Source organism: Tachypleus tridentatus, chromosome 6, assembly GCF_004210375.1.
Source record: "Tachypleus tridentatus isolate NWPU-2018 chromosome 6, ASM421037v1, whole genome shotgun sequence".
NCBI classification, from domain to species: domain Eukaryota; kingdom Metazoa; phylum Arthropoda; class Merostomata; order Xiphosura; family Limulidae; genus Tachypleus; species Tachypleus tridentatus.
Window position 1 is genome coordinate 88,522,771 of NC_134830.1, and position 52,155 is coordinate 88,574,925.

At 31.9% G+C, this 52,155-nt stretch overlaps 1 protein-coding gene and 1 pseudogene across 3 annotated transcripts; one reads left to right on the forward strand and one right to left on the reverse strand.

Moving 5' to 3' along the window:
- The first annotated feature begins 2,834 nt into the window (after nt 1-2,834).
- On the forward strand, nt 2,835-17,124 carry Rpn11 (regulatory particle non-ATPase 11). 2 transcript variants are annotated; one of them, XM_076505989.1, is made up of 11 exons: nt 2,835-3,144; nt 4,135-4,184; nt 6,052-6,126; nt 7,647-7,766; nt 10,491-10,561; nt 12,879-13,029; nt 13,281-13,388; nt 13,492-13,566; nt 16,039-16,164; nt 16,665-16,727; nt 16,823-17,124. In XM_076505989.1, exons 2-11 carry the CDS (start codon nt 4,137-4,139, stop codon nt 16,919-16,921), a joined length of 936 nt encoding a protein of 311 aa, XP_076362104.1. In that variant the 5' UTR covers nt 2,835-3,144; nt 4,135-4,136; the 3' UTR covers nt 16,922-17,124. The 2 variants fall into 2 exon arrangements, with proteins under 2 accessions (XP_076362104.1, XP_076362105.1); XM_076505990.1 differs by lacking the exon at nt 13,492-13,566.
- Nucleotides 17,125-17,484: 360 nt separating this feature from the next.
- On the reverse strand, nt 17,485-45,891 carry LOC143251663 (signal transducing adapter molecule 1-like; annotated as a pseudogene). The gene is made up of 13 exons (XR_013028637.1): nt 45,733-45,891; nt 38,885-39,045; nt 35,053-35,148; nt 33,379-33,461; nt 31,000-31,066; nt 27,431-27,509; nt 26,604-26,807; nt 23,085-23,176; nt 22,111-22,207; nt 19,105-19,311; nt 18,526-18,637; nt 18,309-18,420; nt 17,485-18,123 (listed from the first exon to the last, which is right to left on the reverse strand). The product of XR_013028637.1 is annotated as a signal transducing adapter molecule 1-like (transcript).
- Nucleotides 45,892-52,155: the final 6,264 nt, after the last annotated feature.

A 52,155-nucleotide genomic window follows, 5' to 3' on the forward strand; every position in this document is an offset into this window, starting at 1 on the left:
AATCACGTGATCGCAAACCACGCCAACTAAAACATTGTCAACACCCACTTGTACAATTATTGATTCTCCAGTTACAACTCCTCTATAATTCTTGCTGATCCGAAATTTCTTTAATCCCTGTCTCAAATCTAGCATTAAAATTAGGATTTAAATTCTTAAATATATTTACTCACAATGGACATTAAACTTACGTTTTAATCCAGTGGACTCTCAGTTTATACCCGGTAAATAATTATAAAACTTGAATTTTTTTTTATTTACCTTTTATATTAATCGCGATGTAAAAAGGAGCTGAGTCAAGATATTTTCGCGAGCCGCACATTATATGTCAATGAGCCGCAGTTTGGCTATCCCTGTTATAACACCTTCACGACTAAAAGGGCGAGCATGTTTGGCAAAAGGGACTCAATTCCGCGACCATCAGGTTGCGAGTCAAGTGCCCTAACCAATAGTGCGATATTAACAGTAAGGTTTGTTTACTTTTAAGTTAAACAATGGGCTATCCGTGCTTTGATAAACACGAGTATCAGAACCCGATTTTGTACGTTATTAAGTCCACAAACTTGCCATTTAGCTACCAATAGACTGCTGTTTAAAGCCAGAAGTTAATTGAAAATTAGTAAATCTTTCTTTCGTAAAAGTTCATTTTTGGACAGTCCTGAGGTAAAAATTTTGAACTTGTTTATGTAATTACTATTTTCTTTGTGTATTGAAGGATTCATAAGATTTAAAATACTTTTGCTAGGTAATCATATGTGTTTATAGTAATTATCGCATTGTTTTATCGATGTAAGTTGCTTTACAATCACCATAGTTATATTTATAGTTTGGTTTGAATTTTGCGCAAAGCTACACAAGAACTATCTGCGCTAGCCGTCCGTAATTTAGCAGTATAAGATTAGAGAGAAGGCACCTAGTCATCGCCACCCACTGTCAACTCTTGGGCTACTCTTTTACCAATGAATAATGGGATTGACCAAAATATTATAACGTCCCCACCTCTGAAAGGGCAAACATGTTTGGTGTGACCGGGATTCGAAACTGCGACTATATTTATAGACAACTGATAAAGACATAGGTGAACAAAAAGTCTTTGTTTCTAAAGAGATTCAGAATTCTGAAGAAACAACTGTGGTAGTACGTTTTCATAATTTTGGGGGGATCTAAAAAGTGTTTTTTTTTCTTGTTTGTTCCTGAGAAAGAAATTACTAATGTGCGTGATTGTACAGAATATTTTGTTTTATTTGACAATAATTTACATATTATGCTTTGAAAAATATATTCGAGATAATATATATTTTAAACATATTTTATCAGAAGGTTATCCTGAATGGATAAAGAAATAATTAGAATATAAGCTCCGTGCTCTGTTGGAAAAAAAAAGCAAAATAAACGTGTAAGCAGGTAACTGTCTTTCTGTGAATTTGCTATTTAGTGTGTTGACTTGGACAAAGACAGTTTCTTATTTTACAGTACGTAAGATTTGACTTTAGAACAAGTGCAATCCTTCGAAGATTAGTGCGATCATTCTGAATACTCAAGTTTTAATGGCACAGAACGTTTTAGTAACAACAATCTAACAATGTATTTAAATTATAGAATTTATAGTGGTTAGCTATGCAAGTGCATTAATTCGCGTGAGCTGACAGATTATTTAATTGTAGATAAACGGGAAAAATACAACAACAAAGGAGAATAAATATGAAACTAGGGAAGAATAATAAAAAAGTTTTGTGCATAACATTAGGAATGTGTAGGGAAATAACGATCTAAAACATATAGAGACGTGGCTAGATATTTGATTTTATTAACAAACCCTAGAGTAGCTTTTCGCGAATTGTAAATTATCATCTAGGATAATTTACCTTAAGAATTTTAATTGTGTTTGTTTGTAGTTTAAGCACAAACTTACACAATGGGCTATCTGTGCTCTGCCCACTAGGGTATCGAAACCTGGTTAATAGCGTTGTAAGTCCACAGGCATACCGTTGTATCACTAATTTATATTCAGCATTTCGTACTACATGTAAACCGTTTTGTTCTTATAAGCATGTTTTGAAAAGGAGCTTTCTGAATCCGTGTTTAAGGTTTTCATTGCAAGCCCATAGCCATGTAGTTCAGGTGATACAAATGAGCTCCCACATACTCGCGCCAGATTTCAGCTTGTCTATTAATATTTATTTTTTTCTTTCTTTGATGATGGCCCCTCATTATGCAGTTCCTTTGATAACCCTGTGAATACTCGTACATGCGGAAGCAACATTTTCATACTTATCAGATAAAAGTTACTAGAAATGTTTATTATTTTTAGTGACAATAAAGGAATCACTACATATTTCGGAAATGCTCTTTTCGTCCCAGGGCACGTTCCCGTTAATAATAATAAAGCTAATTACATGAGCCTGTTAGATAGAGCTTTCGACTCGCAATCACCCAGTTTCACACACTACTATCCTCCCGTTCCTTCTGTCCATAATATTCTTCAAGTTTTCACAAGGTCCAGATGTAGTAACTGCAGAATATAATAGTATCTTAAAAAAAGGAGGAAGGTTTGAAAAACTACAAAGACGTTACAAAATAAAAACAATTTATCATTATATAAAGTTATATAAGTGTTTGGTTAAAATTTATTAAATATGATGATTTTCGGAGAAATAATAATATAACTACTAATAAAGCTGTGACATTTTGAATTTAAATTTAGTATTACTTAATACTTCCACATGTTTTAAAGTTTATGTTTTTATTATAATATTTAGATAAATCACAGATTTCTAATAAAGGATTCAGTTTTATTTAAAGATTTACAGTGATTATAATATTGAATGTAAAGATGTAAAAAAATTCAACTGATGGCGAATTTACTGATAATTATTTACTATAAATCATTAATACATAACGTATTTAAAGTGATAAAATATTGTTTACTTTTGTTTTCTTTTATTCTGAAAATTTTGTATCATATTTTTTTCTCAGAATTTTACACTAATTTTTAGCCACCTTCTCATAAAAGTGGAAAAATGATTATTCATTTGCAAGTACCCGAAGTTTAGGCTTAGATCACAGGCTTCTGGTTAATGTAAAACCAAGTTTTGTATAAAATAATTAAGCTCGTTGATTAGGGATACTAGCTCGCTTGAAAAGGTTTGTATTTTGTACAGAATACTCATTTTATGATCATTGTGAGATCTTATATAATTTATTGATTTTTTTTTAAATATTAATTTACGTATCTTTATTCATAAACGTTTGAAAGGTTAAAGTAATTTCTCAACACCTCGGCTTATCCCGAATTCTTATGACATTTATATAAATATGAATTTGTTCTTTGTTTTTCTTCCAATTCCAGGTAAGACAAGAAAATTTGTTTAGATATAAACATTACAAATTTTATGTTCTGCTGGAAACAAACTACCTTCTGAAATAAAAGATAAGTGAAGATTTTGGAACATGATTCAATTTAACGATGATCGGTTTTATACTTTCAATGTGTGTGTGTGTGGTGGCTGTACACATACTTAATAATGAGGGTTGTGCACATTATATTAAAATGATATTGGATCTTTGCTATGTCACAGCATATGTTGCTATATCTACTTCTGCTCTGTATGAATACTTAAGTTTGGGCAGTAGCTTTGAAGCTTGGTTTCCATTACAAAAGTATCCATCACTACATAATACTTAATTATATTAAGCAATTCACCCATCCCTGCAGGCTTTTGATAACATCTATATAGGAAGATAATGGTTTTACAGTTCCTGCTACAAAGTCTGATCCAATGGAAATATGTAGGGAGTGTATTTGGCAGCTTATTTGCCTTTATTATATAAAATAACATGAATACCAGTTTCATTCTACAGTTGTTTGGGCTTCAGTAGGTAAATGAGAGGTATGAATGGAAGCTTTATTGTGGTGTTCTGCCATAACTTTGTCAGTTGTAGTTGATAAGTGGCTTGCTGATTTACACATTCAATTTAGTGTAAACGTAATATACTCATATCTTTACTTCTTTACGTAACTAATGTATAATTTAGCAATGACATTTTCTAGACTGATATTTCTTGTTTCTGAATTTGTGGTTTGAAACTTTAAAAATGTTATTATTTATTATAATTATGTTCTTATAATTTCAGCCATGGATCGGCTGTTGAGACTTGGTGGTGGCCTAACAGGATTAGGGCAGGTAGGTTTGTTATACTGTGTTTTGCATTAAAGTAGAATAGTTAGTAGAATTAAGTTGTATGTGCCATAAAATGTCTAAACATGTATGTAATGCACTGCTAAGGCACTAGGGCTTTTTTTCTTAAACTGGGCTTTAACAAATATTTTTGTATCTAGGAGCCAGCCTAAAAACTTTGGAGTCAGGTGTGCCTAACCTAATTTCACTACTGTTTATACTGGGAAGTGGGGGCCACAATGTATATTTATTTGGTTTCACAGCAATGAGTGCATGCTAACAATTGCATGATATCAACAACCACTTAATAGTACTGCCTTTGGTCTCATACAAGTATATATATTTGCACTGATTGGTTAAATGGAGAGAAAGAAGAAAAACAAAATAGCACAAAATTAGTAGTATGTTTTTCAACCACAGAACTTCATTCCTGAAAACACATGAAGATCTGAACCTACAACTAAAATACTCAAGAAATGCAAAAATAATTCAAAATTTCCAAGAGCCTAGAAATGTTCTAGATTCACATTCTGTTTAGCTCTGTGCATAAATAAAATTGGAATAAAAACTAAATGCTATGTGGAAATTTGAACAGTCATGGTAACCTGGCAGCCAGGATTTGTCAAGGCCTGTCTAAGTTATATTAAAAGTAAGTTTACAAGAGTGTACATGTAAAGAGTAATCATACCCCAATATTAATAGACAAATGCCACTTGTAAAGTATATAACTTTGATCAAAGTTATTATTTAATAGAGAACTTTCTACATCAAAGCTTAAACCCTAGTATATACATTTCCATCTAGGTAAACTCCCTAATAACTATAAGTAGGATAATATTAGGTTTCCTATGCTTATAAATGTAAAGCTTCTTGTTATAGATAAGGTTTTTAAAAGTATTCTCATGTATGTTTTTTAACATTTTAATATTGTTATTTCAATAAAGAGACAAAAACTGCACAAAAAACAACAGAGATTCATCAACTCAATAAAAGCTAGAACTTCTGTATTTTAACTGTATTATGTTATAACATTGATATAGTAAACAATTGATTAGTAGTCTTACCTAGTTTGTTTGTTTTTGCATAATGCCATTTCTCACACAAAAGTGAGTACTGTCCAAATTTCCACACTTGATGTTCATTACTTTACACATTGCAACTTATTTTCCATGTTTTTTCCTTGTCACCAAGAATTATTGGTCAACATTTTGGTAACATTGTAAAGCTGAACAGATACTTGTAGAGGTTTTAGTCCTTTTAACTCACTGTTCTTTGATTTTGTTTTCCCTTTACTGTGGACTGCAATTTTTCCTTGGATCAGCAAACCAAAGACATAGTCGTCTTTTATAGCAATCTAAATTGACATATGTATGTGAATAATATGATATTAAACCTAATTTACTTTTCATTATTATAAAGAAGCTCAATTGTTTAATAGTTATATTACATATTCCAATACTGTACATTACCTCTGCTTACATAAATAGCCATTCTCATTCAGTGCTACCTTCTATATTCAAACATTCTTTGCACATGCCATAAGCCTTGAAGCTCCCATTCATCTGGAATTAACTGATCTAGTGCATCTTGCATGCAAATCATCATGTGAAAATCCTCCACCAGTAAGTCAATACAGGGACCTTCTTCATAATACATGTTTATTTAAACCTTGTTTGTATATGAATAAGTATAGTTTATTTTTTTACTTAATACAGGGACCTTCTTAATACACATTTATTTAAACCTTGTTTGCATATGAATATGTATAGTTTATTTTTTATGCTTAATACATGGACCTTCGTAATACATACTTGTTTATTTAAATCTTGTTTGTATATGAATACATATAGTTTATTTATTATATTCAATACAGGGACCTCCTCCAGGAGATGGACCTGTTGTTGATACAGCTGAACAAGTTTATATATCGTCATTGGCATTGCTAAAGGTAAAACTTAAATGTATTTTGAAAATCTGTTGGTATATCATCATACCCAATGAGCACTTCATCTGTGATCTGATTTAATGTGCTGTGGAATTCCCTTACCGTCTTCATTAACATTACTCTGCCCAATCCCAAACCTTTTTATCTTAAGCAGTGCTAACATTTTGAAATGAACTAACGTTATTAATGTCATATCTTTTATCCATTATGAGTTTTCAACGTCTACCATGGGAACTGAAGTTTATATGGCCAATATAGTTGTTTTGTTCTTGTTTCAAAACTTAGGTCTGTAATACAGATTTATTTACACATGCTGCAAAAAGTTTAGTATGTTAAAATTGTGCCATCAGCTTATAAATACAGGAAGCACTGATCTGTGATATCAAACATATTTGTCTTGAGGCAGATGTCAAGTAAATGATAAATAATACACCACATATTGGCTTGATCCATATAAACAGTAGCTGAAACCATGGATGTGACGTTGTCCATGTAGCGACTTCAGTCACACAACTGTCTGAAATTAGAGTGCTATAGGGATGATTTATATATTCAGTGATATTCTGTTAAACCAGTGACATGGTAATTAATTAATCATGTACATAGGGTTGATTTAGATATTAAATGATGTTCTGTCAAACCAGTGATATAGTAATTAATTAATCATGTACATAAGGTTGATTTACATATTAATTGATGTTCTGTCAAACCAGTGACATGGTAATTAATTAATCATCTACATAGGGTTGATTTAGTAATGTTTGTTTCAAGTTGTTAAAAAAAGGAGTCTCTCTGAATCATATGAAGAAAATTACTTGAACAAAAATGTTCAATTTTAATAAAACTTGCAAAAAATATATATGATAAAAATACAATATTTATATTGTTGTAGTCCACATTTTTTTTAAATTTATATGTGTTGTTCATTCATCAGAAGGAATTTTGATCTAGTGTGATTTTTCACAGCTTAATTTAGGAAGAGATTTTGGTAGTATAGAATGTGAGTTCAGCTCTGGTTATCTGATTAAATTATTTAATTAATGAGGCTGTAAGTTTATTTATCATTCAGTTAATTAGTTAGTTTGCTCAGCTTTGTCAGTTTTGAGTTTAGGTTTATGTGAAGAAATATAGACACAAGAAATTGCTGCACATTTGAGTGAAGTTAGCAACTAAGTCAAATTTTAAAGTTCACCTTAGACCTGCTAACAGTTGTAATGTTGTGATATGTGAATATCATAGTTCAAGAAATAACATGCTTTTGTAATCATTAAGTGAGCTAGATTTTCCATTCTACAGAAAATAGTTCAAAAGCACCTACATCAAAGTGCAAGTAATTACCTACAACAGTGTGGTTATTAAAGCAAATAAGAATTCTTACAATGGGCTTTTATTGTTGAAATAAATGGAAAGCTGTAGTTCAAAGAGTAAACGGTCAGTTAAGTTTCTTGTATGATGTGAGAAATTTATATGTGGATCTGTTTAAGTAATTATTAATGGTACGTTTTTAATCTGATATATTGTAGATGCTGAAACACGGTCGAGCAGGTGTTCCGATGGAGGTTATGGGACTTATGTTGGGAGAATTTGTTGATGATTATACAGTGCAGGTCATTGATGTTTTTGCCATGCCTCAGTCTGGAACGGTGAGAAAACGCATTTAGATTTAAAGCTATTGAAGTATATTGCATCTTATTCTAATTGTATTTATGTTTTAATCAAACTTAATTATTTGTTTTTAAATGGTATCAGTGTTGTATCATTGGACTAGGTGTCTCTTACAGGTTTATTTCTGTATTTTCATCTATTGTTATGTTAAAATGTTGGACCAAATCTCTCTGGAAGGTTTATTTCTGTATTTTCAGCTATCATTATGTTACAGTGTTGGATTAAGTTTCTTACAGGTTTATTTGTCTATTTTTAACCATTACGTTATAATCTTAGACTAAGTATATTGCAGTTTTATTTCTGTATTTTAAACTATTGTTATGTTACAGTGTTAGACTAAGTCTCTGGTAGATTTATTTTGTATTTTCAACTATCATTATGTTACAATATCAGACTAAGTCTCTCTGGCAGGTTTATCTCTGTATTTTCAACTATCATTATGTTACACTGTTAGACTAAGTCTCTCTGGGACATTTATTTATGTATTTTCAACTAACATTACGTTACAGTGTTTGACCAAGTCTCTTGCAGGTTTATTTCTCTATTTGAAACTGTCATTATGTTACAATGTTATACAAAGTCTTTTACAGGTTTATTTCTGTATTTTCATCTATTATGGCCCAGCATAGCCAGGTGGGTAAAGGCACTCGACTCGTAATCTGATGGTCGTGGGTTTGAATCCCTGTGTCACCAAACATGCTCACCCTTTCAGCCGTGGGGGCATTATAATGTGAAGGTCAATCCCACTATTCATTGGTAAAAGAGTAGCCCAATAGTTGGTAGTGGATGGTGAAGAGTAGCTGCCTTTCTTCTAGTCTTACACTGCTAAATTAGGGACGGGTTGCACAAATAGTCTTTGAGTAGTTTTGCGAGAAATTCAGAACAAATAAATAAACAATTTTCAACTATCATTATGTTACAATGTTAGACTAAATTTCTTACAGGTTTATTTCTCTATTTGCAATTACCTCTATGTTACAATGTTGGACTAAGTCCATCTAAGTTTTTATTTCTGTATTGTAAGCTCATTATGTTTCAACGTTAGACTAAGTACATCTTAGTTTTATTTCTGTATTTTCAACTATCATTGTGTTACAGGGTTGCACTAAATATCTTATAGGTTTATTTCTATATTTTAAACTATCACTATGTGACAATGTCAGACTAAGTCTCTTACAGGCTTATTTTTGTATTTTCAACTATCATTATGTTACAATGTTAGACCAAGTCTCTCTGGCAGGTTTATTTCTGTATTTTCAACGATTGTGTCCTGGAATGGCCAGGTGGGTAAAGGTGCTCGACTCATAATCTGAGGGTCTTGGGTTCGAATCATTGTGCCACCAAGCATGCTCATCCTTTCGGCCGTGGTGGCATTATTATAATAATAGTCAATCCCACTATTTGTTGGTAAAAGAGTAGTCCAAGAATTGGAGGTGGCAATCACCAGGTGGTGATTATCTGCCTTCCCTCTACTCTTACATTGCTAAATTAGGGGCAGGTAGCACAGATAGCCCTTGAGTAGCTTTGCGAGAAATTCAGAACAAACAAATAAACAATTTTCAACTATTACTATGTTACAAGGTCAGACTAAGTCTCTTACAGATTTATTTCTGTATTTTAAACTATCATTATGTTACATTGTTGGACTACGTTTCCTTGTCAGGTTTATTTCTGTATTTTAAACCATCATTATGTTAGAATGTTGGATTAAGTCCATCTTAGTGTTATTTCTGTATTGTCAACTAACATTGTTACAATGTTGGACTAAGTGTCTTAGAGGTTTATTTTTATATTCTAAACTACTATTATGTTACAAAGTTGGATTAAGTCTCTAACAGGTTTATTTCTGTATTTTCAAGTGTCATTATGTCATAATGTTAGACCAAGTCTCTCTGGCAGGTTTAGTTCTGTATGTCAAATTATCATTATGTTACAATGTTAAACTTTGTCTTTCTGGGAGTTTTATTTCTATATTTTCAACTATCACTATGTGACAGTGTTAGACTGAGTCTCTTGCAGGTTTATTTCTCTATTTTAAACTGTCATTATGTTTTAATGTTAGACAAAGTCTTTTACAGGTTTATTTCTGTATTTTAAACTATTATGCTACAATGTTGGACCAAGCCAGTTATAGGTTTATTTCTGTATTTTCAACTATCATTATGTTACAGTGTTGGACTAAGTCGATCTTAGTTTTATTTCTGATTGTTAGTCACTTTTTTAATGTTAAAGTACAAATATATTTTATTTGACCATTTCTTCTCAGCATGAGATTTTAGAATTCAGAAAAGTTCAACTACACATTTTCTCTACATATCGGTTTTTAAGGATGTCACCATATTTGATCTGAGGAATATTGCCACCTTACATTGGTACACAGGATATCACCCTTACATTGATATAAAGGGTATCACCATCTTACACTGGTATAAAGAATATTACTGTCTTATATAATCATATTTGCATTTCACTACTAAAGAGGGAAAAACACCTCAGCATCACAGCTCATTGAAGCAGCAGTATAAACAAAGATTTGTATCTGTTCAAAGTAAGGGTTGCTTGCTCTGTTAAACACTTTCAACATCAACAGTTTACCTAGATTTTGTACTTTAAATCTGTTAAAGTTCCAGGAGAGGTCAGTATTTATTTATAGCATAATTGAGATGTTTCCATAGATATACAAGGTTAAATTTTAATTTTAGGGTGTGAGTGTGGAAGCTGTAGACCCTGTGTTCCAGGCTAAGATGTTAGACATGTTGAAACAAACTGGAAGGTGAGAACCTCTGTTTTGTTTGGTTTTAGGGCTTGAGGCATGTGTTATTTGGATTGTAGGGTTTTTTACAAATTAAAAATTATAAGTGTCATAGTAGCTTTGAGAAAGTAGGTGTAGTGACATGTTAACACATATATGATAGTTAAAGTGTAGTGATATTTTTAATGTAGATCACACCTAAATTTGAATTACTCTTCATTCTTTCAAACTGGAAATCTCTTGTCCTGTTGAACAGTAAAAACTGAGGTTCTTATGTATTGACAGTAATAACATGTAGATGTCACCTAAAGTTACCTAGTTCCAATAGGGTGCTTTCATCCTCTCACAAGATTGGCTATTCTTAGTTGTTACTGTCCCTATATGTGAACAGTTTCTTTATGCATGCCACAAGCCTTCTGCTCCCCTCTGTAGGAATGTGTCGCTTGTAAATCATCACGTGTCAACTTTCCACCAATAGGAGCATAGCACATTCACGTTATGCATGTGACTCTCTCTGTGCACCTCTGCCAAATTGTTTTACCCATTAATGTTAATCCATTGCTTCTCGATTCATCTTCCTTCCCACTGACCTACTCTTCCGGGCTAATATATTAATGTGGTTCTCCATTCCCTTACTTTACCTTCAATCGAACCTCTTTCCTCATGTTCTTTGTTTCACCTTTCCCATAAAGTTTATGTTGGGGATTGAGTGGGGAGTAGGTTTGGTGGTGCTCTGCAAGTGTAGATGAGGTAATATCCTTCAATTTATGATAATTAATACAAGTGAGTGAATGTAGTTCACCCCTTTGATTGGGAGCCCTCATCCTACCCTGGTATAGATATTGGTACCCTGTGGACAGGTTTTGGACTTAAACTGAATCAATGAACAAAATCCCTTACACAGGTTTTGGGTTATCTGCCTTCCTCCATCTGTGTTGTGGGTCACAACAGTGGTACATGGGATTATTCTAGTTCTGTCCCTCATTCTCTCTTTTATGGGAATTTTACTGCCATTGTCGTTCTCTAGCACAAGTTCCTCCTACTAATCCTTATAGGATTCTATCTAATCTTGTGAGAAGCCATATCGGAAATAATAATTTTCTTATACTGAAAATGTATTACCAATGGGTACGTCCCTCCTTTCTCACTTTCAGTGCTTCCACATTTTGCCAAAATGATATAGTTCAGCAGAGACACATGGAGGGTATTGTATGTGTCATGTGAGTGTACTCTGCTCCAATTGATGGAGATGAGACAGATTCCAGTAGGGGAGAGTAAAAGGTTTGTGGCCTGCATAAAGAAAGTTTTCATATGGAGAGCAACACTGAACAAGAGTAGCTAAGCTTGTGAGAAGAGAGAAGTACCTATTGGAGACACATTTTCAGTATAGGAAAATTGTTGCTTTTATCTGTTGTTACCTCTACTGCATCACTTAACTGTATTCAGTCAGTCTGTTTCACTGACCCTGCAACCATTGTGTAACAATAAATACATAAACCCTTTTTTCATTATAGAAGGACTACATATTGTAACACAAAGTTGCACACTTGTTTATTTTTACAGTTAAAGCTGATAGGTTTTTCATTTAATTTCAGATATTTTCAGAATTTCATTTTAAAATTCAAATGTGCAACTTAGAATACAAGATGTCATTAGTGATGTGAAATATAATGTTCTAAGATTGATTATTTATCTAAGCTAGAAATTGGTTAAATATTTCATGTACCTGATCAGCAGAGGTTAAACTAGACAATCATCCCAGTACCTACTAGCCACATCCCACTTATTAAAATGAAATAATTTCTTTCTATTGGTTGAGAGTAATCCAATGGCAAGTATCCTAGAGAATTATTGACATTTCTGACAGACATTATGTCATAGGAGAGTCCTGGCATGTTGGTTCGACTTTCTGGATTGCCTGTCTTTAATGCAAGAAGTGTTAATGTTAAACATTTACAATTTAGATGAAAAATATTTAATATATATAGTATGCAATTCCTTGTAAACTTAAGCATTATGTAGGTGTGGAAAGTGAATCTAAAATGGGCAATATGTAGCAAACAAGAGTCACATGATAGAGAAGTGAGGACAAAAATTATATTTAAACCTGATATTGGAATGTAAGTTATAAATTGTGTAATAAACTTGAATATAACTGTGTAAAAAGACTGGGATATTTTCACTCTGATGCATCTGTAAAGATAAAAAAGAACATTTATATTTTTTATGTTTATCTGCACAGTATTGTTGAGTCTGGTCTCTAGTTATTTTGTGACAATGTGGAAACATTTAATTTATTATGTGATTCAAAGGAAACATTTTTCTTTGTCATTGCCAGGCCTGAGATGGTTGTTGGTTGGTACCACTCTCACCCAGGATTTGGGTGCTGGTTGTCAGGAGTGGACATCAACACCCAGCAGAGTTTTGAAGCTCTGTCCGAGAGGGCTGTAGCAGTAGTGGTGGATCCAATTCAGAGTGTCAAGGGAAAGGTATGCCATTTAATCAGACGTTCTGTGTAGTCGCACCACGTGAATCAAAACATGTTCTAATTCTTTTTATATCCTAAAAAAAAATTCTGATCGATTTATAGTTCCTTATAAATCTACAGAATGGAAACTGTGTTGGTCATTTCTTTGTATTCACTAATGTTTTTATGTTTAAATAAATAGTTTAATGTCATTATCTTCTACTGTTTTGAAGCTAGAGACCTTTATAGATGACAAGACTCTGTTTATTATAGGTTGTAATTGATGCATTCCGACTTATTAACCCTAACATGATGGTACTTGGACAAGAACCCCGTCAAACTACCTCCAACTTAGGACATCTGTCTAAACCTTCCATACAGGTGGGAGTTATTACTTGGAACTGATTGATAAAATAGGGTTATGATTTATTAAACATTCCAGCTGTTGTATTGCAGTATCAGGGCATATGTTTCTATTTTTCAGGCTCTCATTCATGGTTTAAACAGGCATTACTATTCTATATCTATCAACTACAGGAAGAATGAACTGGAACAGAAGGTAAGCTATATTGTAAAAATAAAATCACTGGTTTGAAATTTTTCTCTGTTGTAGTTATGCAGTAGTATGCTCTCCGAATAATCTTGCTTTGTTTCAATGTAATTGATATATCAAGGAGATGTGTTATAACTTTTTATTTCCAAGATGTCATGTAATTAGAACTTCTTGTGATCACTAAAACAATTTTAATTAGTGCAACAAATTCTTCCTTTTCTCGTGACATATCCACTTGTAGGGAAGTTAATAAATATTCATCTTAAAAATGTGTCTGTTACATTTATCGAACTTCAGAGGAGTTTTTAAAAAACATCACTGAATGTTTTCCATTTGTATGGTTGATATTAAAGTTTATACTGATAAACAACATACTTTAAATTGTTTTCATTTTTTATTCATTGGACTGTGACATTCAGAGACAGGTCTACTGCTGATAGCAGTTGATTGGCTGGTACTTAAGAGATGGCTTAAACTGATGAAGAAGAGGTCAGCCGTTTATAGGCAGTCAAACTAAGTTTGGGATATAGTTAACTGTGACCTACACGAGAAAGATGAGAAGTGCAATACTTTGACTGTAATATTTCCATTTAGATTTGTTCATGGTCTATAAATTATATTTTTCTCTGTAGTGTTGGTTAGTTCATGATTTTTTTTTATTACTAATTTCAACAGTTTTTGGGGTAAAACAACTGATATTGGTTCTAAAGAAGTAACTAACACCTGGAGAATGTTTTAAAAAGGGAGTCTATGTAGGACAAAATTTTACTGCCTTTATCTTAGAAATCTTGAGTGTTGGTTTTTATGTTTGTGTATTTTTAACCCTATGGTTTTGGGATATGCCCATTTGACATTGCTCTTGTATGGAAAATGATACACAGTTTATCTGTACATACAATAAGTGAATGTTTTTAATGATGTGAGAGAAAAACAGAGGTTCAAGAAGTCTTGATAGAAATGAAATAGAAACCCTATAACTTAAGCACTTTTGAAAGGTTGACCTTTCTTTTTGAGGGGCAAAGTGACCACTTCCAGTCCACCATTCAAAAGTGCTTGGTTTGTAAGGTTTCTATTTCATTTTTATCAAGACTTCTTGAACCTATGTGTCTTTCTAACATAAAAAATTTTACATAAGTATACACTTTTATTTACTGATATAGGCATTTTACATCATTCAGTGCTTCAGTACCTATCTGAATGCTTAATGGACACCAGAGCTAAAATAAATATCACTACTATGACCATTTCTCTTCCTGAATTTGTCTGATTTTTTATAATTCACTTTGACACTAATAACCTGAAACAATCCTATAAGACTGCTGAAGACCATTTGTTAGAACTTGAAAACACAATAGCATGTATCGGGAGCCTTGGATCACATATTAAACTAGCTACTTCTAGTGTACTAGATATGAACTTTGTTAATACATCTTCACAACAATTGGTAAGAACAGTTTGAATTCTGCAATGGAAATAACCATTGAGAGACTGTAGTTTAAAGTGAACTCTTTCAATTAATTGTAAACATTATACAAATAGGGTGGGTTGTGAATTGTATGTTGTTATATTGTTAATCTCATTGATGTACAGTGATATTTCTTGCTTAGATTTTGATTGTTACCTTAGGGTTAAATATTGTGTGTGTGTTTATATACTAAATTAATAAATAGATTACAGTTTCTTACATGATGTAAATTTGTATTACCCACTTTTCTTTCTAGAGTGATAGTTCTTTATTCTAAATAGTTTCAGGCTTGTAACATATTTCCTTTGTTGTTGTTTTTCTTCTGAGTTGTATCTAACTATTAAACCAACAAGCTAGAAATAATCCAGTGAACTCAGTATGGTAATGCATGAACCTCTGGGTGCATATCTTACTTGTTGGTTGTCTGTCTAACCTAATTTTACTTAGTTACTATTATAACAAATTTAGGTCTTGTACTTTTGTACAGGTAAAGACTGTTAATAAAAGTTAACCCTAATTTTAGTAGGGTTTTTAGTGAGTCATTTCTTTCAGATATTCAACTGAAAACACAAAAATATGGGCAAAGCATAGGGTGTCCTGTAACTATTATAATTTAGTATGTTTTTTACCTATAAATACATTAAGATAATGTTCAAGGTGAACTAGCAACTTTGAATCCTTAGACACGATAAATCAAAGGCTATCTTAAGTATAAACTACTATTATATGTAATTTTATAAATAATATAGTGGTAAAGGTAAGAGAATTAATGATGTTTTTGAAATTTATGTAATAATAAGGCATGGCAAACTGATTGAAAGCTGTAATATTAGATTGTTTTAGGAGTATGCATGCTCCAGCAACTAACCTAGGGGGTGAAAGAGTGTTCACATGGTTCATAGAATTGAACATTTTAAAGGTAATAAATTTTAACTTGTATGATATTAAACACGAAATGTCATAATTACCTTCACCCTGTCTGGGATAAGAGTTAAGAAAGTGATCTGTTGCAGATGTTACTTAATCTTCACAAGAAAAGTTGGATGGATGGGTTAACTCTTTCTGATTATGATGAGCATTGCCAGCTCAATGAGAAGACAGTGACAGAAATGCTTGACCTTGCTAAGGCTTATAATAAGGTGTGTACCATTTCAAGACTAGAACATTTGTGAAATTATCAAGTATGTAAGTACATGCACATATTCAGAGTATATTTTCATTCAATGTATATTTCACTAGAGTTTGCTAACTCCTTTTATATCTTCATGTTTCAGTGATGTGGTTAAAGGACTACTAGTTAATATGTTAGTGCTGGTAGTGTAATAAATGCTGTACTAGTTAGAAAAATTAAATTAACGATTATGGTTATTTCTGTTAACTTAATGTCTACATGTATTTCTTCGTCATTATTAAATTGCCATTTTCAAAGCAACTATTTCAATTATGTTCCTTAATTTAAAATATCTATAAACTATTTCCTAGAAAGGTTAAGATGTGTTGCCCTAATTTTTATGCTGCACTACTTCCAATTTTTAGTGTATGTAAACCTTGTAACTATTAATTAAATGGTTTCTTGTATCTTTATTACCATATAATTAATATGAACATACCTGAATCTCACCATCTATGAATATTTCAGTCTCTAGAAGAAGAGGACAAATTAACACCTGAACAACTTGCCATTAAAAACGTAGGAAAGAAGGTAACTTATTTTTGTTTAAAATCTTGCATAAGTGATGAATAGAATTGTTGTTAATTAATTAGTCCTGGTTAATGTGATGCCTCTTTCTTATTCAGGATCCAAAAAGGCATTTGGAAGAGAATGTGGATGTGCTCATGACCTCTAACATTGTCCAATGTTTAGGGTCAATGCTAGACACTGTTATTTTTAAGTAACCACTGCGAGTCTCTTTATGGAGAGATGTTTAACAATCTGTACTGACTTTACTAACTGAAATCTTGTTAAACAGTAAATGAGAGAATTTCCCAACACTTGTCAACCTATTAAGAATATTTTATCCTTTTACATGTACTCTAACTCCCAAGCCTGATGTTGATAAATGTCTGAGAATCACTCCTCAATAAAATTATGTTCTGGACTTCTTTCGAAGAGTGAATCCATTCTTCCTGCAGGTTAATCTTCACAAATGTGTTTATGATAAGACCTCGTGTAAAAAATGAAGAAGGGGATTTACCCAGTCTCTTCAAAGATAACTGTACTCTAGTGAAACACATTGAAAGTGTAATAGGGCCACTACTCCTCATATATCTAAAACCCAGAGCTGCATCGTATAATAAAAAAGTGGAAACCCCAAGTGATGTGCTTCTGGGGATAAGTATGTTGTATTATCGGATGAATTCTGGAGTTAATATCCTTTTCACTAGAGTTGTATAAAGAAAAAAACTTCTTTAACATTATCAGGGACGACAAATACTTGGAAAGAGGAAACACTCATATATAAGAATACAGTAAATTTTTTATTTAAAAAATAGTTACAGCCATAGAACTTAGTTTCACATACATATTTTATACTTGTTTGTATTTCTCGACTCATTTATAGAAAAGTAAAATAAATTGTTACTGCAAATAATAATATCAGGATATCTTTTAAAAACTGTACTCCCACAATCATGTTTGTTATTTATGATAGATTTCATTAATGTTTTAAAATAAATAGGCTTAACTTAGTGGTATTCAACTGTATATAAACAGCAGTGAAATTTAAAAATCTTGTTTAAGGGTACAAACTTTGAATTATCAAGACACATCTTTTGTATGTGCTCAGTCTTAAGGGTACCAATATTGAAGTTCCACATTGAAATCAAGAAAACTTAGAATTACTGCCATGAATATTAAATGTTTCCTTAATTCCTAATTTTCAATTGTTTTGAACTAGAATGAAAATAACTACATTCATTTATTTTAGAAGATACACTGTGAATCATTTATAAAGTTCAGTACTTGTTACCGTCATAACAAAGGTTGGTGCAGTGTGGACATGAAGTGTAAACCAGCTTCACCTGTAATTCCATGGAACTGTCCTTCCTTTAATTTTGTGTTGTACACAGAAGGTGAACTTAGAGAGGCACTGCTTCCACTAAATGGGAGAAAAACATTTGAAATTAAAAGGGAATTCTTGTTTTTTCTTATATTCATATTCAGTATAAACAGAAGAGTAAATTGAGAATTTTTAGCCAAAAAATATATGTATACATATGACCTTAAAAGACAGTGTACTGTTACATAGATAAAATTAGACTCATGCTGAGAACATGACCTTACCTTGAGTAGGTTGTAGTGTTAGGTAGAGAATATGGAGCCCGAGATGGTGATGTCATTCCTGGCATGGGAATGTAAGGAAGTACAGATGATTGTTGTAGAGAGCTCGGAAGAACTGAATAAAAAATTTGGACTTTTCATTTTTTAAACTTCACCCAATTATTAGAAATGCATTTTTACAATAATTAACTTACCAAAACAGAACGACATTTAGATTTACCTGTTGCCAGAGGAGGTTGGGGATATGTTTGCTCCACAAAGGAGTACGGGTACTGTCCCATGTATGTGTTGGGTGGCCCATTATAGCTGTTAGAATATAAAGCCAAAGTAACCTAGGTATCAAATACTCCTAAATCAACACAATATCTATATACCAATAATCTATGTAAACAGGTATCTCAGTACTGTTTATTTTCTTTTTAAAATTACAAATTAGTTTACTGCTTTTCAGAAATGTTGCTAACAGAAATTTAAAACAAATTTTAAGAAGGAATCTATCAATGTTATACTATGAAGTGAATGACTATTAATGGCATACAACAGATGTTTTACTTAACTGTGGATAATCTTTCAGTGGAAGGTAAGGATACTGGACCTTATTCCAGAAACATCTACCTGTCTATTCACAGTTAGGTTATTATAGGTTATTACATCCATAGGTAATTTACTGAAAGATTGAAGGGTGCAAATTCAAACTACAGCATTATACAGGTGAAAAACTCCTATCAAAGTATTACAGTTTGGTATCAAATCAGCTAGATATAGAATACATAAAGAATGAGAGAATACCTCTGTTTACCTGTTCATGTGGTGGTGGCGATACCATGCGAGAATCATGTGATGGATAGGTTCCATAGGGAGTTGGCAGAAGGAACTCTCGCATCAAATCATGGTACATGCCAAGGGCTTCCCATCAACTGTTTACTGACTGATGCTAATGATGCATGGTGTTGATCAATTGTATCAACTTCCTTATCAATTAGTGGACCCAGAGCAGTGCACTGTTCTACAAGAATGGAAAAAGAAATCACTACACTCATCTTTAAGAATGGAAAAATCATAAGTACAAACAGAAAAAAACCACTACACTCTTCTGTAAGATGGAAAAACAAAACTATTAATGTTACTTAGAAAGAAAACCAGTATTTTCTTCTGTGAAAGCAGGATAAAATACTAGCTCAAGACTTCACAAGTTTGTTGGTTTTATGTAAAGATATATAAGGGGTACCTGTATTAGCTCTCTCTCTCTCTCTCTCTCAGAACACAACCTCACAGTGTAGAAATAATTTTGTTTTTGGTGTTAAAAAGATAATGAACCTGATCACCACAGTTTGGCCCCAATTGAAATATAAATTAAGTACACATCTGTAATTCAATTGCTTAAGAACTGTTACAAGTTAAAATTTAAAACTGCAAAAATGTGCAAATTAATTGAAACAAATAGTCATTTTACAATATTTTCAGAATGGCAGCCAGTGTAGGCTTGCTGAGCCCGCTGATTTCCTTTAGTAGTTATTTTTTCACACAAACGGCATCATTAGCTGTGTTTTTCAGTACGGTAGATCTATTTTTGGGATATATGATGAAATTTTGAGGAATATTACGTCATTCGAAATTGCGTTAGAAGGGCAAGGAGACCAGTCAAAAAACAACTTCTTACCAACTCAATGAAGAAAAAACGGTATCAATGGGGTCTGAAATACAAGAACTGGACGCAAGAACAATGGAGGAAGGTGTTATTCAGTGACGAGACTCATTTCTTTGTACAGGGTCAAAGAAGTCTGCATGTTTGCAGATCTCCAGGTGAGAACTTTCGAGAATCTCACAATGTTTGTAAAACATCCCTTGAAGAAGATGTTTTGGGGCTTTTTCAGCTACTATAGCATTGGAGGCTTACATATCATAGAAGGTATGATGCAAGGACTGCAGTACATCGAAGTTTTACAGAAAAGAGTCATTCCACAATTGAAAAAGAGATTTCCAGATGGATCTGGCATTTTTCAGCAAGATCTGGCTCTGTGCCACACATTGAAACTTGTGAAGAATTTTATGACTACAATGTGAATAAAGGTGCTGGACTGGCCTGGAAACTCTGGACTTAAATCCTATTGAAAATCTTTGGGCAATTTGTAAAGAAAGACTTCAGGTGTGGTACCCCGATCCAAAAATTAGTAAAGATTGCAGTCAACACGTGGACTTGATGCCAAAGCGGATTAATGATCTGAAAAATAAAGGTGGTCATATCATGTATTAATTTGAGAGTAATTTTTGGATTCTCAGAAATAAAATGAAAAAATCGTAATTTTCCATCTTGTTTCAATTAATTTGCACAAGGTTGTAATGATCAATTGATAAAAACTTATTGATACTTCTGTTTTATGCAAATCCAAACCAGTACCAAAGGTAAGGTTAATAAAGTTGAATATTACAATTAATGCCATACATATATACATACATGTCAAAACATAACCTGTGTATCTGTTTCAAATACCTATGTTCTAAACCACGTGCTAATTACTTTCATATAAGGACAGTAGATTTAAAGGTGAAAATGCTATCAAAATTTGGATAAATAAAAACTTATTTACAGATGTTTCAAGGAATTAACATTCATAGAACTCCATATATCTACTTCTTCCAATTCATGAAGCAAGGACATTATTATTGGTCATAATAAATATTAATTTTGATAATAAAAAACAACCAACTAATGAATAAATATTTACTGTAAAACTTATCAAAATGTAAGTGTAGTTTTCATTTTCATTCCCTTAACGTCACACACTTAATCCTTTCTTTGGCCACATCTTTTTATATTTTTTAACACCTAAAAGGTGGTTTTAATTGGATATGACTTTTGTTGGTACACACCAACAAACCACAGCAAGTAAGAAAATGGCACTCATTAGTAAACAATATTAGTTTTAGAATTTAAACCCTATTCAAAACAGATCTTTAAAATACATGGTGATAGTTTTTCTCTCTAAAACAGTGTCACTAACTTTTTTTAGTAATGCCATGGAATTTAGATTAACAGTTTCTTGTCATCACCGCCATACAATCAGTACAACTGTATCATGTATTACTATGCAGAACTAAAGGATCTTTAATTACATTAATTTCATCAAATTTAGTATATTTGTGCTGAAAAGTTGGGAACAAATAATTAATAATGAACAGCCACCCACACGATTTTTTTAATAAATTGAGCTAGAAACTACTAATCTAGTTTGCTTGGCCTAACCAATACTTATGTTTTTTTTAATCAAATAAAGTTTCAGTACTTTTGGTGTGAAGAAGAAAAAAACGGAAAGAAACTCAATCAAACACTGATTTTCAGACATCCAACAGACACGATCGTAAATAAACGTTATCTAAAGTGAGAAAAATATATGCATTATCATAATATACCTTCATGTCATGTGCCCATTCTTTTAATAACTTCTCTAAATAAACATACAAATTTAATGATAGAAAACCTATTAACAAAATATTAAAATGCATGAGTGATTTTAGATATTAGATAAAATAACCCAAGAATATAGAGAATTAATGTTTGCATTGTCTAATCTATCACTAACACTGGTTAAATTAGCTTATTATTTTGTTAAGCATTTTACTCCTAGCTAGTTTATTTCTTTTTAAACAAATCAGTTAGTCTAAGCCTAACATTCACCTTAATTTACTATTCAGTTACATTTCTACTTAGCTATAAGTAAAGTGATTATTTCCATCTAAAAAAGCCAGGAAGTCGAGCGAAAATAGGAATAAGATTGTTACTAGTCTGAAATATTTATTTAAATACCTTCTAAAGACAAGAGTTCATCTGAATCCATTCTTTCTCCAGTGGGATCTGCTTCATGTAACAAGTGCAACAGTCTATTTTTTCCTACATACACAAACAAATATCAAACTTTTAAAAACTACAACATTTTAATGATTTAATCAAGAAGTAATGAAGTATAATTTCATCAACATTTTGGTCAAAAACTTTCCAAATATTTAACTAAAGACCTTTCCAAGAATGAATTCACTGAAATAAACCATGAAGACACTGTTATTCCTGTGGAATCAAGACTAACGTAAACCATGAAGACACACTGTTAATCCTGTGGAATCAAGACCATGGTAAACCATGAAGACACTGTTATTCCTGTGGAATCAAGACTGAAGTAAACCATGAAGACACCGTTAATCCTGTGGAATCGAGACTGAAGTAAACCATGAAGACACACTGTTAATCCTGTGGAATCATGACTGTGGTAAACCATGAAAACACTGTTATTCCTGTGGAATCAAGACTGAAGTAAACCATGAAGGCACTGTTAATCACATGAAATCACGACTGAAGTAAGCCATAAAGACACTATTTTTACTGAAGGCATTGCTACACTTGAAATAAACTACAAAGATTATGTTACTCCTTAGTCAAAGAGTTAGAAAGAATGATATAAATTATGTGGTTATGTTTTACAAAGCCAAACCTCACAAGCAAAGGAAAGTTTTCTTGATGAAAGGCAATCTGTTCTCACCTCACGTATGCTTATGTTGGCTCAGAGTAGCAAATGTGTGTTTTTAACGTTGGCATATTCAAGTATTTAAATATGACAAGTTATTGAAAGACCTGTGGGAAAACAGTTTTTTCAACTCGTACCACCCTTCAACAAAAGTATTTGTAATAACTGCACATTGTCTTTTAATAACAGTATTCTGTTTTAAAATCCGTTGATATAATATCCCAGTGTGTATAGTCTCAGTATTTCATATACTTCAATTTACATCATCAATTTCCAATTCTTTGGTTTCAGTTTCAACAGTCTTAACTCTTACTTCCTCACTAAACTGGACAGACTTCTTTTCTAGAATTTTATCTGTGGGAAAAATATAAATTTGTTGGAAACACTGTTGTCTATAGGAACTGAATATAACAGATCCAAGACGAGAGCTTGTTTACTACTACAAATTAATGTTTATAAGTGATTTGAAACAATAATATTTATCCAAAAACAAAACTTACTTTTTCATTCCTGTGATAAGAATTCAAACTCCCATATACAAAATGACACCAGCCAATAAAAACACGGATTTGTTTATACTCTGCATTTCTTATGTTGTTTCACTTTCCACATTATGGATCAGATAACCTCTAATTTTACATATTTAGATAGTCATTTATGATAATCACTTAATTGGAATTAAAAGAATTATTTAACTTAATATTCAAGTTCAATTAAATGAATGTTTCTTTAATCACTGTTTTTTATATATTTATTTGAATTAGATCAATTAATGTTTAACTTTACATTTTCCAATAAAAATTTAGACAGAACATATTTCTTCTTTATACCAACTTCAACAATCATTTTGTACATTCATACTTGACATAGGACAAGAAGCAGGTTTTTATTTCAAGACATTATTATCACATTAGATTTTACTTGTCAGTTTATTAGTACAAAAGTCAACTTACACAGGTGGTTTGGCTCTGCCATTAAGTCTGCTGTGACTTAGCTGGAAAAATACCTTCTCTTATGTGGGTTGAACCTTTCCACCAGTTATTGTCACCGTAACAAGTAAAATGTATATTTTAACTTAGGCTTAAAAAGTAAACACTTTCAAAGCATAATAGACATGAAACTAAAAATTTAAATGAGCATTTTTGTTAGTGTGCCAAAAGTGGTATTTTATCATAAATTGCAACTTTATAGAAATATAGATATGTTAAAAATAATCTTATTTGTAATAACAAAGTTTATTAAAGAAGATTTCTTACTACATTTAACAAAGAACTATGTAGCTTTTTGGTACTTAAGTCTTGAAAAAACTTTACTACATTTAGTAAAGAACTACACAACTTTTTGACATTTTATATATTTAAAAATGGCTGATATGTGTGAAAAAAGCACTAGTAGAGGAGCGAACAACATTTCAACCTTCTTCAGTCATCCTTAGGTTCACAAATAAAGGGTTACTGACTGGAAGCTGACCACATGTTTGAAGGCAGTTGTGTAACTTAGCATAGGAATGTAGAGGTCGTGATTAGATGTTGGATATATTTAATATTTATTAATATACGTATAAAAGTGTTTCTTTGTATTGGTTTATTTTGAGCTTGAGTTATTGTATAAGTAAAGCTTCTTCAATTTTCCATTTGTTTATGTTTATTTCTTTATTTAGTATTTGGGTGTTTCCTATGGTTATGTTGCATTTATTTGATTTGCAGTGTTTGAAAATGTGTGAAGGTGACTGTGTTCTTTGAATCTGGTTTCCATTTTTCTAATTGTTTCTCCAATATAGAAGTCATTGCAGTTACCACATTGTATTTTACAAATAATTTTGGTGTGGTGTTTGTCAGTGCAGTTTTTACACAGTATAGACTTTAGTTTTGTGCCTGGTTTTTGAATAAATTTGGTATTAACTGGAATGTCATATTTTGTTGCTAGTTTTTGCCAAATGTTGCTTATTTTTCTGCTGATGTTGGGAATATATGGTATACAGCAGTATATGGTTTCATGATTTTTTAAATCATGGGGTATATTTACTTTTGTCAGTTGATTTTGCTTTTTTTCTAGGTGTGTGCATATAATGTTTTCTATGGTTTGTGGAGGAAACTTGATGTTGATGAAGTATTGTTTTATTTTGTCTAATTCGTCATTAATTTTATCTGGTGAGTATAGTATTATGGCTGTGTTTATTTGATTTCTTAGTATGTTGAGTTTTTGTTTTGTTTCAACATACTAGGAAATCAAATAAACACAGCCACAAACATAGAAAACAACAAATACTAAATAAAGAAAAAAAACAAATGCAAAATTAAGGAAGCCTTACTTATACAGCTCAAATCCAAAATAGACCAATACAAAGGAACACCTTTATACCTTTATTAATAAATATATCCAACACCTAAGTATGCCCTCTTCCTTCCTACACTAAGTTACACAACTGCCTTCAAACATGTGGTCAGCTACCTGTCAGTAACCCTTTCTATGTGAACCTGAGGATGGCCCGAAGGTCAAAACGTTGTTTGCTCCTCTACTAGTGCTTTCTCTACCTATACCAACTATTTTTAAATATATAATTTTCTCTACAAGTGGGAATTTTCATCATGACAGATTATTTTGACACTTCAGTCTTGCTTGAAAAACCCTTACTACATTTAATAAAGAACTACACAACTTTTTCACACAAGTCTTGAAAAACTTGTGATATATTTATTAAAGAATTATGTAGCTTTCTGATACATTAGTCTTGCTTGAAAAACCCTTACTATATTTAAAAAAAAACTACGTAGCTTTCCGACACTTGAGTATTGCTTGAAAAACCCTTACAACATATAATACAGAAATAAGTAACTTTCTGACACTTGAAACTTCCTTGAAAAACCCTTACTACATTTAATAAAGAACCAAGTAACTTTCTGACACTTGAACCTTACTTCAAAAACCCTTACTCTACTTGATAAATAATCACGTAGCTACCTGACACTTGAGCCATGCTTGAAAAACCTTACTACATTTAATAAAGAACTATCTGGCTTATTGACACTTGAAACTTGTATAAAAGACCATCACTATATTTGGTAAAGAACTATTTATGCACCTTTCTAACATATGAGTGTTGCTTGAGAAAACCCTTAGTACATTTAATAAAAAAAAACTACGATACTTTGACACTTTAGTCTTGATAAACCCTTACTACATTTAATAAAAAACTATGTAGCTTTCTGACACTTCAGTCTTGCTTGAGAAACCTTAACAATATTTAATAAAGAACTAGGTAACTTTTTGACACTTGAGTCTTCCTTGAAAAACCCTTACTACTTTGATAAAGAACTATGTAACTTCCTGACACTAAAGTCTTGTTTGAAAAATACTTACTGTATTTGATAAATAACTACGTGACTTTTTGACACTTGAGTCTTGCTTGAAAAACCCTTACACATATAATACAGAATTAAATAACTTTCTCACACCTGAGTCTTGCTTGAAAATCCCCTACTACATTTAATAAAAAACTATGTAGGTTTTTGACACTTGAATCTTGCTTGTAAAACCCTTACAACATATAATACAGAATTAAGTAACTTTCTGACACTTGAGCCTTGCTTCAAAAACCTTTACTGTATTGAATAAAGAACTACATAGCTTTTCGACACTTGAATCTTGCTTGGAAAACCCTTACTACATTTAATAAAGAACCATGTAACTTTTTAAGACTTCATTATGTTTTCTGTTTGCTATTTACTTCTATATCATAAAGATGATCTGTCATCACATTAAAACAAGTGACATCATACTTACCTATCATCCAAAACTAATATAATCTCTCCTGCCTTGAATGTCAACTCATTATCCTCAGCTGCTTCAAAATCATACAGTGCACGAACCTTTCGAGGCTCCTTCAGAGGAGAGAACCAGCCATCAGGAGTAGGAGATGAAGCAACAGCAGTAGGATACAAACTTGAAGTCTTAGGAGAAGACTCTTTCAAAGATAACTCAATGGCTTGAACAGAGAAGAAATATAAATATATTTGTCTTGCATCAGCTACTCTACATAAAAACAAGTGCTTACTGAACAAATACAAGAAAATGAAAATATCATTTAATTTGAGGCTATATTGATTCAGTCTGCAGTAGTTATACAAGAGTAAAATAAATACAACTTTATGACCTAAGTCTGTAAATGTTTTTTCCTCAAGGTTTAAAGTCAAAATTATCTTTAGGTTTCTTAAAACTTGAAAAGATTTTAACAGATTTTATGTGTCATATGACAAAATCTGGAGAAATAATTTGAAATATAAATACCTGTCTTATTATAAATGAAACATTTACCATGTAACAAAGATAGAAGTTGAAATGTTTCTCAACAATATTGCCTTTATTTTGGTCAACTCTGAATGAACTCCTAACAATGTTTTAAAAATTAATGGAAATAAAACAACCTGATTTAATTTTATCTAGCCACTAATTTCATATATATAACATGTCTGTATATTTAAATTACATTCTTAGTACTCAGGAAGTATGTACTGACAATGTGACAAAGTTTCAAATATATACTGTGAAATGTTAATTATTAACTGAAATATTTCTTAAGGTAAAAAACAACAGAACACATGACTACACCTTTGGCTATATCATCCTCTTCTTGCTGACTGCTCACCACATTTGGATCTTTGTAGTATGATGTAGAAGTCTTCTTTGGCTTAAAGGATATTTCAGATTTAAAATGTTATTTACAAAACTATTATACTAAAGAGGCATGTAACAACCATCTTGGTTCCACCTAAAAACTATACAAGAGACCTGTTATGTAATAACCTTATCAATGACTTCTTAATAAAACAAGCTATGGTAAACCCTCATTATTCCAGATAATTTTTCACAATAGGAAAGTTAATCAACTATCTGTATATTCAAGTTCTGTACCCAAACAGCTACTTCTTGTAATAAACATGCATTTCCTACAGACACATGATTCAGTAATTATTGACCAAAATACACCTGCACTAACTAATAGGCACCAGTTTACAACAGTGTTTTGAGAATGACCCTCTCGTACTGGGTAACTTTTTAGGATAATTTTTCTAAGAGTGACCATTGGAGTAGGGTCCCATATAAAAACTACAAAATATATCCAGGGGTTGTTAGGATGGTTTATAACACAGTCATATCAACTCACACTGATGACATATAAAATGTTAGCATCATTAAAACATTAACACAAGAAAGCAAATGCAAGTACTAACTTTGATATCATCAGCAAGCAATTCATTGCAGAAAGAAATGTTCCCATGGGTAAGTCAACTGTATCAGACATTTTCTGAAAGCTGGATAAATATTCTAGAAGATTCACATTAACAAACAAAAGCAAGACATTCAAAGCAAGGAGCAAGCTCTGTAACTTTGTATGTGTAATGTTACATCAAGAATAGCTGACTGAGAACGCTAGAAAACTTCAACAACACTATGCTGTAAGAGTTCACATACTCCAGTGAATAGCTTTAATATTTCAAGGAACACTTTCACATGTAGGTGATGAAGTTGAAAAGGCTGTAATGAAACAATATCACCTAACAAACCAGTGGCTCATTATAGACTTAAAAGAACCAACTGGTCAACTAAGACACTGCATGCTCAATAGAACCAACTGGTCAAAAGTTGCTGGATGAAGACATCATACACTCAATAGATGTTGGAGAAAGATATTGTACACTCAACAGAACCAACTGGTCAAGAGTTGTTGGATGAAGACATCATACACTCAATAGAACTAACTAGACAAGAGTGTTCAGATGAAAACAGTTTCCATCTGTTCATGTCTGTTCAAATGTCTGACAGTGAAACTGACATCGAAATAGATAATTGAGTCCAGCCAGTTACTCTATATAAAATACTCTAGCCTAAAGACACTGTCACAATTGAAATATAACAATAATTTGTATGAAGATGGCTTAATGTATTATTCAGTTAAAGTTCCTAAGAAACTTCAAAAAAATAAAACTTCTGTTCAAAAGAAAACTGATTATGTCATTCTCTGATAAGAGATTCAATGTATACTTGATCAATAATATGCGTTTTGTATTCTATAAGTCAGTCACTAGTTTAAAAAAAATGTTTTATGTAAAAATAATGAAGTGGTACTTTGATTGTGTAACTTCTAAAATTATTGACAATGTATAGTATAATACTATGATAAACTTATGATACATAAAGTTGCATTTTGGAAGTCATTACTGTAATTGTATTAATACTACTAAGCATAGTATGAATCCCCGTAGGCTTCATACTAGTGTGGACTTTGTGACAACAAATAATGTAAACTATTTAAACATGTTACTGTACTCTTTCTGCAGTTGAATTTCAGAAATTGGAAATATTTCCACAGTATTAGCGGCTTTCTTCTTTATTATTTCACACTCAGTATAGGTAAGAAATATGATTGTCATTTAATATACAACTTGTTTTGTAGTTGGGTTGTCTTGAACCTTTTAGCTGTTTCTCGCTGTCAACAAGATGTTTTTAAGATGGAAAAGTATTACACGTACTTGCATCACATAAAACAGGTATTGAACCATCTAGCCCACTAGCACATTTCACTAGCTTCTAACATCAACTGCACCCAGGTGATGCCTCCTAACACCCAAGTTCAACATCATCTTCTTCTGCTACGTCATGTGTGAGACATGACATGGTGAACTGTTAAACCTTTCAAAAGTCACCGCATATGTCAAACATTTGCATCAAAAAGCAGCAAAATGTTATGAGTCAGAAAAACATGGTATCATAAGCCATCAAAATAGATTACATTATTTCCAACCCACACGTTTAACTTTTGTTTGGTAAATCATGTTATCAACGGTTTTATACCAAGACTTAATTTTGAAAAGTCTTGCTTTAAGTACCTATTTATAAGAACATGCTTTCTGAAACCCCTTGTATCAAAGCACTATGGTCATACCAATCTAACAGAGATTCAGCAAGTTTCATGAAGTCGATATTAAAACTAACTTGATGTTTAAGATATGGATTCACTGTTTCAGAAAGTTTATTTATAACTATCAAAGCAAAGTTTTCTTAAATATAACAATCTGGTGTAATACACCCACATGCCATAATAACAGAACCACTAAACTTTGGGTGGGATTAATCAGGTAAAAAAAAACAAAAAACACTTCAACCAGAATATGAAATTAGGAAATAGAATAAATAAATAAACTTGATATTCATTTATTATGGATACCCTAAAATCTTTAAAAAAATGTTAGTTAATAAAAGTTAGATCTCTAGAAGTACCTTTCATCTATAAAGTTGTAAAAATAAATCAATGTTTTCATTCAATGCTGTCAGCAACTGTGTGAATTGTGTAGAAAAATATACACATAAGGAAAGAAAAATGTTCACCACGTAATTTATGAGATGGTTAATGCACATTCTGCTATTAGTAGTTTCTAGTTGTGTTTTCTTCCCTAACTTTTAAAGATATTTATACCTGCATAATTAGTACCAGAAAAATAAACAAACACAGTACTAGACGTAACTACCACCTCACCAACATAACATTAATCAACACCTAGCTAACAACAGAACCATTTCCAGGATTTCTTCCGAAGGGATCAATTCTGAAATCATTAACACATGTACACTTAATTATGCCATGTGTCAGTAGCATTTCAGTACGTGATCCATAGCAAGGTCTACATTACATTGAAGATCAATATTTTAAGAACATTATATTATAATCTTATATTTGGTAACATTAGATTTAACTTTCTATGACCATGTAAACTTAGCTAAAGTTAAAAAGATGACACACATGAATAATTACTTTTGCATTAATATATAGTTGAAGGTACCATAGTCATCACACTAATAAACAGATCACGCAAACTGTTATCACCACACTAATAAATAAATCAAAGGAACTATTGTCATCACACTAATAAATAAATCAAGGAAACTGTTGTCATCAGACAAATGAATAATTCAAGAAAACTCTTATCGTCACACTAATAAATAAATCAGGGGAACTGTTGTCATCAGACAAATGAATAATTCAAGAAAACTCTTATAAACACACTAATAAATATATCATGTTACATATTGGAAAAAAATTAAGTTATTTTTTTTCCTTTTTCATAAACCCCCATTTCAACACAGATTTACAAACAACATATATAACTAAAAACACTTACTGTTTCTATTGAGACTGTAAATTCCATCCCTTCACTTTGTAACTTCTTGTACAAGGAAGGAATCAAGCTGAAAATAAACAAATTTAAATTTTAAAATCACCAAAAACTGGAGTAATTACTTCTACATTTAAATAAAACTTAGTAATAATCATCTTACATCTTCATACATCCAAAGCTGTTTGAGTAATAAATACCTTATTCATGCCATCATACATCTAAAACTGTTTGAGTAATAAATACCTTATACATGCCATCATAATCTAAAACTGTTTGAGTAATAAATACCTTATACATGTCATCATGCATCTAAAACTGTTTGAGTAATAAATACCTTACACATGTTGTCATGCACCTAAAACTGTTTGAGTAATAAATACCTTATACATGTCGTCACACACCTAAAACTGTTTGAATAATAAATATTTTATATATATCTTCATGCATCTAAAACTCTGTGTAATAACTACCGTATATATACATCTTAAACTATTTCAATAAAAAATACCTTATACACATCTTCATACATCTGAAAGTGATTGAGTAATAAATACCACATATATCTTCATACATCTAAAACTATTTGGGTAATATCTTATCTCTTTATTCATCTATAACTGTGAGTAATAAATACCTTATATATATCTTCATACATCTAAAACCATTTGAGTAATAAATACTTATATATATATCTTCATACATCTAAAACTGTATGGCACAAAAAGTGGCAATAAAAAATTCCATTAAAACTACCAGCTTTAATACACTTCAGTTCTTACTGTCTTTTGAAAAGTGAATTTCTATCAACTCTAGAGCTGCTGACAACTATCATACAAAAACACCTGATGTGTTAATAACAACTGTCAATAAATCACTAATATTGATTTATAATTATTGCTATAACCTAAATGCATAAAAAAATTACTGAAAAGTGATTATCTACATTATTTTGCTTGTATATAATAAATAAATATGAGTATTACAAGTTCCAAATACACAGATTTATATAACACTCAATAATTCTTAGTTCGATCAAATGCTAGGACTTGTTGTTATACTTAATGTAATGTTGTAGTTCCAGACCACACCTTTTGATGGATAAAATACAAGAACTTGTTTGTTACTTAATCTAATGCTGTAGTTCTAGGCCACACCTTTTGTTAAATAAAATACCAGGTCTTATTTGTTTCTTAATAAAATGCTGCAGTTCCAGATGACACAAATTTTGTTAGATAAAATACAAGAACTTATTGTTACTTAATCTAATGCTGTAGTTCTAGGCCACACCTTTTGTTAGATAAAATACAAGGACTAATTGTTACTTAATCTAATGCTGCAGTTCTAGATAACACCTTTTGATAGATAAAATACAAGGACTTATTGTTACTTAGTCTAATGCTGCAGTTCTAGATAACACCTTTTATTAGATAAAATACTAGGATTTATTGTTCCTTAATGTAATGCTATAGTTTTAGATCACATATTTTGTTAGATAAAATGCTAGGACTTCTTATTACTTACTGTAATGCTGTAGTTCCAGATCACTCCTTTTTTGTAGATAAAATACTAGGACTAATTGTTGCTTAATGTAATGCCATAGTTCTAGATCACACCTTTTGTTAGATAAAATACTAGGACTTATTTTTACTTAATGCTGTACTTTCAAGATCACACCTTTTGTTAAACAAAATGCTAGAACTTGTTACTTTATGTAACACTGTACTTTCAGATCACCTTTTGTTAGATTAAATACAAGGACTTAGTTACTCAATGTAACGTTGTAGTTCTAAATCACACCTTTTGATAGATAATATACAAGGACTTATTGTTACTTAATCTAATGCTGTAGTTTTAGATCACACCTTTTGTTAGATAAAATTCAAGGATTTATTGTTAATTATTGTAATGGTACAGTTCCAGATCACACCTTGTGTTACACAAAATGCTAGGACTTATTGTTACTTAATATAACTATGTAGTCCCATATCACATTTTTATAAGATAAAATGCTAGGACTTACTGTTACTTAATGTAATGCAGTAGTTTCAGATCACACGTTTTGTTAGATAAAATACTAGGACTTATTGTTACTTAATGTAATACTGTAGTTCCAGATCACACCTTTTGTTATATAAAATACAAAGACGTATTGTTACTTAATGTAATGCTGTAGTTCTAGATCATATCATTTTAACAGAAATTTTTGGTTAAGAATACAGTATTAGTACTTACAGTTATGTAACTTGCTACAGTTTTTAATAGTTGATATACATGTTAGTAGTACCTTAACTGTGGATCGCCTTTAATGCTAATCTTATACATGCTAGTAATACATGAACTGTGGATCACTTTTAAAATTAACCTTACATGTGTTAGTAGTACCTTAATTGAGGATCATTTCTAAAGTCGTCTTCTGCCCATTTCTTGATCAACTGCTTCAGTTTTTCTACAACTTTAGGGTGAGCCTGAAGTAACCGAAAGTTATGTAATTAAACTTCTTCCCTATATTTATCCAAATAGTTGGACATTTAAAAAATCTGCTTTGTTATATGAAACTACTTTTTCACTAAACAAAAAACAATTACAAAAATGTGTTTTCGAACATTTTTCATCACATCACAAAGTTAGAAACTATTACACAACGCAGACGTAGACAGCATAACATAGTGAAAAGATATAAAACATTAATAATACAAATCATAAAGAACAGCATAACAAAAAAGTTATAAGGAATTAACTAATAAATATTTATAGATTATTACATGATGAAAGTCTAAACATTACATAGTGAAAATTTAGAAGACACTAGATAAAAGCTACCAAAAATAAAATAACTGTGAGAAAGTCTAATGAAACAGAAAATAATTAGCAAAAAGTAAACTACAAACAATATTTCATAAAATGGGTAAAGAAACATTTTTCCCACATCTCAGATTTTTCACAAATTCAAAAACAAAACAAAAATCACATTTCCATTCATAAACCACTAAAACAATTTCTCAAATATTAAATAATACTACTGAACAAAAACAGCTATTTATAAACTTGATTGTAATATAGTGGTGTATGTGATGGTAAAACAAAAACAAATTTAAAACTTGCAATAAATGAAGGTAACCAATTTTAAAAACAAAAGTAAATATTCTGCATTATCTGAACATGAAAATTATATTCATCATGTTACCATGGAGGAACAAAAACTGTTATTGTGGTTCAATCATAGCATATGATGGCTGGAAATACTAAAGAATCAAAGTTAGTAGATAAAGTGAAAATGTTTTAAATATGTAAACTAGTCGTTACATAACATGACTCAGAAAACACTACATAAAATCAATCAAGTGTAACAATGAGAAGTCAGGCATCAAAAACTCATTGTATATTTTTATATAACAAATATTCAGTTTAAAAGTATAAAAACACCAGATTGAGTAAGACATCTCTGAGTTTTCAATCTCTTCAGAAGACATCTTGTCTCTATTGTTAGAAGTTCTATATATCTGAACCAATACTTTATTCAACTTTGACTTATCCACAACTAAAATAGAACCACTTCAACAATCCAAGAACATAGTTAAGATCCTCACTACCATTATACTGTTACATGATAAGCTAAACATTTAAGTTTTCTGCATCTAAAATATAAAATTTCAAGCAACTTACAGTTTTAAGATTGCAGTTTAACTATTACAACACTAAACAATAGTTTCACTTAATACTCATGTGATTTAATAACATATGATTTCCTTCAGACGTTTCAATAAGCATTCTCATAACAAGATGTATTCATAAAAAAGAAATGTTGTAAAATGTCACCTCAAAATGTACTTCTGCTTTTAATTAAAACATACAATGGTAAAAAATAAAATAAAAAATTGTCTATCAAGAAAAGTATTTTTATATACCACAAATTTAAAAAAAAAATTTCATGAAACAAGTAATTTATTCTGTATTATAATGGTTTATAAGGATCAATTAGAGATTTATAAAACAGTCCATGTTTGTATTTAACCTTTCAAAACTCACAGCTTTCTTCACATACTTTGTTTCACTTACTTTTTCAAGTAGCTTCCTGATTTCGGCCTCAAAATCTCTTGAGCAAACTTCAAGGTGAAACTTCTTCCCACAGTTGCTCACACAGGCATCGAGAAGCTACAAAAGAAGAAACAGTCCACTATAGATTACATCAAGAAGGTACACATTACATGACAAAGAATCTACACAAGAAGAAGCAATCTTCATCAGATTACATCAAGAAGGTACACATTACATTACATAAAGAATCTACACAAGAAGAAGCAATCTTCATCAGATTACATCAAGAAGGTACACATTACATTACATAGAGAATTTACACAAGAAGAAAATCTTCATCAGATTACATCAAGAAGATGCACAATACATTACATAAAGAATCTACACAAGAAGAAACAGTCCACTATAGATTACATCAAGATACACAATACATTACATAAAGAATCTACACAAGAAGAAACAGTCCACTATAGATTACATCAAGATACACAATACATTACATAAAGAATCTACACAAGAAGAAACAGTCCACTATAGATTACATCAAGATACACAATACATTACATAAAGAATCTACACAAGAAGAAGCAATCTTCATCAGATTACATCAAGAAGGTACACATTACATTACATAGAGAATTTACACAAGAAGAAAATCTTCATCAGATTACATCAAGAAGATGCACAATACATTACATAAAGAATCTACACAAGAAGAAACAGTCCACTATAGATTACATCAAGATACACAATACATTACATAAAGAATCTACACAAGAAGAAACAGTCCACTATAGATTACATCAAGATACACAATACATTACATAAAGAATATAACCAAGAAGAAACAATCCACTATACATTACATCAAGAAGTAATCCACCACACATTATGTCAAGAAAGTACAAAAGAAGAAACAATTTATTATAATTACACAGTTGAACATGAAATTTTCAATGAACTTTATTTAACTTAATTGTAAGTAATGGACATTTTAATGTCCATTGTTATTAGAAACCAATCTACACGAGTTGCACTCACTTCAACAATGTTGTTCCACTTCACTTCAAAGAAAACATTGGGAAATGCTTCATGCACACTGTGTCATCAGTTACTCACAATAATATCTGCTTTAAAATTTAACTTCTTTCCAAAAAACTACTGATTCTACCATCAATAAAACCATTCAATAACTACATCAATCAAGGCCACTGAGCTGATATTTCAGAGCTACAGATAATCACTGACCTCTGAACCACAGGCTCACACTGAATATCATAATCTAGAGTCTATCTACAAGTTTACCTATGTTGTATGTTTACATCTTTACTGAGAATTCACAATTTTTCATGTTTACAGATCATATCCAATTTTCCCAACAGTGATATTTACTTATGAATTTTGCTGTACAACTTGTGCATGTGTGCTTACATTAGATTGACTGTTTGAAGACTTGAATATTATATAAAGAAATGAAACATTTTAATCCTAGGTTCAAGAGCAGTTCAATCATCAATTCAATATATACTGGGTGAACATGATGTGGTCTGACCCCCACTACTTCCACAGTAATATATTGCAAATCTTGTCACATTACTTCCTTATAAATTACAAATCTTGACAAGTTACCAACTAGTAAGTTTAATATGTGACTTTATCTTGTCATGTTACTCACTGTTAAGTTTAATAATAGACATAATTGTCATTTTACTTACTAATAAATTTAACAACAGACCTTGGCAAGTTACCTACTAGTAAATATAATCAGACCTTTGAGTTATTAACTAGTAAGTAATAAATGACACTGTCAAGTTACCCACTAGTAAATCTAATAAATGGCAGATTTTGTCAAGTTACCCAGTAGTAAGTTTAATAATAGACCTTATCAAGTTACCTACTAGTAAGTTTAATAACAGACCTTGTCAAGTCACCTACTAGTAAGTTTAATAACAGACCTTGTCAAGTCACCTACTAGTAAGTTTAATAACAGACCTTGTCAAGTCACCTACTAGTAAGTTTAATAATAAACCTTGTCAAGTCACCTACTAGCAAAAATAATAACAGACCTTGTCAAGTTACCTACTAGCAAGTATAATAACAGACCTTGTCATGTTACCTGCTAGTAAGTTTAATAATAGATCTTGTCACGCTACCTGCTAATAAATTTAATAATAGATCTTATCAAGTTATTTACAAGATGCATACAAAAAATATTACTATCTACATAAATATGCTGCCACTGCCTATTCTATGCCCACGTAACCACTTATCCATATAAATACGCTACCACTGCCTATTGTATGCCCACGCAACCACTTTTCCATATAAATATGCTACCACTGCCTATTGTATGCCCACGCAACCACTTTCCCATATAAATCTACTGCCACTGCCTATTGTATGCCCATGTAACCACTTATCTATATAAACATAATACTACCATGTATTATATCCATGTAACTGCTTATAAATATAATACAATTGTGTACAGTATGTCCACGTAACTTTTTATCTATATAAATATAATACTACTGTTTATTGTATGCCCATGTACCTACTTCACAGGGTGTAGGAGTAAAATTGGTATGAAGGTTCATCAAACCAATGAAGGGGTAAACACATTTTCATTTTTGCATTTTGCAGTCTTTGTGGACACTTTAATTTTGCATCGCTGTTTTGCCCCCTGTAGAGGGATCTTCATTAAAATTGACCAGAAAGTTTGTTGGGTCAATGCATATATTCACATTTTGTGTTTCACACTTTTTACAGGCATTTTTCACATTTATATACAAGAGAAGCAACCTTTCATTTACTACAGTAAACTTCCTTTATCATGGCAGGTACTCCAACTAATTGTTAATATCCCATCACACTTGAGGTTTAATCTTGCTGTATTACACCAGCATTTCTGACAGCAAAGTTACAATGATAATGGTAAAGTTATCTTATAGAAAATGATAAAAATTAAAATAATAAAGTAAGTAGAACAGTTTTACCACTGAATTACACTCTCTCTGTTGATACTTTTACCATATACTATTTTAAATACCACATACACAGCTACAGTATCTGTACTGGTATGGTAAACCAAACATATCAATAAAAGTAATTATATTATTAGTACACGTGTCATAGATCTTATGATGAATATTTCTCAAAATTAGGTTAAATTAACACTTGGGTTCTGTTTTTCTCTATTTCATTGACACAAGATGATCGTCTCACACCCATGATAATCACAGTATGTAGATTTTGCTTTTGTGAAGTAGAAAGCTGTATAACTGATTAACTTTGTTGGACACTGCAAGGTTAAATCCATAGATTTTAGGGTTATAAGTGTAGACCCTCTCAATTTTATCACACATTAAATATCCAGGCCTAATTTCTAGAAATATACTAAAATGGTTAGAAAAATTGAAGCCAATAAAAACAAGGTACAATTTCACAAAGGTGCATTTAGCTAAAATACTAATGATCTCTAACAATTACTTAAGATACTAATGGTCTCTAACAAATATGAAATTTACTTGATCAATAATTCTATAGTATTTTATAAAAAACATCCTCAAAGTACTTGAAAAGTATCATTGTTTGCTAACCCTTGAAACAGGTACTTACTGCTTGGAAAGTATCATTGTTTGCTAACCCTTGATATGGGTACTTACTGCTTGGAAAGTATCATTGTTTTCTAACCCTTGAAACAGGTACTTGCTGCTTGGAAAGTATCATTGTTTGCTAACCCTTGAAACAGGTACTTACTGCTTGGAAAGTATCATTGTTTGCTAACCCTTGAAACAGGTACTTACTGCTTGGAAAGTATCATTGTTTGCTAACCCTTGAAACAGGTACTTACCATAAGAGCCTGCATAGCAACATGTGGAACTTGACTGTTAAGTCTTTTGACAACTGATCCGAGACAATCCTTTGGTCCACTTGCTGATGCTCCAACTTTATCACAGATGTCCAAGATCAGTCCCCAGTCTTCGGCAGTGTTCATTTCACTAGTAACCTTTTCTACATGGAAAAAAAAAACAATAAACAGGTAAACAGTTTTACTGACACTGCATACATTCAACCAATAAACAACTTATAAATGATGCATTAATTTAAAATTGCACATACATTTCTAAAGCAAACTTTCATCTGTACACAAGCTGACATAACAGGTCTACTATCAACTTCTTACATTGCCATAACAACTGTTTTTACATTTCACAAAATACAACTACTGTGAATCAAAATTCTTTGTTTTCTCTGTCAGCATTTCTTGCATATCTCACAACAATCCATCTAGACAGCCACTTTAGTACTCATGAGATGAACCAAAGGTTAGTCATGACTGTTAGAGAACCATCTCATTCAGTGTTAATATGCAGTCTGTATACAGTTTTTATAGTGTTGTCTGTCGAGCAAGACAATTAACTTGATTGGATTGATTAGATGTGAAAACTGATTACATCACAGAAGCATCAAATAAAATAAAAGATGAATACAATTTATTATTCAACTACTAATATCATAAAAATAAATACTAACATAAATTTTTTATAACTATTATCATTCTTGGTTATTCCAACTATGGATTAATCTAATTATTACTACTTTTCATTAAACAAAAGTAATGAAAACATTGTCACCAAACTTACTACTTCTGTTGTGAATAAGCTACAGAGACTATCTCTCAATGCTGCTAACAAACTTACCATATCTGTTGTGAACAACCTATTAAGACTATCTCTCAGTGCTACTAACAAATGTACCATCTCTGTTGTGAACAAGCTATTAACACTATCTCTCAATGCTGCCAATAGCATCTGTTGTACACAAGCTGCTAAGGCTATCTCTCAATGCTGCTAACACACCATTTCTGTTGTGGACAAGCTACAAAGGCCATCTCTCAATGCTGCTAACAAACTTACCACCTCTACTGTGGACAAGTTCTTAAGGTTATCTCTCAATTTTGCTAACAAACTTACTGTCTCTGTTGTGGACAAGCTATTAAGTCTACCTCTCAATGCTGCTAACAAATTTATCATCTGTTGTAGACAAGCTATTAAGTCTACCTCTCAATGCTGCTAACAAATTTATCATCTGTTGTGGACAAGATACTAAGGCTATCTTTCAATGCAGCTAACAAACTTACCATCTCTGTTGTGGACAAGCTCCTAAGGCTATCTCTCAATAATGCAAACAAAATTACTGTCTCTGTTGTGGATAAACTCTTAAAGCTATCTCTCAATTCTATAAACAAACACATTGTCTGTTGTGTACAAGCAATTATGCTATCTCTCAATGCTGCAAACAAATTTACAGTCTCTGTTGTAGACAAGCTACAAAAGCAATCTCTCAATGCTGCTAACAAGCTTTCAACCTCTGTTGTGAACAATCTATTAAGACTACCTCTAAATGCTGCTAATTTTGAGCCACTTACTAGATGGAAAGCAAATGTGTAACAACACCTGTAATCAACTTTTTTTGGTTTGAATAAAATTGTATTTATTAAGTGTTTCTGAACTAGTTTTCCACCATCTCCACTTGAGGGCCTTTTTATTCCATTGTTTTAAGTTACTTCTTTCCTTCTTCTTCTTAAACAAATGAAGAATGTGTAACAAACCCACAGAAATTCAGTAACTTCATTAATGTATAACAGTAATTTAACACCAACTACAAGATCTAATCTACATCTACTACAACAAATGAAGAAAGTATAAATAACAAACACTCAGAAAAACAGTCGATAACTTTGTTAATGTACAACAGTAATGTAAGACCAACTACAGGATCTAGTCTGCATCTACTACAACAGTGAAGAATGTATAAATAACAAACACACAAAGTTAAAAATCATCATCTTAAAGTTAATAGCTGCTGATACAAATGAACACTGTCTTTTAGTAGTGCCTGTTCAAAGAAATGAATTATGAGATATTTTAATTTCAGACATGTATTATGGGGTGAAACAGTAATGTAAAGAGGTTTACTGAATAGATTCATGCTGCTTTTCTTTAAGAAACTGTGACAAAGCCAACTCAGACAGGTTGCCATTTTAAATTTTTTTAACCACTAATGAAGATATGACTGCAAAAATTGGCATGGAAGAACATTTAACAAAAAGTGTCTGCAAAATTAGCAGGGCTGCTTACTTTATTCTTTAACACAAGTTAATGAATCAATATAAGGAATCTACATAAAAGTGTTTTCATGAAATACCCTGGTTTTCTAAGGTTGTGACTGAAAAGTTTTCCCTTTGTGCAAACTTTTATGCTGAAATAATTTGTTTGGAACCACTTAGTAGTTTGGGAGAAGTTAAAACAAAAATTCAATCTTATCATATAGATGTGTAAGCAAGTGAAATTTGTTACCCATTATTTTACTTATACAGTAAATAGATGCCACATTGCAACTACAATGTGAATAAATCACTGATGTTTAAATATTGATGCATAAAAAACTGCCACACATCAGCTTCTGTCCCCAATAAAGTAAATAATAGCCCAATGCAATTCTGGCAAAATGAAGATGATGAGAAATGAAAATTTAATTCCCATTTTTTCAGGATATAAGTTTTGAACCTATGATGAGACCAGATTTAACATTACTGAACTGAGTTAATGAGTTGAAAGGTAACATGGGATATTTTTTGTACACAAATGAAAATTACACCTAAGAAGTGGCTTACAAAAAATTTACAGTAGAAGATTAAGGAAAACTGTCAAAATATTAAGTTTGAATTGAGATAAGAAGGAAGATTTTAACCTCTAGGAAAACTAAGTATTTGGTTATAAATAAGAAATTCAAAAGGGAATTGTGGCTGAGGATGTTGAAGGTAACAATAAAGATTGTTCTAAATGTGTTAAAGCTAAACAAAATTGGAAATAGGGGTTGGTCCCTTAAAGAACTTTGAAGTCAAGGTTTTGTTGAAGGCTGTGAGATGACAGAGCATTTAAAGGTTGTATTCTGTTATTTTAAGGTAATATATCAGTAATATTCATGATCCTATGCTAATTAATAAACTGTAACTGGCATTAATCATGTAGATATTAATCCATTGGTTGTAACAAGAAAATATAAGATGCCAAAATGTTATTGATAAAATGCTAGAAACAAACTAATAAAATCATATTAGTGAAACACTAGTTAAATGAAATTAAGAGTAAGATGGAATAAATTATATGCTACAGACAGGCTCCACTTAACTTGGTTAGATGATGCGAGGCTTCAGGAAGCCTTAGTGATTCACTGAAGTCAGTTACCCTACACCTGTGAGGTAGTAATTTCCATTTTATTTTTATTTATGATTTTATAATTAATGTATTTTTCTTTCTATTGCATGATCAAGTTATATTATATATTTTCCTTAAACGTTATTCCACCTGCTTCCTAGAGTATATTAAACTCCACATTATACACCAATACAAGGTTCTCTTAGAAGTAACACATGAATAACAAAGTTCATGGTCAACTATATAAAACAAATAAACAGAAGTACTTCATATGGTATTTAATCTTAAAGTCTAGCAAGGAAGTAAAAACCTTAAATCTAAAGACAGAAGCAAGTATTAGAGTATTTATTTTTTAAACTATGGTATTTCATGTATTAAAAGATATTCCCTTGCTCCTTATTCATCTATTAAGTCACAAGTAATCTAACAATTTAAATCTTTGTTTTTTTCTTTAGTTATTATTTTAGTTAAGCTATTAATTAGAAACATCTGAGCAAAAGTAAACAGTATATGAAGAATACATCAATCAGACCATCAAATCTGTGTTACATTAATTTTAGTTAGGTTATTAATAACACATGAGTGTATGTAAACAGAGTGTAAAAAAATGAAGGATACATGAATCAGACCATCAAATTTTTATGTTAATTTTAGTCAGGTTATTAATAAACCATCCGAATGTATGAAAACAGTATAAAGAAATAAAGGCTACATCAATCAGACCATCAAAATTGTATATCACTTTTAGTTAGGTTATTAATAAAACATTGAGTGTATATAAACAGTGTGTAAAGAAGTAAAGGATAGATTCATCAATCAAATTTATGTTACTTTTAGTTAAGCTATTAATAAAACATCTAAGTTTATGCAAACAGCATGTACATATTTTAGGGTGTACCCAACAAAAAGATTATTTGAAAGACAAAGTAATTTTTCCACCACAAAAATTTCTAATTGAGCAACACTTAGCCATTTCCACTCCTGATTTTAATAACTTAATGGAAAATGGTAGCTAACAAGATGATTCTGGGAATGTAATGGTTGTCTTTGTTGTAGATTTTCTTAATTTATTTTCTCATAAGAAATGAGTTATCTTATAAAAGTTTATTATACAGGAAAAAAGATATTGGCCACTGACTCCTTCCTGTGGCAGATAGAAGGATAAGAAGTCAAGTTTTTGTACTATATTCACAAAACAGGCACAATATTCAACTTTAAACAAATATATTTTTTTTAACAGAGTAACTGGTTTATGGAATGAAATACCATCAGTGTTAGGGATGGATAGTGTTTTATAAGAGTTTAGAAGGGCAACTCCTGACTTCTGGAAAATTTGAAGGTGTATGATTTTCAAGGGTGGATAACCTAGAAAGAACCAATGGTTCCTTGTTATCTATACATTATGATTATATGTTATGCAACTTTGGAAAGAGGAGTTATGCATATTTTCTGCCACAAAAGCAAGCAATGAACACTCGCTTGTAATCACAAATTTTAAGCATAATTTCATGGTCAGTTTTAACATGTATATTCAATTTAAGCAACACTGAAAGTAATTTTTATAGTAGCATAACAAACATAGGTTATTATTAAAAAAACTTTAAATCTTAAAGCCAGCCCTTATCATTCATATCGTCATCAAGCTTTCTCTTAAACTTACATAAATTTACTATTTCCACAAAATCTAAAGGCAGCCCATTCCAAAGGCCAACCACCCTGTTAGAAAAATAAAATTGTCTTAGATAAAGATGATTCCTACCTTGCCAAAATTTATATTTGTGTCCTAAAGTCTTACTATTAGTGCTGTTAATTATGAAATAAGATGATGTATTAACACTATTAATTCCTTTATCATCTTAAACACCTTAGTCAGATCCCCTTCAACTCTTTTACACCTCAGTTAGATCCCCTTCAACTCTTTTACACCTCAGTTAGATCCCCTTCAACTTTTTTACACCTCAGTTAGATCCCCTTCAACTTTTTTACATCTCAGTTAGATCCCCTTCAACTTTTTTACACCTCAGTTAGATCCCCTTCAACTTTTTTACACCTCAGTTAGATCCCCTTCAACTTTTTTACACCTCAGTTAGATCCCCTTCAACTTTTTTACACCTCAGTTAGATCCCCTTCAACTTTTTTACATCTCAGTTAGATCCCCTTCAACTCTTTTACACCTCAGTTAGATCCCCTTCAACTCTTTTACACCTCAGTTAGATCCCCTTCAACTCTTTTACACCTCAGTTAGATCCCCTTTAACTCTTCATTGTTCAAGAGAAAAGAATTTAAAAGATTTCAGCATCTCCTTATACTACAATCTCCTCCATTCCAGACACAATTTTAGTAATCCTTCTCTGAATCCTTTCCAAACATTTAATGTCTTTCTTAAGGTAAGGAGTCCAAGGCTGAACACAATATTCCAAATTTGGCCTAATCAATGATGTGTACAATGAAATTATAGACTCTTTAGACTTGAATTCAATATATCTGTAGTTACAACCTAAGATCATACTTGCCTTACCACTAGCAACAATACATTGATTGAATGGCTTTAGAGACTGATCAACCATTATACCAACATCCCTTTTCTTCATGATACTGTAAAGGTTATTCCCATCCAAATTATACTTATAATTCAACTAATGACAACCCACAGGCATTATATTGCAGTTATCATAATTAAAATCCATTTGCCATTTACTTTCCCAGCTCAATAAAATAAATCAGTGGCATCCTCTTCACACCAAAGACCTTGATACCATTTGTAAATATAAGTAATTTATTGACCGTTCTTTCATGGCAGGTTTCATATTTTTTAAAAATTCCTATCCTGATATTTGGACAAGGCAATTCTTAACATTAACTTTTTACAATACATACCATGAATTAAATAACTCTAGGGTGAATTTGTGTGTCAGAAAATGGTTGGCCAGCAACCTACTACAAAACTATTTTCTTTTAATTATATTTATATTGGGCTTAACTGGTTCCTCCAGTTTCCCATTACTGTATTATACTTTATAGCATAGAGCAGATGTAGCACGTATGAAAAATAAATGGATAATGACATTACTTTTTAAAATTCTTTCTGTATGAATTAGTTTCAGTTAACGAAATTTTGTGGTCACATGCTGTATACTGATATAGGTTTACACTTCACTAAGACACGTAATAAATGTAATACTAATATACTTTGAATCGTAAATCAAAATTTTGTTGAACGTGTTTTTATTTAATTTCTTTTAATTTTCAGTCCTCTCTTAGTATGACAACTATACTAGTTAAGTGCAGTTTATAAACCAGTATTAAAAAAATATTACTGTATTGTCAACAGTAAGATTAAAGAGAAACAACTAATCTACAGATAAATTGTAAATTACATTTCGTCATATAATTTAACTTAACAGCATCGAATCAGAAACAAGAAGAAATTTTACGTGAAGTTTACGTTACTTCAGGAGGTGGTTTTTTAATTACTTACCAACATCTTGGTCAAATGGAGCTATATTGATTAGAAACGGCATCAGCAATCCTTTCATAAGGAAATTACTTTTAATTTCAATATATCGCAACAATACCAAGATCTGTCACTATCACTTGTCAGGTGATGATGAAACAAAAAATGCAACAAATTATATTACCTCTGACGTAATATCCGGGATTTTATTGAGCCCTCTTTTGCTGATTTTGTTTGTATGTGTTGACAACTCTGACCCGAGAATTTTCTTGAATCGTAATATCCTAACCAGAAGTTAAATTATTGTGTTCAATGATAAAATTATTAAAGACAACATTTCACTATGGTTATGCACTATGTCCTGAATCGACATATAGCAATAAACAGACATTCACACACTTTTAAGAACTTCCGTAACAGAAACTGTTAAAAACATAATTTGGATCCGAACTTATCCGCCTTTCAGGCTAGTTTATTAAATTTGCATTTTCAAGAGCAAAGTAAAACAGTTGCAAGCAAACAGTTATTGCTTTGGAGTTACAATGTATCAATAAGGAAAAATAAAGAACCTTACCAAAACATACTAAATAATCTATAATATCTATATGATAAGTTTGCACTCTGCACCTCTCTATTCAGTTTACATTTTGTTTTAAAATTAGGAGCATTCTCATTAGCTTTTAGCTTGTTAAAATAATTTATGTTGCAAATTTAAACAGATAATTAAAATTAATACTTCTAAGTCGTTTTGATTCCTTCTTAAAATCGATTTCCCAAAAGAGTAAGTTAGGCAGATCTGCTAAATAACGGTAGGTACAGCAAGATATATTGCAGTACTAGTTTCACGAAAATGAAGTTAATGTTAAAATATATATGGACTGACGACAAAGTGTAATATAAAATAAAACAATATTTATATAACACAAAACAACTAGTTCTACAGCACTTTTGAACGTCAAACAGTCACCATTAGATGAACTGAGAACGGAGCATACTTGCTATGCTCCCTCCAAACTTGATTTTTCACTAATAGATTCAATCAAGTTGGTAATCCAGACTGATCATATTTCATGTTGATTAGTTAAACTGGAACGTCAGTTACCCAGGGCAACTCACATGACTAGTCATTCCCAACATAAGGGAATTCGTCACCTCAAAATTTCATTTGATCTACCAATGGAAGACATGACATGAAGTACAGCTTTATATTATATCCATCTGAACAAACCAGGTATTAGCTTCAAAAATTACAAAGAACAACGCTAAATCGAAAGAAATCGACTAAAGAACTTTCTTGACATTATTTTACGTGAAAACTGCACGCGTGGTATATTCAGGTAAATGGAGTTTACATTTGAGTTGTTCATTTGTCTGGTTTTGGTTTGTTTTGAATTTCGTGCAAAACTACACGAGGGATATCTGCAATAGCCATTCCTAGTTTAGTGATGTAAGACTAGAGGAAAGGCAGCAAATAATGGGTTTGACCATCACTTATAACGCCCTCATGGCTGAAAGGGCGAACATGTTTGGTGTGATGGGGATTAACCCATGACCCTCAGATTACGAGTCGAGTGCCACAACCACATGGTCATGTCAGGCCTTGAGCTATTGAATAGGTCTGCTTAATAACACCGTGTAACAAATTTTTTACTTTTTCTTATTACCAGACAGAAAGTGTTATTTTCCAATTGATTATGCCTAAAGTAAATGGAAATGACTTATTTTTCTCTTCAAACTTTGCTTTTGTGACCTGGGTAATGAAATTTTCAAATTTACCCATTTTCCAGAACATTCCAGGTAGATTCAGTGCTGAATAGCTGGTAGAGAATTTTCTCGAACTTACAAGCATTTTCTAAAATGTTGTAGAACTTACGAGAATTTTCAAAAACCTTTTAGAGTTTTCTAGAACTTTCCATAGTAATATATATACAAGGGCTCACCACTCACCACTTCAGTTTAATTCTAGCTGCCTCAATGAACACATAGACCTATCTGATTTTATCATAGATGGCATCAAGAAGCTGCAAGCATTCTCCAGACGCATTCTGCAATGTATGTGGCCAATTTATCAAAACAAGAACAAAAAAGTACTCTGTGACAGCATCTGCTAAAATGTGTGAAACGTACAAGGCATATTTCGGCATGCTTGTTGGGGATCACGGCAAACCCTGGGCACCTCATTTTTCCTGCGAGCACTGCAAAAAACTTTAAAAGTTAAGACGGACAATTTTTGCTTGCTTGATAGTAAGATTTTATATTATATAAATTTTAGACCTTTTAAAATTTAAATATCTTTTAATTTACTTTTTTAAATTTCCAACAGTATAGAAAAAATATCACATATAAAATATTTTGCATGAACCTCTTGCACAATAGTTGTGGATGAAATAAATTTATTCTTCATAATAATTTTATTTTGCTCTTTTGCAGGATGGTATAGAGGGGAAAAGAGAGCCATGAAGTTTGTCATTCCAAGAATTTGGCGTGAGCCCACTGACCACTCAAGTAATTGCTATTTCTGCATGGTGGACCCTTCCAAACGTCGGGCTGGCAAGAATGCTTCTGCTATCATTTATCCGGACCTTCCATCGTCCATCGCCCCAGTGCTACATTGCCCTGAGCTGCCTGTACCCACTCCGCCAGAGAGAAAGCAGCCATTCTCAGAAGAGAGCAGCAAATAAGAAGAGGAAGTAGACATTGAAGATCCAGATTACAATTTCAGAGGTGTGTTTGGTGAGAGAAGCCCATACTACTCCAACCAAAGAGATCTCAATGACTTGATCAGAGATCATTGTTTAACAAAGTCGAATGTCGAGATTTTGACATCTAGGCTCAATGAGTGGGATTTGTTAGATGAAAGTGTGCAAATCATAACTCAGAGAAAGCGTCACCGATATTTTTCAACCTTCTTCACTCGCCAAGATGGGCTCTGCTTCTGCCACAATGTATCCGATCTGTAATCCGAACAAGCGGTGCCTCTTTATTGATAGCTCATCTAGAAGCCTAAAGCTGTGCTGCTCCATAACGGAAATAAGTATCAGTCTCTTCCACAGGCTCATATGGTGCACCTCAAAGAGGAATACAACAGCGTCAAGACTTTGCTATAAGCCTTGAAGTATGATGAGTATGGCTGGGAGGTTATCAGAGACTTCAAAATGGCGGCATTCCTGATGGGTCTCCAAGGAGGCTTTACCAAGTTGCCCTGTTATCTTTGCTTTTGGGACAGCAGGGACACTGCAGCGCACTACAACAGGAAGCACAGGCCACAATGGACCGAGTTCTCTGTGGGGAGGTACAATATCAAGTGTGAGCCACTTGTGGACCTCCAGAAGATGTTGTTCCCACCATTGCACATAAAATTTGGTCTTATGACACAATTTGTCACAGCTCTTGATAAGGAGTCTGCAGCTTTCCAGTACCTTCGAGACTTCTTCACTAAGCTGTCTGAGGCAAAGGTCAAAGCTAGTGTCTTCGTTGGACCACAAATAAAGAAGATCTTGGAGTGCAAATAATTCCACAAGAAGCCCAGTAGAAAGGAAAAAAAGCTTGGCGCAGCTTTGTCGCAGTGGTTCGGGGCTTCTTGGACAATCACATGGCCGAAAATTATGTGGCTAAGGTTACATATGTGATTGAGTCTAAGGTGAAGAACTACAGCAAAATGGGCTGCAGGATGTCCCTGATATATCATATTCTTGACGCTTATCTTGATAAATTCAAGAAGAACATGGGAGCATACTCAGAGGAGCAAGGCGAGCACTTCCACCAAGATATACTGGACTTTAAACGCGGCTACCAAGGAGCGTGTAACGAAAACATGATGGGAGACTATATTTGGGGCTGAAACGTGAAAATGATTTACATTACAGTCAAATATCTCGAAAAACTATTCACTTCTAAACATTTTTGTATAACTTCAGTATAAATGCATGTAAATCTTGATTCATATGTTGTTTTATTCAGACCTTATGTAAATGAAAATATGCACATTTTCCGTGTTTACACAAAAAAATAGGTTAATTTCTAAATTTCATTATCCAGATCACAAAAGCAAAGTTTGAAGGGAATAATGGCCATTTTCTGTGCTTTTATTACAACATAAGTAATTAGGAAATAAAACATACTCTCCAGGAACAAAATTTGTGTTACATAGTGTAATTGAAGATTCAGATAAGAAAGCTATTGTAAAGTAATGCTACGTATCTTACAAACTGAATCGTAATGTCAAATGGAATAATCAGACAAAACACATGTGAAAAAGTAAAAAATATTTATTATCATATTAAACAAAAACAAGGTCTGTATACTTGCTTTCCCTTTTATAGGACTGTCACCTTTAGCGGAATCTTACAGCTGCATCTCCATCAAGATTCCTGTTCCAAAATGTTTAAATTCATCATTCTTTAGTTTACGAAAAAGATAAAAACGTTGCATCTACCCATGATGACTAGCATTATTACATGACTGGCTATTTTCATTACAACATCCGGGAGGCTTAGAGACTTAGTAACTTTCTTAACCACATGTTATACAGAAACCTGGAAATAATGAAATTTTGTCAGGTATTTTACGTTAAAATAAGAATATAGAAAAAAACATGACTTACATGCATACCACATTCATTCTCTGTCTGTTAGATTTGTCCTCAATCTAAAATTAATGTCACCTTTAAAGCCAATCTAATGAAGAAATGCACACTGGTCAACTGTAAACACTGACATGCAACAGAGATGATACAACCATTTGACGAAGAAATATACTTCTAACGTTACACAATTAACATTTATATGAGCGTACTTTTTATATCTTAAACAAAAACATCTTTACCAAAGGACATATGTACACCCAACAAAGATCTTTGATAAAGAACAAACACATAATTCTACACTTCAACAAATAACACATAGAAAACTCTCTAACATTGAATCGAGTTTCATAGCAAAATAAAGCAACACCATATTACAAACAGTAAAATACCTTTCAGAGTAATATCACACAAAATATTATGCAATATATAATTGAAATCACAGCAATATTCCATTTAGCATATATATATATATTACAACCACAATATGACCCAGAAACAATGAAACTATAGTTATTGTACAATTTAGCAGAACACAAAATGCAAATATTATATCAGTTGAATCATGCAATATTAAACCAAAACACAAGATATATCTCTTACATGAGAGTGTTCAAAGACAAACACACTAAAATTTACATATGGTATAACGAACAAACTCTTCGAAGTCACATACAACAAATAACAATAAACTGCCCTTTCCTCACTAGAATGCTTATTTATTTGTTTTAGTGCAAAACTACATAATAGACTATTTGTGTTCAGTCACCATGGGTAATCAGACTTTTGATTTTGAATTTGTAAATCAATATACTTAGTGGTGACTAGTCGAAGAACAGTTTGAAAGCATTGTTTGTTATTAAGTATAACTTCACCCACCAGCAGATTCTCGAAGATAATGGTGGTCTCCTAATATTCTTCTGTGGTGATGTATAATGTACTAGTACTTTCTTGGTGTCAGCCCGCTTAGCCCAAAGAGGTGCACTTCTCATTCAAGTCAGTATGAAGGTGTAGATATCTGCTGCAATTGATTCTCCTCTCATTTAAGAGGGCCCAAACTTCAATACTTCTAGCAGTTATCTCCTAACAGCAACACTTGCCCATGTAGATATCCTTTACCGAGGCCAATTCATGATAATTTTTAATGGTTTTGTTATGCTTCCACTCTTGACGGCTTCTGGAATTGTTCTAAGAGCCATTTGGCTGGTGATACTTTGACTATAATCAAAATAGAGGTGCTTTGCTACGTATTTGTTGCCTAGATGGTGGTTAGTCTGGCAGTTAATTTAAATGTTACTTTCTTGATGACGAGAAACCCACTTGAAATAAAAACTTATCTCAAAACGGCTGGTATGACATTACATCTGCAGAACACACACTTTGTTTTTTCAACGACGTTAACGCGAAACACCCAACATTAAGTTCACCTGTAAACAGGAAATAACTAACCAAATAGCATTTCTTAACCTCAAGATCACTAGAACTGATACACAATTCAAAAGAGAAATCCACAGAAAAATCACCCATACTGGATTATACATTTCCTGGGACTTAGCACATGAAACAAAACAAAAACTCAACATAATAAGAAACCAAATAAGCACAGCCACAAAACTATGCTCATCCGATAAAACTAACAATGGAATCAACAAAATGAAACAACACTTTATCAACATCAACAAATTTCCTCCAGAAACTGTGGAAAAATGATGTGCACTCTTCTAGATGAACGACAAACAGCAATAAATCCCAATATACAACAAATTGCAAAACCTTACACTAATGCATATCGTATATGTTTCCGACATCAACGAAAAAATAACCACCATTTGGAAAAAATTTATAACAAAACACAACATTCCAAC

Excerpts from the sequence above, each read along its gene's own strand:
- Rpn11 (XM_076505989.1), top strand. The coding sequence starts at position 4,137 with ATGGATCGGCTGTTGAGACTTGGTGGTGGCCTAACAGGATTAGGGCAG. Across the intron at positions 6,127-7,646 it reads CGTCATTGGCATTGCTAAAG|ATGCTGAAACACGGTCGAGC; the intron begins GTAAAACTTAAA and ends GATATATTGTAG. Across the intron at positions 16,728-16,822 it reads TTAAAAACGTAGGAAAGAAG|GATCCAAAAAGGCATTTGGA; the intron begins GTAACTTATTTT and ends TTTCTTATTCAG.